A 71,508-nucleotide genomic window follows, 5' to 3' on the forward strand; every position below is an offset into this window, starting at 1 on the left:
CAGAATTTTTAAAAATGAAGACACAAGTCAGGTATAACCTATGTTTCTCAATGCTTATCTAAACTTTTATCAGACTACTGTGAATATTAAAACCCTATCTTTGACTCAGAATGTTAGTAATAATACTGATGCATTTGCAAAGGAGTTTTTTCCAACTGAATGCTTCTGGTCCAGAAAAATATTTTAGGTTTATTACTGATGGCAGACTGTGGTGTTAATATAATTAATGTCCTAAAAACTTCTGAAAAGTGACAGACCTCAAAGGCCTAGCTACTCATTTGTCCTGTTAAAATGAGCAATGTAAATAAGTAGCACTTTATGCAGTGGCAGCACAATTGAGTGGTATAATCACTGCATAAATACTATACCTTGAAGACCATCTACTCAAATCAAACAGATTCTTCTTGTGAGCACAACTCGGGGTGTGTGGTTGTATGAAAAGTTAATAGATAACAAAATAAAGATGATGAAATGCAACTCTAGGTTCTCTAGTTTTTAATTTACCCTTTCAGAATGTCTTAAATGGAGTAATCCTCATATAATGTTTTAAGGAAAGGACCTCATGTAAAAGACATATATTTGATTCTGATACATTTTGCAATCTTAATAAGATGATTTCCTATTAGTGCTAGAATTCAAAATGAAAAGAGTAACCATGCTGACAGTTGATATATCTTAAGTCTTAACAGTTGCTTTCTACTGATGGTAGAAATAACATTAAACAGTATAGGATAGTGAAAAGTCAATAAAGAAGTGGAAAAATACAACTCATCTGACATGGTGTATGTACTAAAAAATATATTTGAATTCTGTAACATTAGTTCTAGGTACTATTTAAACTGTAGTCCTGTATAAATTAGCATTAATATATCTCTGCCAAATTGTTCTGCTCCTTAATAATTCAGCATCTATACTTTCTGCTGTTTGTTTACTTACCAAGAATATTTTCTATTTCAGAATTCTAGTACAGTAGGAATCAGGCTCTTAAAATTCTCACAAGGATGCAGGAAAGTCCCCCAAAACAGTTAAAACCTGGATTACACAAAGCTTAATGTTTTTTTCAGAAACAGCTACAATTTTCAATTAAATTGTAGCTGTTTCTGAAAAACTTGAATTAAATATAACCATTAAATAGAAGAATACATTAAATAATCTGATATAAAGTAAGCAAAAATTAGTGTAGCCTGAAGCCCAAACAGAAATTTCTTCATAATTTCTCATAATTTCATCAGGAAGGTTTCCTTGATGCCTTTATGCTTCGTTCACATCAGCACCACTTAAAATTATAGATTCATTCTTTATTGAATTATATACATTTCAAAGTATACTACTTCCTGGTCATGACCATGCCAAACTGAACAAAAATCCTAGCTTCCTTACATCCTATGCAGATATGGTACCTCTCCCATCATACAAAGTTCATTTAACCAGTGCACTAAGAATGGATTTTAAGATATCAACCAATCTTGCTTGAAAAAGGTGGGACTATACTTCCTGGTTAAGTTCTTATGCACAGGATTTGCTCTTCTTTCTCCTTCTTTTGCAGGACTCAACCATTTTACACTTTTTATATGTATTCCCTTCAAGGCTCAGGTATTGCACTCCGTAGTCTATAGTAAAGTAAGTTTGTGCAGAAGCAGTTTGAGAAGTCACCCTGGGTGTTACATATGTTATTGAAGGAACTTTCCCTTCAATATGACTACTTCCCTCCTCTCGCTATGGATCAATATGAAAGTCACAATGAAAGAAATTATCCTTCAAAATAGTTGTTGAGCAGGAGTAGAATTCATTTCTTTGGAGTTTTAACTACCTCTCTAAGGCAGAAAAAAATGTTTTGATTCTCGACATCCAAATAAGTTCCCTTACTCAAAAAGACTCAATACACACCCTCTCCCCCATCCCCACCACACACAAATGCACATGCACAATTAGACTAAGCTACAACAATCAATCAAACAAACTTTTGGCTTTACAGAGTTCTTGGAAAGGAAGCATAAGCAACTACTTTATAGAGAAGGGTTTTCATCCATATGTAAACTTCAATCTTTGCTGTTAAAAATTAGACAATATGAAACAAGCATTTAGTCAAATAATGACGTTATTTATTTCTTGAAATAATTATTACACTCAAATCAGCCAAAAAATTGTAAACAAACCCCAAACAGTACATTACATTTGAGGCTAGTTAACTACTTAATGCATTCCAAGTTTGAATGTATTTATCATCCGATAATCTTCTTTAAGAACTTTCTAATATTTGCTTGGCTTAATAAAAAGATCATAGTAAAATAGCAATATCAATTTGCTCCCATTCTCCTCTACTAAGTGTCCAAGAATATAATTGGAAGTGCTTCCTAAGAATCTATTTCTCAACTCTTATTTCCCATGAAATCCTCATACAAAGACAAACAAGTCTCTCTAATGTAAATCAGTTCACTTCTTTGCCAGGATAGGGCCCTGACTCATCAGCTCATTTCCCCTGCACGCTGCTGAAAGAAATGTGTCTCCTACTGCTCATTTTCAAGAAGCATTTTGGAGGCATGTTATGAAGAATGAGTTTATTTTTCTATTTTGGCTTGTTTTACCACCATCATATATAAACGACAGAAACAATTACAATATAAGAACTTTTTTTTTTTTTGTGTGCTGGTACTAGGGCTTGAACTCAGGGCCTAGGCAATGTCCCTGAGGGTTTTTTTTTCTTTTCTTTTTTTCCTGCTTAAGGCTAGCACTGTACCACTTGAGCCACAGCTCTAGCTTTTTGGTGGTTAATTGGTGAACAGTCTCATGGACTGTCCTGCCTGAGAGCTGGCTTTGAACTGTGATCCTCAGATCTCAGCTAGGATTATAGGCGTGAGCCACTGGAGCCTGGCTGGGACAATTTTTAGTAGTCCTTATTACAGCCAATTGGAAGGCACTTTGCATTTGTGTATAAATAACCTAGAATCTACTTGGCTGATCAACCTAATAATCACTACCTTCAAAAATAAATCGCACCAGAGGTTGTGTTATATGGCATCATGGAACGACATGCAGTTTGATCTTGGCAATAGGGACAGCCATGAGTTCTCGTGTTTGTTTTTAGTCTCAATCAATCCCATATGATAGTCCTACGAGTAACAGTGAATTACTTTTATACAATCATCCCTGACATGCACAACCATTACTTTAAGGTCAATAGACCGATATGACTCTTAATTTCCTTCCATTACAGTATGACTTCCAAACTGATTTTCTGTGTCTAATTCTATTATTTCTGCCCATATCTCCCTTTCCTATTGGTAGGGAAAATAGTTACAATAACCCATAAAGGTTTTCTTTGTGGCATAAGAAAAAAAATCTAAAATTTTGCCAATCTAAGTGGTGGGGAAGCCTTTCTTCCTGTTTGCTTGTTTTTACCTATTCTATTATCCTTACTTTCTGACTTGAGGCCACACTCCCCATTCAAGTTCAGAAACAAGCATATTTATTATTCCAATGCACAGTATACTACTCTATTCCAATGGCATGGACTCTTTTTAATCTTAAGGGCTCTAGGCTGTCTGGAGAGGCCAGAAAGAACCAGGTTACTGCAGTGAAGGAGCTGGCTATACGTAATAGGTTGCACGTGAAGACTCGGTGGTTCTCTTTCCTCTATCCTTGAGAAAAGACCTAAGGTGTGAGATGGATCTTGGATTTTTGTAACAACTCTGGGAGGTAGTAGAATATGTCTTTTTAAGAGCAATTGCACCCATTTTTCTCAAACATGTGAGGTGCTTCAGATGCAAATGTAATGAGTGATATATAGATACGTGTGAGATACATCAGAGGAGTTTGTCACTAGTGTTTGATTTGAATGTGAAAATCATTTTACAATATTTTTTATATCCTTACCTTCCAGAGCTGTGTAACAAAGAATTTGCTTCATTAAGGCCATTTTGTGTTACTTATTCATAAAGTGAAAACAAGAACCAAGGCTCACAAGCTTCCTGATCATACCAATTAGCAAAAAGTCAGGTCTGGAACACTGGTCTCCTTTGAGCCTAAGGGACAGTGCTTTGTCCCACTTATACTCAGGGAGATGTAATGGGTGCTCTGTGCAAGTCATGTTTTCTTGCTGCCTGGCATTCCTCTAGTCAGGAGAAAGGACTGGGTCAACTGTATAGTTCGCTTGCACCAGCAAACCTGAATTAAAGCATCTGCCAACTAACTCTGGGGCTTTGCTTTCTTATGAGTAGTAGCTTAGTCACAGATTTTGGCCTTGTAACAAGAAACTGCGGGGTCAGGCAGAAAAAAAAAAAAATCCCTGGATTCTAAGCTTGGTTCATGGGTACATGTCAGTGGCCGGTCCTCCTGTTCTTATGTGCTAGACTAAATATCCAGCTCTGGTTGGGTTGGTGGCACTGCTAGTCCTCCCCATCCAATGAACAGATGGTGAGAGGAGCAGTGTTGTTAGCACCAATGCTGTAGCAAGGACTAAAGTAGGGCAGGAGGCGCCCAGAGAAGGGCTGGCGGGGGAAAGTGAAAATGTGAGAGCAATTGTCAGTCACATTGTAGAAGGAGATATCATGGGCCTCATAATCTAGGAAGATTCCTACCCGGCGTGGAGGCACTGGCAAGGACAGGAGTGGGTACTCATTGGTGCCTGCCCTGTACTCAGTTCCCTTTCTCAGCCGTATCACCCAGAATCCATAGTCAGGGGACAAATAGACCACCTCTTTCCGGTCTACATTTTCCTTACACACTCCCAGGCCCCATTCAGACCTGTTTCCCACCTCTACCTCCCAGTAGTGTCGGCCTGAGGAGATGCACTGACTTCCCAGGACAATATTGTAACGGTAAAATCTCTCAGGGTTATCCGGCAGTTTCTGCTGAATGTCTCCATAGTGCACACATTTTCTATCCTCTGACACGATGAGGCGGGAGTAAGCTGTATCTGGATCTAGGCGCACATCAGCTAGGGAAAAAGATCCTGGTTGGTAACACCAATAAAGAACAAGGGGATCTGGGGGAATTCTCTTTGGTGCCAGTGACGGATGGGAGTGGGGTGGGGCCAGATGAGGCATCCAGAGGGCGCTGAGCTGTTTTGTTTCAGTGGGAAGTCCCTCCCGCTGCCCATCACAGTCTCTCCCAGTATCAATTACCTGCATAGGTCTTCAGGATCTTTCTTAGCCCCAGCACACAGCAATTGGTCCTCAGCTCGAGAGAGACTGGTTCTGGCCGCTGAAGGCTCCAAGACTTGCTCCTGGCAGAGGAGAGAGGAGTGCTGACTTTGCCCATGGGCAGAGTATGGGGAAGAAGGGCTTGGCCAGAGCCTATTAGTGGGTGTCCTTGCCATTACTGACAGACATGTAATAAGGGGTTGGCGGTTTGGCTCAGCCTCAAACTGTTTTGTGCAGCTCCCCCCCCCCCCCCCCACCACCATGCTGTAGGAAGAGTTAAGTGTACATCTGGGAAAGGAAGCAATGTGCTACAAAGAAGAAAGGCTAAATACTCAGAGTGTGTAAGACCATCTTCTTTCCTCTTACAACTGTCTACTTGAAACAATATTATAATCTTTACTTGACATTCTTACTGGTAATACAAAAAAAAATATGAACATGATTAACAGAAGAAAAAGGAAAGATGAAAATGGATAAAGCTTCTTTGGCCACTATCATGTAAGAGGCAGGAGTCTGTAGAGAAACATTCTTCCTGTGGGTGGCAGTCTAGGCTCTTTCCCCATCTCTGGCTGGACACCTCTACCATCTATAGGGCTGCCTAGAAGCTCCAAGGACTGGCACATACCTGTTTAAGACTTCATGAATATCCTAGGAGAAAAAAAAATAACAGCACATGAGTATGTACTGTCTCAGGGGAACTAGACCGACAGTGACTTTGGGAGGGGATTTTCAAAGTGAGATAAATACCAAGGCAGGGGAAAAAGCTGTTCAGGGCCACAGGGAGAGAAGCTTATGAGAGGGCAGCTGAATGCAATCAGCTGCACTAGCTGCCGCCAAGCTCCATCTCCTGACTCCCAGGATGGAAGGAAGGGGCTGGAATGATGCCACACTGCCTGTGTCCCTGCTGTGCTATTCCTAGCTAAGTGAACGACCTGGCCTCCAGGCACACATGGGCCAGGGGAGGAGCACAGCAATTATTAGCTGGAGCATACAGCTGGCAGGCAGAGTGATGATAAGAAGACCGGGTGTTCTCGTCTGGAATCTCGCTCATTCTAACTTTAGCTTTCCCTCAGGCTTTCCAGGAAAGGCTGCCACTCACCTGAAGCATCCAGCGGGCAGGCCTCTGTGATCTCTCTTCTAGCTCCACAATCATCCTCCACAGGGTTTGGCTCTGCTGGATGAGCTTCAAGTGATTCAACTCCAGTTTGTGTTCTGTCTCCTCCTTCTCTAGCTCCAGGCTGGCCAGAGCTGCCACTGCCTCCACCTCTATGTACTGAACAGGTAGGTTGTTTTTTTCTAGCAGTTGCTGGCATTTCTCAAACTCCCATATGATACTCTGCTTTCGAGTTTCCACTTGAATCTGAAGAGTTAAGATCGGAGTCAGTACTGATATTGAGTATAAGGATCACTGGGGATTAAAGATAATGATGTGTGCATTATCCATATATTCTGTAAATGTTTGATACTGTTCAATGTTTTGATCTAACCAGTTACTAGGAGCTACAGAAGCAAAGACAAGGGATAGTTTTTTCTTACTTTTCTTTCCCATAGCTCCTAGGTATTATCCTGGGACTCTTTTTCAGGCTAAGTATAACCATGTCCAAAATACTTCGGAGGTGACTTTCTAATATTTTAATATCTGAGCTCAGCAACTATATTTGAACTTAGGAAAGCAACAGAAACTATGCCTCATTAGCATTCTACAAGCTGCACTAAGTGAATGTGTACACAAGGCATATATTTTTCTTGTTTACATATGAGGACATTAGGTCAGAGAATATGGCATATGGCTTTATCATGATCTTTTTTTTCTTTTTTTTGACAGTACTGGAATTTGAACCCAGGGCTTCACACTTGCTAGACAGGCGCTTTACTGCTTGAGCCATACCTCCAACCCTCCCTTACAATCAAGACATTGCAATGGCACTAGGCATAGTGGCTCAAGCCTGTAATCCAGCTATTTGGAGGGTGGAGATTGGGAGAATAGTGGTTTTAGGTCATTTTGGGCAAAAAGCTAATGAGTTTCAACCTCTAAACGGGGCCAATTATTCCAGTTATGTGAAAGGTTTAAATAGGAAGATTAGGGACCAAGTAGACCCTGATTAAAAAGATTATATTTGAAAAAAAAATAACTAAAGTGAAAAGGGGCTGGGGCCATGCCTCCAGTGGAAGAGCACATCCCCAGCAAATGTAAGGTCCTGAGTTCAAGCTCCAGTTCTTTGTGTGTGTCACCAAGAAAAAAAGGGCAAGTTGGCATGGAGAAGTTTTAGGCCCGAGATATGTAAAAACAAAGCTGGTATTAGGATCTGAGTCCCTGACCCCAATCCTGCTTGGCAGAGATAAGGAAACTACCAATATCAGTTCCAAAACAACACAGAGGCAACATAAACTCCTTTTGGAGGTGACAACTTGCCTTCCAGTTGGCAGTTCGTTTCCTCTCACTAACTTCTAGCTTCCAGGCTTCTTCTTGTTCTTTTCTTAGATGTTCCAGAGCCTCATGGAGTTTCCACTGCAAGAAACATATTAAAAATCTCATGAGGTCACCTCAGGCACCCTAGGTCGGTAAATATAGGTGTCCTAACATTAGCAGATGATAGGAAAACCAGTGTCCTTCAGGCAGTAGGCTAGTCGATGCTAGGAGGACTACTCCAGAGGAAACAGGGTCTACCCAGATGATACTCTAGGTAGCTCTATGGGCTGAAAATCCACGTTAACTCCTATAGTATTTTAACTGTTTGTAAAGTAGAAGAAAAGATCTACCTTCAAGCTTACTAATAAATTAAGGAAAAAACCAACAGACTTTCCTGTCTATGTCCATTTTTTTCTTTTCTATCTTGTTCTTTATGGTCTCCTAGAACTTCTATTAAAAGTGTGGCTCAGGATCGGCAGCATCAGTACTGTCTGAAAGCTTGTTAAAAAGGCAGAATGTTGGGCTTCCCTCCAAACCTATCAAATGAGAATTTCATTTTGACCAACATCCTTGGGTAGTTCATGTGTTCATTGAAAGAAGCACTTTCCTAGGTTAGCAATACAGTCAATTTCCACTGGGAAGCATAATGCAGTGTGTTCTAATACTACCTTTAATTCTGATTATCCTATTTGTTAAAGATTTATCAAGTGCACTAAACTTGCCTGGATACTTTGGGTCCCTTGATAGTGGTGTGGAGAACATTCAGTCATGTAGCCAGTAAGCGGGTGGAATTTAACCCAGTTCATAACTCCTATGTTATAATGTTACACTATTTCCCTATTCTAATAGTCTCAAAACAAAATGTGCAAGCAGGTATGTTTAATGTTTTAGGAATTAATCACAGCACTTGTTAATTCACAGGACTTGTCTTACATTTTTACCCTTTAATCTTGATACCAAGAAAGAAACTTAAGACCAGAAAAGGATTAATTGCCAAATGATTGGGATAATGGAGTTGATGGGATGGTTGGAAGCTGACAGGGTGTCTATGGGAAAGGATCTGAAGGTACAACAGAGATGGGACATCCTAGAGGGCAGGGAGGCCAAGAAGAGCTATAAAACACAAAATCCACAACACAAACCCTGCCATGATCAAGAACTAAGTCCAAACCTTTCATCTTCTTTTAACTCATTTACTCTAATCAGAACAAGAACACCAATACATATTAATGCATGTTTAGTGCTTAAGCACATCTTAGTACTTGGCAAATTATTCCTAAGTGACTGGTCCACAATCCTTTTCAATGATTATGATCTCCAAATTCTAAGCTTCAGTTTTATCTAGAAAATGTTACCTTCATTTTCCCTAAGGTTCACAGGTTCTGATAGATGCAGCCTGGACTGATACTCTTAGTTAAACTCATCCATTCACCTCTAACCAAAACAAAAAATGCCCTCCTTCCTATTCTCAATACTGAAGTCATCTCTTTATTAGGTAAATTGGGCTTGGAGAGAAAGGAATTCTAGGTCATGAATAAAAGCAAAAGTATTAAACAGTGCATTAGCTCTCAGGATCTGTGAGTGTCATGAACCAGAGGAGTCATCTCAAGTCTCTGGGATTGGTAGTCAGGACCTTAATCTACAGATGACCAAGTGAAGGGCAGAGGAAAGACTCGAATGGCTGGGTTCTATCTCCCACCTTATACTCCCAAGCAACATCTTCCATGGGCAGCACAGAGTGGGCCTCATGTTCTGGGGATTGGCTGCAACTCTTACACATCATGGCGCCATCCTCTTGGCAGAACATCTTTAGTTGTTCCCCATGGAGCTCACACACATCACTCTTTAGTCCCATTTCTGGACATGGCCCTAGTTGTCGGACTTTTTCTACAACATTGGCTAGCTGCCAATTAGGCCTCAGATTCTTTGGCTGCACAGGAGCTCTACAAAGAGGACAGGTATAACCCCAGTTCTGGGATTCTCCTGGGACCTTCCAGAGGCCAGAGAGACAGCTGTGGCAAAAAGTGTGGCCACAGTCGATGCTCATGGGATCCTTCAGGAAGGTCATGCAGATGGGGCAGGCCACTTCTTCTACAATGGCTTCCACCAAAGCTTTAGGATCCATGTTTTCTTCTCACGTAAGATAAAACCACAAAGAAGTATCGAAGGCTGCAAAGAGTAAAAGAAAACAAGAGAAAAATGTAACAGAAGAACAGAGAGATCAATAAATAGTGACTGCAAAACAAAAAACATTCCTATTGGATCTTTATTGAGCTTAAGCTTAATCAAGCATTATTATTAAGCCTTTTCAACTATTATTAAACATTCTGACTGGCCACATCACTCATGCCATAGAAAGGATATAGCAGATTGGGAGTGATCTGGCCTAAATGAATAGATTTGGGGTGTTCTCAGTTCTTATGTATTTAACCAACTGTGATTCTGCTCTGGTCTGCCCTATCAGACCATCCCCACTTTTTGATTATGATCTAGAATCAGCACAGTTTTTTTTTTTTTTTTTTTCTTGAACTAGAGGAAGTCACATGAAATGTGGTGTTTTCAATACCCAGAATAAGGCGATAAATACCTCTAGCCTCACTCTCTGGCATAATAATACACATATGCTTTGTGGTGCAAAAAGCCATATGCCAATGCCCACTGCCTAAATGCTCAATTTGTTTTCTTATGCTGTACACTGAGATGTAAAAATGTAAGAGAAACAGCAGTTCCCTTGGATTCTCTTGTGCCCTGCAAACATCTGCCTACTTCTCCAGCACTAATATGTTTATTTAACATGCCAAGACCTTCTCTCCAGATTGTAGTGATGTATTAGAAGCAGATACGAACTGATAAACCTTGGAAGATAATGTGCTGATGACCAAGCCCATACTGATGAATTCATTATTCCAGAAAGAAACAGTTGAGACTTTTGCCAGGGCCTTGATGCGTATGGAGCTTGAATAGTTAATACCAGGCTCTGGCTCACTTGGAAGTATTTATTCATTCACTTTGCAGGTCTGTGTTTCTAGATAAGAGTCTGTAAAGGGAAAAGCCATGTTGGTTTAGTACTGTTATCCATAGCAACTAAGTAGAAGCTGTCATGCAGATACTGGCTGAATAAATTTGACAAATAAACAAACCAGGAAGGCATAGGAAAGTTTCTAAACTCAACATGCGTTTAAATTTTGTTAGCTAATTGACAGCACAAATCCGTAATAATAATAGCAAATATTCCTTGAGTACTTACAATGTATACCAGTTCTGCATATTTTACATCAATGAACTTAGCTTATTTCATAATTCTCTCAATTCTCAGTCTACAGATGGGGTTCCACCATTCTATTTTAGGCAAAATATCTAAGCTGTTCAGCTTCAAAATATAACACAAATTCAAGAAAAGAGAAGAAATTACTATGATTTGGGTCATCCAGAGTGGCTTCCTAGAGGAAGCAGAGTAGTAAATATTACAAGTGCTTTGTTACAGGCCATCTGCAGGTCAAGCCTTTTGTTTTTCCTTCTTCTACCATCACTGCCAAACTGTGGGATCCAGTATCTTAAATCCCCATTTTGATAAAGCACTAAACTTAAGAGTCTATTTTCTGGCTCCCCAGCACCAAGTTTAAGCTCTATACAACCTATATAATAATGAAGTAGATGGGTGGGGTTGAGAGAAATTATGGGGAGGGGGGGAAGAGGATGATGCATGAGTTGACACTAATGAAAACACAATGTACTCATAAATGGACATGCTGAGTTGAAGTCCTTTTTGTACAACTACGTAAATACAAAAAAATTCTAAAAACAGGGTGGAAGCACATCTTTGTGATACAGGGCCATGAACTATTGAAACATAAGAGTTAAAGGTTAAAAAGAAGTAAAAAGAGATATTGCTCTTCAATGGAAGACCCGTTTAAATGTTCTCATTTATACATAAAATGACTTGGACAAACCTTGGATGATTAAACATTTTTAGAGGCCATGAAGGTACCTCTGGGCAGAAGTGGAGAAGCAATCTGGGAAAGACTTTTGAGGGGACAGGGTGGGTGCCTGTTAATAAGAGACTCAGGGTGCACCTGAGGGGGGAAAGAGGAGGAAGGGGGGGGAGGGGGCAGGGGAAAAAGGCAGAGGGGAGGGGCTGGGTGGCATTTGTGAATGACTCTGGGCTCACCAAAGGAAGAGGGGGAGGGGAAGGGGAGGAGGGGGACGGGAAGGGGAGGGGCCAGAGGACGATCTAGAGGTTGGGGGGGGGGGGGAAAGGGGCAAGGAGAGGGGCGGGGGCATGAAGAGGAGTTGGTTATCAGTTTGGAAAAGCCTTTTGGGGGAGATAGGCCAGGCCGGGCACCTGTCCTGGCGAGCCTGAGGGGGAGAAAGGAAGGCAGCGGGGAAGATTGGGGAGCCAGTCTGAAAAAGACTTGGGAGGGGCCGCGATGGTTCTTGCGAAGGCCTCGGGGCGCCCCGGAGGGGAAGGGGGGATCCGGAGGGGGGGAGGGAGCGGTGACCCCGGGGTTGCGGGCGGGGAGGGGGGGGGGGAGACTTGGGGCCTGGGGCACGGGGAGGCCCGAGGGGAGGAGGGCGGCGCGGCGGAAACCCGAAGCAGAGACGCCTGGCGGCTGAGGCTGCGGCGTCAGCAGCGACGCGGTGTCTCCACGGCACAAGGCACTTACCCGGCCGCCCGGCGCCCGAGGCCTGGGACCCAATCCCGGGAGGAAGGCCTACAAGTCGAGGGCTCCGCGGTGGCGGCGATCCCCCTCCGCGCGCCAGACTCTGCCGTAAGTCCCGCCTACAGCGCCGGAGTCAATGAGCGGAGGCGACTTCCAGCCGCCGGCTCCGCCTCGCTGGTGACGTACAGAAGGAGCAGCCAATCACCGACAGGGATTGGGACTGCCCTAGCCTATCGGAGATCGAGGCTGGAGCTCCGCTCGCCTGTAGGGCGTGTCAAAGTTATTTTGTCTGCTTGGCTTAGCGAAGGTTCCGGCTGGGAGTGGCTTAATGGAGGCTTGGGGGGGTTCTCCAGTCGCGCAGGCCTTGCAGTCGGAGGGCTCTGTTAGCCGTCGCCCGCGGCTCACCCCTGTAATTCTAGCTAACGCAGGAAGCTAGGATCGGAGGCTCGCAGCCCAAAATCAGCCCGCACAGGAAAGTCCCTGAGACTCTTTTATCTCCAGTTGAACTACCCAAAAACCTGGACGCGGAGCTGTGGCTCAAGGGGTAGAGCACTAGAAAACAACCCCTCAACCTCCCAAGATAAAAATGCAGTTATCGGTTCATTGGCATTTTCCAGCTTCAATTTAGTGACAAGACTTGGTTCTGTGACCTCAGGGACAGGCTGAGACCCCCACAGGCAGTAGATTATTATTATTTTATTTATTTAGTTTTTGGTACCAGGACTGGGGCATGAACTCAGGGCCTAGCTGCTGTTGCTTAGCTTCTATTGCTCAAGGCTAGAGTTCTGTCACTTAAATTATAGCTCTTCCACTTCTGGCTTTTGGGTGGATGATTGGAGATAAGAATCTCACAGACTTTCTTTCTTGCCTGGGCTGGCTTCCAGCTGCGATCCCCAGATCCCAGCCTTCTGAGATTACAAGTGAGCCACTGGTGCCCTGCAGCAGTAGACTGTTTCTCCACTATCTCCCCATCCAGGCATGAGGTCCTGGGTTCTCACGGAAAAACTTTCCTAGGCTTCTTAGCCGACTCTCGCAGGCATCTTTGTGTCACTCTTGTGATGAACCAGTTTTGGATATTGGGCTATGATGGAGAAGTAGAATCCTTGGTCATAAATCATCATTTTATTATTTGTTTGTTTATTTGCTGATCCTGGGGCCTGAACTCAGGATCTGGGTGCTGTCCTTGAGCTTTTATGCTCAAAGCTCGTGCTCAACCACTTGGGTCACACCTCCACTTCCATTAAAAAAAACCAAAAAACATTGTCTTTTTCACTCACATACACCCTTATCCAAATACAGACACACATATCACACACACGCATGCACACACCACACACAAACTCATACACCACACACAAACTCATACACCACACACATGCTGGGACGAGGATCTAGATTGCTCTTTATACAACCAGGGCTTTGTCTTTTTTTTTTTTTTCTTTTTCTGATATTTAGACTTTTGTCAAGTAAGTGAAGGCATAGACTGTTCTCATGAAAGCAGCCAAAAATCCTCTAATTGAAATCAAGTTTCAAGTAGTATCTTCATTGTTAGAACTGACACTCTAGATCCTCCTGTCAATATCAGAGTCTAGGTCAAGCTTAAAATTATGAAGAACCTGGCCTAAAAAATTCCTGAGATAAATGGAATCACAAACATAGAAAGAATAAATGTACCTGATGTCTAAGCTGGATCGTGTGCTTCATCTGGTTGGAAAGAAAGAACTGTCCTAATGGGATAGTTAATCATTTAATAGAACCAGACATAGTAAACATTTGTTGAGCATCAGTACAGAGAATACTGGAATTATAACTATGGTTCATGTAAACAGTGCTTTTAAAGAAGTCAAAGTTGATTATACTTCTGTAAAGTTTCTATAAAGTTAAAAGAATTAAGAAAAGTAGAGAGCTAAGGGAACCCCTGAACTTCATAATTATGGAAGGAGTCCAGAGATAAACACCATTATGTGCCATACAACTGTCCTGCTAAAGAGACTTCTGATTTTTCTTCTCTCACACCTTGTGAAGAAGTGTGAGCCACAGCCTAAGTTTCATGTAATCTTAGGCATGAAGTTTTAAAGTTGATCAACAGAAATTGCTAGTGGTAGAATGAGGAGGCTGAGAAGAATTGAAGCCAGTGGCAGCTAGCTCGCTTCACCTTAAAATTATCTTCGAAATCTCCATCTCTTATGATGATGTTAATATTTACTGTTCTTCACCTATTTCAAAAAGTCTTCAATGTTTAAAAGGCAAACCTGACACTCTCCAGGGTTCCAAGTAGGGGAAGTTAGAGTACCTCTCTTTTCTATTTACTCAGTGCTAGCCCCAGCCAAGAGAGAACAAATCTCATTCCAGAGCAGCAAAACTCCTAGACTTCGTTTGACTCTCATGTCTGATGAGAGGATCAGAGATTGAAGAGGATGTGAGTCTAGACCTAAGACCTATGATTCTGTCTAGAAGAGGTAAAGGGCCTTTCTGAAAGTGCTCCTGGCCTTGGAGGTAAGGTGTCACTAAGAATTTGTATTAGGAGCCAAGCACTGGTGGCTCATACATGTAATCCCAGTGACTCAGGAGGCTGAGATCTTAGATTTGTTTAAACTTTAAATCTCTTGGTAAATTATCTTAAACTTTAAATCTCTCAGTGAATTGCCTTTCTACAAGCAGCAATGTATTTATGATTATGAGTATATTGTTTAACTTTGAAAATAATTTTGACAAGTTCCATTATCTGTTTTCATATATGTATTTAAAGTGCTTGCACTTCATATTCACTTAATCTTCTTTCTCCCTCCCCATTCCATCCATTTTTCAGTTGATGAGAACTTAGGTTGACTGCATATTTTGACTATTGTGAACAGTGCTACAATAAACATGGATGTGTAAGTACCTTAATTGCTTGTTGACCTGCTTTCCTCCATCAGCATCTGTTTGGGGCTCCTGTGTCAAAAATCAGATGGGTATAACTGTTTGGGCTTATTTTTGGATTCTTAAAGTTCTGTTCTGTTGATCTGAAAGCCCATGGATTGGGAGAAGATCTTTACTAGTCATACAACAGACAAGGGTCTCATATCTAAAACATACTTAGAACTCAAAAAACTAAATCCTCCAACAACAAATCCTCAAAAAAAAAAAAAAACAACTGCCCCATTAATAAGTGGGCTACAAACTTAAAGAGAGACTTCTCTGAAGAGGAAATAAGAACGGCCAGTTAGACACATGAAGAAATGCTCAACTTCCCTAGACATAAAATAAATGCAAATCAAAACAGCATTGAGATTCCACCTCACCCCAGTTAGAATGGCTATAATCAAGAACTTTAATAACAACAGATGCTGGAGGGGCTGTGGCCAAAAGGGAACCCTACTGCATTGTTGGTGGGAATATAAACTTGTTTAACCACTCTGGAAAGCAGTATGGAGGTTCCTCAAAAGACTATAAAGAGAGCTCCCCTATGACCCAGCAATCCCACTTTTGGACATTTACCCAAATGATCACAAACAAGGCTATACTAAAGCTACCAGCACGACTATGTTTATCGCAGCATTATTCATCATAGCTGAGATATGGAACCAACCCAGATGTCCCTCAGTAGATGAATGGATCAAGAAAATGTGGTATATTTATACAATGGAAATCTATGCCTCCATCAGAAAGAATGACATCATCCCATTTGTTAGGAAATGGAAAAACTTGGAAAAAATTATACTAAGTGAAGTAAGCCAGGCTCAAAGAAACATAGGTCCCATGGTTTCCCTTATTTGCAATAACTAGTATATGTCAAGCAGAAAAGGTCAAAAGCTATGTACATATGACCATATAAAATGATGTTAAGTGAAATGAACCCCAAGATAGGGACACGAGTGGTTTTTTTCTTTCTTGCTATTGTTTTTAACCTATTTAAAATGTACTATGTGATTTTTTTTTGTTTGTCTTGTATGTTCTTCCTCCATGGTATAACCCCTGTTTTCACTGTATTTGATGTTGGTGTCCTGCATCTTGTATATACATTTTTCTAATTTGGGGAGGGGAAGGGAAACAACAAAATGCTGAAATAAGGATACAGGATGACCCATTGTAACAACGAGATGTACAAGACACTATGTTGAAAATGAACTTTACAACTTGGGGGGAGGGAAAGGAGGAGTTGGGGAGGTGAGGAGGGAAGGGATGGTAGGGGAAAAACAAAGGAGGTGGTAACAATGCTCAATAGGAAATGGACTCATTACCTTACTCATGCAACTGTAATTGCTCTGTACAGTATTTTTACAATAAAAACATATAAAAATAACAAAAGCGAAAAATTCTATTCTATTGATCTATGTGCCTAGATGGTATGGTGTGTATTGGTGAGTGTGTGTGTGTGTGTGTGTGTGTGTGTGTGTATACTGGTCTGGGGCTTAAACTCAATTTTTTTTTTCTCACGGGTGTTGTCACTCTACCACTTACATCCTACTTCTAATCTAGCATTTTGCTGCTTAATTGGAGATAAAGTCCTGAAGACTTTTCTCCCCAAACTGGCTTTGAATGTCAATTCTGTAGGTCTCAGCCTCCTGAGTAGACAGAATTATAGGTTTAAACTATTGGCAGTTGGCTTACATACTGTGTGTGTGTGTGTGTGTGTGTGTGTGTGTGTGTGTATTTCTGCCAATACTATTTTGTTTTTGTTACTATGACCCTGTAATATAATATTGTGATACCTCCAGCATTGCTCATTTTTTTTTCAAGATTGACTATTCAAGATCTGTTGTGCTTCAAATAAGTTTTAGATTTGATTGTTCTATTTCTGTGAAAATTGAAAATTTGATGGGAATTGTATTGCATCTATAGATTGCTTTCCGTAGTATAGCCAATTTCTCAATGTTAATTCTACTGACACATATATTGGTATTTCCTGACTGAAAAAAAAATGGTGGCATTAGGCAGTTGCAAATGAACTGTGGATGCTCATAGTAGCAGGAGAACATTCTCCAGTATACAATTTCTTGTACAAGTGACACCTAAAACACAATCTCAAAGGCTTGTTGGAATTTAGAAGAAGGACACAGAGGGTTGTCCATTCCAGACAAAGCAAGAGTTTGAGCAAATATTCAGAAGTAGGTAGTGAGGAGAGAGAATTGTCTTTTGAGGAACTGAAATAATGCTTCTGAGGCCTATGGTGAGGGAGAGTGAGGGATTGTAAGATGGGTGATGGCAGAATTAGACAAGTTCATGTCCTTCAGATCCCAGGCATTTCAATATGTCCCTGTAGCTTTCCATTTATATTGAATCAATTCATTACTGTGAAAAACTATAGGGTAACTGTTATTCTCTCTCTCTCTTTCTCTCTCTCTCTCTTCATTTTCGTGCTAGTCCTGGTGCTTGAACTCAGAGCCTGGGTGATGCCTCTGAGCTTTTTTTCCCCTCAAGGCTAGCACTCTACCACTTGAGCCACAGCTCCACTTCCAGCTTTTTTTGGTGCTTAATTGGAGCTGAGAGTCTCATCGACTTTCCTTTGAAGGCTGGCTTTGACTCTTGATCCTTTCAGATCTCATCTTTCTGAGTAGCCAGGATTACAGGCATGAGCCACCAGAGCCTGGCTATTGCTATTATTTTTAAAGTCATATTTCGGTCTGTGTTATGCAGTGAGATATCAGTTTGATGTTAGCTGTACCTTCCAAAACATTAACAGTATCAACCTATAGAACATGCCTCAAAAAAACACAATAGATTTGTGGGTTATGATTGAACATCAAGAAGAAGAATTTCTATCTTATGAGTGAGTGAAGGACTATGTATACTTTCCCTTTTAAACAAATGTAGGCAGTGTTCTTCTTTCTTACAAAGACAAGAAGAGAGTAAAATGACTTGGAAGGTTTTAAAAGAGGCAGCCACTCCCTGAAGCCAGGACTGCCTCTTGTTCTCTGAAGTCAAGCTAGCAAAGGGGGATGAGTCAGGCCTGTCTGTACCATGGCTCATACCCAGTTGACTGCTGGCAGATCCACTGCTAAAACACCCAGTTGTTACTGGCAACAAAAGCCTCTTGCAAGAGTGCTCCCTCTACTGGAGGGGTAGAGGAACCTCATTATTCCAGGTTTGGTACTGAGGCACTTCATAAAATTAGATGCTAACAGAATCCACTGAGCTTCTGCTGGGAGAAATTGCTCAGGACTGCAAAACTGCGCTTCCAGAGCGCAGCTATTGGTGCTTTGCAGGAGGCAGGTGAGTCCTATCTGGATAGCCTCTTTGAAGATACCAACCTGTGTGCTATCCATGCCAAACGTGTAACAATTGTGCTAAAAGATACCCAGCTAGCATGCTGTGTACATGGAGGATGTGCTTAAGAATCCATGAGCATGTTATCAGTAGTTCTGAATGTTAGAGAGTTAGAGAATGTTAGAGTCTCCCCCTCCCCCAGTGGGGTCAAAAGGTACATGATTGCCAGTGGAAAAATAGAAGACAGAAATCAGGGATTGGAAGTATTTTCAATTTCATTTGTGTGTGAATTTTTAATAGATGGCAGGATGTAAGGCACTAACGCAAGTCAAATGTCTCACTGAACAAGTGTCAGCAGTTGAACTTTACAACAGTAAGTATAAATAAGCCTGTTAATTTTTTTCTGGACAATGCCAGCATTTGGATTTTGTTTTTGTTTTTCTTATTGATGGCAACCAAATAGTGTTTGTAGCATTTTTTATCATAGAGTAGATTCCATCCATTCACTCTACTTTCTGGAGTTGTCCTACATGCAAGTATTTTATTTTTTGTTTGTTTTTGGTTGTGGAGCTTGAAGTCAGGGCCCGGGTGCTGTCCATGAGTTCTTTTTGCTCAAGGCTAGTGCTCTATCACTTGGAGCCACAGCTCTACTTTCTGTTTTTGAGAGTTAATTTGAGATAAGAGTCTCATGGGGATTTTTCTGCTCAAGCTGTCTTGGAACCATGGTCCTCAACCCTCCTGAGTAACTAGGATTACAGGCATAAGCCATCAGCTCCCAGCAAGTATGTGTTTTTAATGTTGTCTGTCTTCTGTGCTGTTCCTGTTAAGTTTGTTATTAAAATACACTAAAGTCCAAAAAATGTATTTAGAAGAGGGGTTGGTGGCATGGCTCAGCAGGTAGACTGCTAGTCAATGAACAAAGCATCAGGTATTGAGTCTGAGTCCTGCTTTTGCAGCTAGAAAAAAAAGAAAAGAAAAGAAGCGTTTAAAAGACCTAACCGCAGAATATTAAGTGTCAGTGAAAGTAAAGGGAGGAAGAAGAGTAAAGTGACTCCATGAAGGTGAGGAATGAGAAAGTCTGAGGAAGGATGTTTGTTTAACAGCTAGCTGAAGGCCAAGGCAGGGAAAGGAATAGGTGCTTTCACCATGAAGAAATGACATGTGAAGGCAGAAAGTGAGAGGGAGCATGCCACATGATGTGCTGGGACAATTTCTGTATATCTGGGACTTGGTACATTGAAAGAGAGGTAGAGTGGTTAGAGATGGGCATAGGCAAGCTACACCGAGGGGGCTCATGGGGTTGTTATGAATGTGAACTTCAACATTTCATTCTAAAGACCACTGGAGTTCCTGGTACTCTGGAGCTGTTTGGAAGCATATGCTGGCCACACAGCCAACAGTGAATTTTCAGGAAGGTTCTTCAGTGAAACTGATCAGTGAACAGTTTGAAGATCAGTGAATCTCTTACCCAGATCAGTGAACAGTGGAGACTTTTAACATTATTGGCAGAGTTCTTCAAGGCAATGGTCCAAGTAGACTTTCCATGATCTGGGTAAGAGATTACCCTGGCTTTGCCTGGAGAAAAGTTAGACGTGACAGAGGAAAAGAATCTAATTCACATGATTTGCAGGAGACAAAAATAAAGAAGATTTGGTAGTACTGACTGGGATGTGTGTGTGTGTGTGTGTGTGTGTGTGTGTGTGTGTGTGTGTGTGTGTGTGAAAGAGAGAGAGAGGAGGGGGAGGGAGAAAGAAAGAGAGGGAGGGAGGGAGGAGGTGGGGAGGGGAGGGGAGAAGAAGGAGGAGGAGGGGAGGGAAAGGAATCTCCCATGAGCAACAGTAATTTCTGTGACAAAATAGAAAACGGATCATGAATGAGGTTCAAATTGGGACGACCAGAGGCGATGAACTTTGTTGATAATGAAATTAACATACTAAATATTGAGTTTGAAGTGCCAGAAGAATCCTATGTTCAGTAGATAATATCATACCTTAAGTTTAGGAGAGTTTTCTGATGTGTTTGAGTAATGGAGGCATGGAAGCAAACACAATTGCTTGGGTTGTTGTAAAGAGGGAGAAGATAGAAAGTTAAGTCTTGGAAAGGCTCTTTCCATTGACTTCAGCCTGTTGACATTTATGTCCAAGCTCTTCCCATTCTGCAATACACATTTAAAATCCTGCCTTGGAATTCTCAGCTCTTTATTACCATTTCACTTCTGCTCTTTAAAATAAAGGTCATCTGCATCTATTTCTCAACCCACTTCACTCTACCCCCATTCAAGGCTTTGTCCCCATTAAACCACCACAGCAGTTCTCAAAATAATCCACACTCTTCATTCCTTTGACAGCTGTGAAACTATTTCAATGGGGTGTGCTACTATTTCATTGGCTTTTCCAGTTGTGTTTGACTAATAATAGCAAGCACAAACATCCACTGGAGAAGAGTCAGTGTCTTCTGTTTCACAGCAAAATGTTTAGGCAAACTGTTAGTGAGTGAGTGGGTCCAAGTCTGTTTCCAGACAGAGGACCACAGCAAACAACCAATCTACACGAGCTCATTTAGGGAGGGGTAGGAGAGCTGTGATTGTCCATGCATGGAAGAAAGAATTGTCTTGAGAGGGAAAGAGGGAAGGAGAACTGACAGGAAGTGTAGCCCAGGGGAAAGAGTTCAGATTTCAGACTCAGATTCTACTGCTTCACATTTCACCCTCTTAGCCTTTGCCTCCAGTGGGCACAAAGATCGAAATTTTCTTGAGTGACCACAAGAGGGCAGCATCAAGAAGTCAGAAGCAGCAAACAGCTGATTTCAGTACCAGTATCTATGTCTAGGAGCTTTCTGGTGTGTGCCTTTACCTCCATTCCGGGAACTCCTGTCTTCCACCCCACATCACATTCTGATTTCCTAAAGTGATCTCAGAAGAATTGAGTAGGAGTCAGGCCTCAGCTTTCTTTGGGCATTTGAGACCCTGAGTCCCAGTTCACTTATCTCTCCTCTTACTCCCTAGGGCCCTCAGAAAAGGTATATATGGGTGGTGGCCTTGGACAGAGGCATTGATGACGGATGGACCAGCTTCAGACCAGGGACAGGAGGCACAGGGAGGTTTTCTTGGATTTTTGCAAATCCTTAGGAACTGTGTACTGCAGGGAAGATGATGGTAGCTTAGTTCTGAGACATACCCAAGGAGGAATTTCTTCAAGCCTCTGAGAGGTTGTTCTAACCTTTGTCTACAATTCTAGCCTCCTACCTGCCATTTAGGAAGCAAGGCAAGGGGAATTAAGTTACCCAGGAAAATGTAAAATGTGTGTATGTGTGCATGCATGTGCGTGTGCGTGTGTGCGTGTGATTGGTAATAAGGAAGTTTCAAAGCTGAACTAGAATGTTAAGTTGTAGCCACGCTGTAAAAGTCTTTGTAGACTGCAGAGCTGTTTATCTTGAAGGCTGGGGAGAATCATCCTGTAACTTGCTAAGCAGAAAACAGACACTTCCAGTCCTGCTCTTTAGAGACAGGGGCATGGACAGTCCATCAGAGACAAAGCACACAGTTGGAATGGATCTTACTTGGGCAAGATGAACATGAGGCCCATAAACTACTCTGTAGAAATATCAAGCAGGTGGTAAGTTTTATGGCTGGCCCTCAAGCCAGAGGTTCAGAACAGAGTGTCCTGTGTAGGGAAAGAAGCTGAGCCTGGTGTGAAATACCCACCCGGGAGAACAGGTGGACAAGGGGCTGTGCGTGTGGTCAGCAGATTGCAGTGGCGGCAGGGGGACTCACTCATTTTCCATGGATCAGCTGCATCTGCTTTCCATGCCACACCCCAGCCGCTGACTCTCCATGTGGATCTTGGGAGATCCGGAGGGCAGATTCTGTTGTACTTTTTGTTGATGACTGGTAATCACAGTTCTTTTTTACTGCTCTCCTCCCCTCCCCCCAGATTTCTAGAACACCAAAACTGCTCTACACAGCTCTCTTCTTGTTGTTGTTGTTTTATCATGTAGGGGAAAGAAATTGTACTTTTAGAATAGATTCCTGGGCCATCTGCTAGAAACTGATCTCCTAAGCTTGATGTATTTCCTGGGCCATGGTGTTTTTAGTTACTTCAGATGGTTCTATTAGGGGAGTTTTAGCCACACTACAAAGATATAAACATAAACCTCTGTCTTGAAATCCTGTTCCAGAGTGAGAACTTGCTTCCTGTCCTAGATCAGATTTTAGTAGATCTTAGAGGCAAGTGGAGACTGAATCTCAAAGTCTGGACCTAAATAATCCAGAAGAGCTCAGGTCAGATGGAAAGTCTGTGCAAACTTGTCTTCTCTTTGGAAAAGTTGCTAAGACCAGTGGCCTCTTCAGCAGCATCAGAGTTGAAAATGAACTGTTTAGTCTGTTCTGTGAGTGGGCATTCCCTCCCTAAGATGAATAGGATGTATATTTTCTTATGTAATGCTGGGGCACTGAAGGACAAGATAAGATTTGGGGTGTTCAGGGAGGTTATATAAAGAGAATCAGAGTAGCGAGTTGGGAGTAGATCCAGAATTACCAGAAATACATAGTTGCTTTTCACAGTTGCTGCTTTGGTGCCCTTTTCTTAGAAGTTTTGACTGTTCTCCAAGACAAGACAAAATGATCTTTCTCTTCTTTTCTTTCTTAGACTCTGCATTTGGGATACAGAAGTGACAGCTCTTGGCTCTGGTCATGGGCACTCCAAATAGAACTCTGATTCATCCAGCCTATTTCCTACTGGTGGGCATTCCTGGGTTGGGTCCTAACACACACTTTTGGCTGGCTCTCCCACTGTGTTTTATGTATGCCCTGGCTACTCTGGGCAACCTGGCCATCGTCCTTATCATTCGTGTGGAGAGTCGCCTGCATGAGCCTATGTACCTCTTCCTAGCCATGCTTTCTACTACTGATCTCATCCTCTCCTCTGTTACCATGCCCAAGATGGCCAGTCTTTTCTTGACTGGTGTCCAGGAGATCGAGTTCAATATTTGCCTGACCCAGATGTTCCTTATCCATGCTCTGTCTGCCATGGAGTCAGCTGTTCTTTTGGCCATGGCTTTTGACCGCTTTGTGGCCATCTGTCATCCTTTACGCCATGCCTCGGTGCTCACAGGGCCAACTGTGGCCAAGATTGGGCTAGCTGCCTTGATCAGGGGATTTGTATTCTTCTTCCCACTGCCTTTCATCCTGAAGCGCTTGTCATACTGCCGAGCACATACCGTCACACATTCCTTCTGTCTGCACCAAGATATTATGAAGCTGTCCTGTACTGATACCACGGTCAATGTGGTTTATGGACTCTTCATCATCCTCTCAGTCATGGGTGTGGACTCCCTCTTCATTGGCTTCTCCTACGTCCTCATCCTGCGGGCTGTGTTGGCACTGTCATCCCGAGGGGCAGCGCTCAAGGCATTTAACACCTGCATCTCCCATCTCTGTGCTGTTCTGGTCTTCTACGTGCCCCTCATTGGGCTCTCAGTGGTGCACAGGCTGGGCGGCCCGACCTCCCTGGTCCATGTAGTGATGGCTAATATTTATCTTTTGTTGCCACCGGTAGTCAATCCCATTGTCTATGGAGCCAAGACCAAGGAAATCCGCTCAAGGATCACCCATATATTCTCCCAAGGTGAGAGGTGAGGAGTTCCAACCTAGTGTCCTCAATACTGCCAAAGATGAGAGGAGGAGGATTTGGGGATTGTCTTAGTGAGTAGAAAATCTGACTCACTGGACTTAGGACTCACAAAGATGCAAGGTCTATGTGCCTCTGGTCATATAAAATGATATTTATCGGAATGAACTCCAGGAAATGAAAACTTGAGGTTTTGTCCTTGTTGCTGTTTTTGTTTTCTTTTCTTTCTGTCTTGTTTGTTCACTTATCTGTCTTAGGTAGGTAAGGAAGACACAGAAAAGGTGGGACAAAGGGTGAACAAATACAGCAGTGGTACTCAGTAGACATTATGTTGAAAATGGATTCTGGAAGTGGCACTGTGCTCAAGTGGTAGAGCGCTAGCCTTGAGCTGAAGAGCCGAGGGACAGCACCCAGGCCCAGAGTTCAAGCCCCATGACCGACCAAAAAAAAAAAAAGTAAAAGAAAATGAATTCTACAACTTGTGGGTGGGGACAGGAGGAAAAACTGGAAGAGAGCAAGGGAAGAGTGACATTGTTAAAAAAGAAATGTACTCTTTACCTGACTTGTGTAACTGTAACCCCTCTGTACATCACCTTTACAATAACAATGAAAAAGAAAAACCCTTATTACTCACACTCCAGAGTAATGATACAGTCACAAGTAAGCATTAATGAAGGTATTTGGGGGATGGTAATGGAAAGAGACTGATAAAAGATGATGTATTCTGGTTGTTGGTGTGAGTGTGGATGTGTTTATGTGGATGTATGTACTTTGATGTGAGAGGAAAGGGGGAAGAGGTGGTGGAAGGAGGGAATGAAATAGACCTGTTTTGTCTGGTGCGGTGAGTATGTAGTTGTTCTTTGACAGGTAGGTGTGTATTTCCTGTACCTTCCCTGTGTTCCTGTGGTATTAGTCAGTTGATGTGTGATATGCGTCTGTGTGAGAATGCTGTATGGTAGACAGTATTCTATGTAGGCTTCATCAGAATGCTTCCCTCACATTGGTTACATATAGCATAGAGTACACCAATGTGTGGGATCTATATATAGTATTAGTGCAGCTGTAACTTTCAATATGTGTTGTGTGTACCTTGGTCAGTTGTGTATAATATTTCGCTATGAACATAATATGGTGATGATTGTACCTTATGGCAAATGTCTGTGGCATGGTAGGCACACACTTCCTTTGTGTATTTGGTCTGGGTGGTTTGGCACAAGGCTGAGCACAATCTTTGTGTTCCTTGGCCCTGACACATGTGTGGTTTCTATGTGGAGATGAGGGTAGAGGTCGGAAGTTGAAGAAGTCTGACTGTTGAGTAGAAGACACAACTTCCAGTGTTGATAGCTATGACTGTAAGACATGCGGATTCTCGGGCTGAGCTCAAACTGAGGTTGTGGCTCTAGGATTGAGAAGAAACACGTCTTATTTAGACCCACTCCAAGCCCAGACCCCACAGTATCCATCTAAACCACAAGGATTTCGGGTGCTTTCCTCTCTTCCCTGCCTCTTCTCCTTGGCATTGCCTTCCCTAAGGCTTCCATAGCTGGACACAGCTGGTCTGCCAAATATGTTTGAAAGGCCTTGATTATAGCGATTCCTGTTAATCTCTTTGGGGAAGCGAAGCCTAGAGGAAAATGACCGTGAGAATGCAAAGGACTTGGCCTCCCTAGGGGATGCTTCACTGTACCATCATGAGCCACGATGTGAATGGTGCAGGCATCACCACTGTGGCTATGTGAGGCTATCCTGATTTGTGGTTATGGCACTGATCAAAATGCACTGTATTCATAAACTGCTTTGTGGAATGGCAACTCCTTTGTACAACGGCTTAATGATAACCAACCTATTCAAAGAAAAGAAACCATTCGTTGTCTCCTAATAAATAGTTTTGACAACATTTCAGAGAAGTTGCAATTTATTTCCCTGGTGTTGGGTTCCAGTTTTGAAATCAAATTTACACAACTCTGAAAAGAGATTCCTTCCTATCTCTTCATCTAGGAAAGAGAGATCATGAGACAGGAATTAGATGGGACAGCGATGGGGATGAATGGCTTTGATTCCGGGGCCAATTACTTAACCTAATAAACTTCAGTGATTTGGGGAAGTACCAACACCATAAAATCGAAATGTAATGTAGACCCTGTTGGACAAGTGTGGTGACTAAATAAGACATTTGGTGTGAATAGACATAGAAAATAACGACCAATAAATGTTAGCAACAATAAATGGTGAAGTAGTTGGGTGCCCATAGCTCATGCCTGTAATTCTAGCTACTCGGGAGACTGAGATCTGAGCAATGCAGTTCAAAGTCAGTCCAGGCAGGAAAGTCCATGAGACTTTTATCTCTAACTAACCATCAAAAAGTTAAAACTGGACCTGTGGCTCACGTGGTAGAGTGCTAGCCATGAGTCAAAAAAGGTCAGGGACAGGGCCTAGGCTCTTAGTTTGAGCCCCAGGACTGGTATACTATAAATGAATCAATAAATAAACAGTAAAACTGACAACATGAGATGTGTTAGCTTCATCCAAGCCATAGAATTCTAAGAATAGTAGTCCTCAGTTTTCATAACCAGCTTCCACGCCAAGGCCAGAAGCTAATCTCTTGTGTAGATAGAGTAATTTTCATTTGTTTGCTCTTTTGTATGCCTAGTAATTTGATTACCTTCCAGCAGTTATCAATTTCCCTTGGTATCTGACATTTTTTGCATCACTGTTAATATCCTTGTGATTTTTTTTCTGGGACTATTTTTTTCTTGGAACTAATTTGATCATTTTGAATCTTTATACTGAACAATGATTCTTTTGTATTCTCAATACAGAAGGATAATCTCTGAATTCTGAAGTCTTTTAATCGGATTGTTAGGAAATAGGAACTTCCTATATTATTTGTGCTATTAAGGGAAGTACATTTAGTATTTCATCATTGTGCGCGCGCTATCAATTCTTGAAATCTTTGACTGCTAATTTGAATTTATTTATTTTTGCAATTATATCACTTTCTCTTGTATTTAGCCTTATGGTTCTTGGCCTTATGTGAGCATTAACCATTGTTACCTCAAATATTTTTAAGTGACTCTCTGTCTTTAGTTAGATTGCTTTTATGCATTTATTAATCAGGACTCAGCTGGATATTTGTGTGTGTGTGTGTGTGTGTGTGTGTGTGAACTCATGGCCTAGGTGTGTCTCTGAGTTTTTGTGCTTAAGTCTAGCACTCTACCACTTGAGCTACAGCTCCACTTCATACTTTTTTAGGGCTTAATTGGAGGTAAGAGTTGCCTGCCTGGGCTGAACCGTGTCCTCAGATCTTAGCCTCCTGAGTAGGTGGGATTACAGGTATGAACCACATCACATTTGGTTCAGCTACTCAATACTCTTGCCTTTTGCTAATATGTAGACTTCTCGACTATGATGTTCTACCTTCAAATTCTAACTGGCTTGGTGTTTCTGAACACTCAACCTATATCTGACTAAGAAAATGCTCTATATCTTAGCTATGGTAAATAATGCTGCAATAAACATAGTCGTGCTGGTAGCTTTAGTGTGGTCTTGTTTGTGAACATTTGGGTAAATGCTCAAAAGTGGGATTGCTGGGGAGCTCTATGTGGAGTCTTTTGAGGAACTTCTATGCTGCTTTCCAAAGTGGTTGAACAAGTTTACACTCCCACCAACAATGCAGTAAGGTTCCCTTCTGTCCGCATCCCCTCCAGCATCTGTTGTTATTAGAGCTCTTGATTATAGCCATTCTAACTGGGGTGAGGTGGTATCTCAATGTTGTTTTGATTTGCATTTCTTTTATGGCTAGAGAGATTGAGCATTTCTTCATGTGTCCATTGGCCATCCTTCTTTCCTCTTCAGAGAAGTTTCTCCTTAAGTCTTTAGCTCACTTATATATTGGACAGTTGTTTCTTTGAAGATTTGTTTTTGGAGGATTTAATTTTTGAAGCTCTAGGTATATTTTAGATATGAGACCCTTGTCTGTTGTATGGCTAGTGAACCAACCCAGATGCCCCTCAGTAGATGAATGGATCAAGAAAATGTGGTATATATACACAATGGAATCCTATGCTTCCATCAGAAAGAATGACATTGCCCCATTTGTTAGGGAATGGAAAGACTTGGAAAAAATCATATTATGTGAAGTAAGCCAGGGCCAAAGAAACCTAAATCCCATGGTTTCCCTTATTTGCAATAACTAGTATATGTCTGAGTCAAGCAGAAAAGGTCAGATAAGTTGATGTTAGTAGAATGAACCCCAAGGTAAGTATCTAAATGTTTTTTTTCCTTTCATGCAATTGTTTCTATCATATTTATAAGATGATTTCTTTGTTGCTTTGTATGTCCCTCCCCCACAGTATAACCCCTACTTTCACTGTATTTGATGTTGGTATAATTTGTGGAGGGGAAGAGAAAAAAACAAATCATTTAACTAGGGCTATAGGTGGACCCATTGCAACAATGAGATGTACAAGTTGTTATGTAGAAAAACGAACTTAACAAATTTGGTGGGTTGGGGGGAGGCTTGGGTGGGGGGAGGAGAGTAGTATGGGAAGGGATGGGAAGGGATGGGAAGGGGAAACCAAGAGGAGGCAACAATGCTTGATAAGAAATGTACTCATTATCTTGACCATGTAATTGTAACCCCTCTGTATGGTATTCTCAAAACAAAAAAAATATGTATATATACAACTTAAATAAAATATATAAATCCCTAATAGAAAAAAAAAAAAAAGAAAATGCTCTAAACTTTGCTTGAATTCCTCTCTCCTGTGCAACTGGAGAATGCACCTTCATTGTTGATGTTGTTGCTAGACTTTTTGTTTCCTATTACCTGATGTCCAGTATCTTGCAAATAAAATGATTGTTATGTATATTGTTCAAGTTTGCATTTCTTAATGTGGTTCATTCTGCCACTACATTTTGGATAGGAGCAGAAGTTCTCGAGGTATATTCTAAAGAAGTTTTTGCATTCTCAGAGCATGTGGGAGGGTTGTTAATGAGGGCAGTAGAGGCAGGTTTAAGGCGATGACAGGAAGGTTTATGCTGCAGGTCTTGTAGCACCAGATCTTGTCAGTAATTTTGATGTGGCCTTAAGTAACAATAGTCTATCTTGACATCATCTAATTTTGCATACTTTAAGCAAATGTGTGCTGTTTTGTGAATTAGAATTTAACACTGATCAATTAAAAAAGAGAAACAGGGCTGGGAAGGTGGCTCAGTGGTAGAGTGCTTACCTAGCATGCATGAGGCCCTAGGATCAATTCCTCAGTACCACATAAGCAGAAAAAGCTGGAAGTGGCGCTGTGGCTCAAGTGGTAGAGCACTAGCCTTGAGTGAAGAGCTGAGGGACAGCACCCGGGCCCAGAGTTCAAGCCCCATGACTGACAAGAAAAAAAAGAGAGAGAAACAAACTAATGTTACTTTATTTATAGTCATAGTTTGTACCTTATTTCAAAATTAAAGCATTTACTTGTACATTAAAATTATTCTGTCTAGAATGTTCACTATTTTTGTTCATAATGGAGACACCAGATGCCATTGGTCTTATATGGCTGGTGTTGGCATAGGGTAGGGTCAAAGAAATCACATTTTCCTTGTTCAGTCAGAATTTCAGCAAACCAAGTCCAAGCAGTGGAAAGCAGAAACACTGTCCCTGGGGATCCCTATTATAGGTTAACCCCACATAGGAGTAAAAGTCTGAGAGACAAAGAAGCCCTTAGGGCTTTGGGTAAGGGAACATGGACTCATTGGATTCCAGGCTTAACAAGGACAAAAATCAGTGTCCACTAGAGGAAAGACAACAAGAGAGAAGAAAGGATAAAAATAGGCTAACACTTGCTCATGGGGTCTCCCTGCAATTTTACTTAGCCTTTCTTCTTGCTGAGTTTGATAAGCTTGTCAAGAAACTTAGAGAAAGATGCTTATAAAGACCATGGACAGGAAAGTGAATTTCTTCTAGTCTTTTGTTACTCTAACTATTGGAAGCGGACATGAATATCCCTGCTGGCAAAGACCCATTTAGGATTAACTCTAGAGACCCCTGCTCCTCCTCCCACAGGAGACACATCCCCTGAAATAGAAGCTGAGAAGGAAAGTAGCCCTCCCCCCCCCCATTAGCTCATGAGGGGTATCTGCTGATGGAGTCACTGGACAAGCCTGTACCCCCCTAGCAGGGAGGAGCAGAAGGAAGGAGGCGGGAAGACAGAGAATAAATAACCCTGACCAAAGGAGGTCCAAAGGAGGAGGTGGAGACAGAAAGGGCTGGGCTTTAGTGCAGCTTGCCAGACCTCTTACAAGAGTGCTGGAGAGAAGGGCACACTGTCCTTGAGGACAGTCCAGGTGAGTGCAGACCAGGGCCAGTACTGGGTGTGGGAGTTTCTTGCAGCTAAGTATCTTCTGTTGCACCTGCTGAATGAGCAGCCAGGCTGTGAAGTTCCAGCTGTATAGGGGTAGGGCTAGACAATGTGAAGGACTGACATTCGAAGGGCTGACAGTCTTAGTGATGCTGTGTTCCTGGGATGAAGGAAGGTTGTGCAGGTAGGTGTTAAACATTGCTGAAGTATAGTTTTCAAGCTATTTTTCAGTGATCACTTTTCTAGGACAACTCACTTCAAGGCATGAATAAATGTATTTGGAGACAGAACAGAGGAAGTTGGGGTTACAGTGGGCCTGGATGAGAGGTTAATGGGGCTTCAGTGTGTGGACACACCTGACCTAAGTTGGCTGAGTGATGGTAGCTCAGTTTACTCCCGGATGCCAGGCTACAGGTTATGTTGTGTTTGGGGATGTGAGTCTGGCCAGAGCTCTGTCTCTATTCTGCAGCAGGAGTCAGACTGTGGCGGAGTCAGCATTTTATAATCCTGGCTCAGTCTGTGCCTAGGAGCAGAATTCAGACTCCAGTCCATTTAAAATGTGGCTTTGGGTCTACACTGCCACCTCCCTGCCTGGTACACTTTACCCCAGACACACGGAAGTGCATGTACGTTCCCAAACATGGTCTGTTCTTGCTCGCTTTCAGTCTTTGTCCTTGCCAAAGGACAATTTCAATAACAGATCTGTTGCTTAAATTTGTCTTCATAGCTCAGAGTTAAGCTCAAGCTCCCGGCCGGCAATGTTTGGCATACCACTGTGACATGACTGTACCTCTGTATATCTCTGGCCTCAGCCTAAGCTCTCCAGTGCTGTCAGTGGTCTAACCACCTGGACCTTGTTTCTGTTCCATGCATTCCCAAACTCATTCTTTCCTTCCCTTCTTCCCTTGGGTCTGCCATGCCTGATAAATGCTGCTTCCCTTCTTACTTCCTCAGAGAAGCTTGCTCTGAACCCTGTTTGGATTCCATCTTTCTCTGTCCTATCACTCATTCTTGTCCTTAGTGCTCTTATCTTGATCTGAAAATAGGTTGCTTATTTCTTTGTTATTCCGATGTGTAAGCTGCAGGAGAGCAATGCTTCTGTCTGTATCCATAGCTCTTCACCTCCAGTTTTGACCCTTTGTCCCCACATCCCCTGATCTACTGCGGTCATACAAGCCGTAGCCAGCATCAGCTCTTCAGAGAAGCCCTTTGAGCCTAAAATACCGAGCGAGCTCTTGTTCTGAGTTGCTGGTGTTTCCCCTTGTTCTTACCACAGTGTACCACCATAACAGTGAATTTGTCTCAATCTCTCCTTACCTGTGTCTTGTTTCTTTGCCTCCTATGCTGAGTGTAGAACTGGGAGAACATGGGAGTCAGCTACTCAGTAATTGTTGAAACAAAATCAATGTGCTGGATAAAAAATAAAAAGAATATGTTGACCAAAGTCCTACTTTTGGCTTTCCTCTTGCCTACATTAGCAGGCATTTACCAGACCAGCTCCAAAGGGCACTAGTGACCAGTCCAAGCTTTGCAAGCCTGTAGAATCCCCAACCCTAGAAACTGGGGGTGACTTTGGGGAAAATTATGATGCAAATGAATAAGGTGTGCGTGAAAGCTCTATTCTGTGTTTTGGAGGTCAGAAATTTCTATTATCGTCTCAACCATTTGTGTGTGTCTCTGTGTGTGCTCACACGTATGAACATGGATGTTGGTGCTAGGACTTGGACTCAGGCTTAGGTGCTGTTCTAGAGCTTTTTTGTTCAAGTCTGACGATCTACCACTTGAGCCTCAGTTCTACTTACTGCTTTTTGGTGGTTAATTGGAATAAGAGTCTTACAGTCTTTCCTGCCCAGACTGGTTTTGCCCTGAGGTCCTCAGATCTCAGCTTCCTGAGTAGAAGGACTACAGGTGTGAACCGACAGTGCTTGGCTCATCTTGATCATTTAAAAAAGAGTGACGATATCCTTCAAGGTTCACCCAAGCAAGATCTGAGGTACAAGTGGGTTCAGATAATTTGTGTGGATGTGTTCCCGGTGGATCCTATCTTCTGAAAGTGTTAACAAAATACCTTCGACAATCAAGTGACAATCTACAAACTGCCAACCACTGAATCTCCCCTGAGGTGTGCCTTCCCTCCTTGGGCCTGACAGTAGGACCCAGAAGCTCCCAGATATGTCTGGACTTCCCTCTCATTATATTCTCTTCCAAATAGTCTGGCAAAGAGGCTGGCAGTAGTACCAGAGGCTCCCGAACTACTGCGCTGAAACTGTCTGTATTTTTGGCCTAGATAGTGATAGCAACTGCTCATACCATCTTCCATTCCTTCTTGTTTCCCTTCACTGAAGTAGGAGAGCCGCTCAAGGGTCCTGAGCTGGTGAGAGATCCCTGGACCTATAGTTTCTCAATTTTGCATTTCTAAAAGATTAAGGGAGTACTTGCTACAAAATATCCATCTATTCTTGGTGTCTGTGTGTGTGTGTGTGTGTGTGTGTGTGTGTGTGTGTGTGTGTGTGTGTGTGTCTGTGTGTGTGTGTGACTCCTGGACTTGAACTCAGGGCCTGGGAACTGTCCCTGAGATTTTTCTGTTTTTGCTCATGGCTAGCACTCTACCCCTTGAGCCACAGCTCCACTTCCAGGTTGTTGAGGATTAATTGCAGATAAGAGTCTCACAGATGTTCCTGCTGGGCTGGCTTCAAACTGCAATTCTCAGATCTCAGCCTTCTGAATATCTAGGATTATAGGCATGAACCACTGGTGCCTGGCTCATCCATCTAATCTTAAAGAGATTGGGAGAGAGACAGGCCTGGCATAATGGAAAGCATATGCATGTGGCAGTCAGGGGTCTGCCTAATATTCTGCCATATGGAATTAATAATATTTACATGGAAGTTGTTGAGAGACTCTAATTAGATAAGGAGATGGATAGTTGGTAGATGACTTAAGTTTTTAAATCTCCACTTTGGGGTCTGCCCAGGTCACAGCCCAGGGAGTTGGGGCTGGAAGAGGAGCCTACTCTTAAGTCCCCATGTGGGAATGCTGTCGGTACTGTCCTATTACTTTCTATTCTGAAATTATACCTGGGCCCTGTGTCTCCCTTACTAAGCCCTCTTCTTCTTTCATACTGGGCAGAATGTCTCAGTTTCCAGAATGTGCAAGATAATTAAAGCTAGCCTATAGACTTGGAGCAAGTCTGGGTTGTTTCTACTTTATTAACAATTGCTAAGCCCTGGGATATGGTTTAACATTTTTGAGTTTTCTAAGTTTTCTCATCTATGGTGTAGAGAGGATGCAGAGAGTTCTATCATGCAGAGATAATAGCTATATATTTGGTACCTTATGTCTGGCATTTTGTAAGAATTCTATGATTTCTGTCCATGTAATAAACCACAAAATCAGATTGGGTATGTCTTCATTGTTCTCTTGAGTCAGAAGAGAAGGTGAATAACCTCCAGTCTTCTTCCCTGTCTGCTATTCTGTAGGCATATGAGAGGGAATGGATTCAGTTCAGGAGAGGAGGGGTACTGAACTCACACCAGAGGGTAGAGTCCTGAACCCTGGACCAAAGGAAGGAAGAGGACTATGGGTCTCAAAATGGATTTTCTTTCTGTATAACTGTGAGCTTCTGTTTCTTCATGCGAAGATGTACTTCATAGTTCTCCAAGAAACATTTCTGGGACTTCCAAAGATAGTTTTACTTTTAAAGATAGTATCAGCTGGGCGCTAATGGCTCACACCTATAAGCCTAGCTACTCAGAAGGTTGGAATCTGAGGATCATAGTTTGAAACCAGTAAAGATGGAGAGTCCAATTAACCAGCAAGAAGCTGGAAGTGGAACTGTGGCTCAAGTGGTAGAGCACTAACCTTGAACAAAAAAGTTAAGTGGCTGGTAGTCAGGCCCTGAGCTCAAGCCTTAGTACCATCACAATAAATCAAAATAAAATAAAGACAATATCAAGCACAGGGCTACTCCTTGGGGATTAGGATACTGTGTGGACTTTCTAAAAAAAAAGAAGAAAAAAATGTACTTTCTTATTTTATTATTCTTGATTGTGCTTTGTTTTCAAAACAGAATGACTTAATTCCAACTTCCTCCTAAACTCTAAACCATCTCTTGAGGTCATGTAAATAGGTCTAATTACTAACAGATGCTTGAGATTTATTTTTCCTCCTCTGCTGTCTTTGGCTGGAAGTCTGGGTTCTCTGATGGGCGATTCTGGACCTCGGGCTGGCCCTCTCTCCAGTCTTCAATTTTTCTCCTATTGCAGTCTTCAGAGGTCCAGACTGATGTGTTAGCTCCAGTAATAGCTGCTCACTTTGTGTTGCCCAGGCACCCCCCTTCCAGGCCAGCTCACTCTGCCCTTTCGACTTCTGGCATATCAGTGCCCATTCTTAACTATTTAAGTGTATATATGAGTGTGTTCCTAGAATGTGTATGTGTGCAAGATGACAAATACAAATACTAAGATGGAAAATGAAAAAAAAATTGGGAAAATTCTGTAGATTTTTTTCTCCATTTTTTATGGAAGAGGAATGCAATGTGCACTGTGATTTGTGTATATGCGTGTGTGTGTGTGTGTGTGTGTGTGTGTGTGTGTGTGTGTGTGCCAGTGCTGGGGCTTGAACTCAGGGCCTGGGTATTGGCTCTGAGCTTTCGTTTTTTGTTTTTTTTTTTCTTTTGGGTCCGGTGATGGGGCCTGAATTCCGGGCCTGGGCGCTGTCCCTCAGCTCTTCAGCTCAAGGCTAGTGCTCTACCACTTGAGCCACAGTGGCACCTCTGGCTTTTTCTTTTTGCTTATGTGGTGCTGAGGAATCGAACCCAGAGCCTCATGCATGCAAGGCAAGTGCTCATTGTTACTTCTGGCTTTTTGGTGGTTCATTGGAGATGAGAGTCTCACAGACTTTCCTGCTTGGGCTGGTTTTGGATCCTCAGATCTCGCCTCCTGAGCAGCTAGGATTACAGTTGTGAGCCACTAGTGCCTGGCAGTGCTCATTTCTTTTATCATAAAGTTTATTGCTCTGAACTTATGACCACCATGCACCGACTTCAAACATTTTTTACTTCCTCACAAGACTCTGTGAAGTTCAGACATGTGACAGTCCTCTATAACACTAGGCTTTGTTATCACCACTAGATACTAACTGATCAACTCTTCTATTGATGGAACTCATTTCATGTTCAACAAGCATTAACTTAATACTAATTATAGCAGGGGCTCTATAAGTCAGGTAAAAATAAATATTTCTTACCAGGAGGGCAAATACATGAAATAAGCCCTAAGTTGAGTTATTTAGGAGCATAGAACAGGAAACATTTAATTACACCCAGGGGAAAGAAGCTTAGGAAAAGTAGCGTGGATAGAGAAAGTAAGCCAGGATGAGAAAAATGATTGTTGGAAGTCAAGAGAGAGTTCTGGGAAGAGCATATTTTCTTGACAGAAGGATGAAAACTAAAACAAAAGACATGAAGAACAGAGTCCCAGGAATTAGTTTTGAATTTGTAAAACTGTGTGCCCTCCTAGCCACACAGGGAGCAGAGAGGAAAAAGACCTGACCTTAAGAAGTTTGAGGGGTTGTTTTTTTCTTTTCTTTTTTTGTTAGTTGTGGGCCTTGAATTCTGAGCATGGGCATTGTCCCTGAGCCTCTTTGTGTTTAAGGCTAGTGCTCTGCCACTTGAGCCATAGTTCAACTTCCAGTTTTCTGGTGGCTAATTGGAGATAAGAGTCTCACGAGGACTTTTCTGCCCAGGCTGCTTTGAACCACAGTCCTAGGATCTTAGCCTCCCGAGTAGCTAGGATTGCAGGTGTGAGCTACTGGTGACTGGCTAAGAAGTTTTATTTTTAATTTTTAAATTCTTTTAATAATCCTTCTCTTTTCCTCCTTCGTTCCTTCCTTCCTTCTTTCCTTCCTTCCTTTTTCCTTCTCTCCTTTCCTCCCTTATCCCTTTCCTCTCTCCTTTCTCCTTTCTTTCCTTCCTTAAATACAGGACCTCCTACTTATAAGACAAATGTCTTATGTTTGAGCCATAATCTCAGCCATATTTTTAAAAAATAGGCTCTTCTGAACTTTTATCTGGCTCAACCTTGAGCTTCAATCCTGAGTGCCTGGGATTATGGCTTCTTTTTGAAATATTTTTTATTGTAAAGATACTGTACAGAGGGGCTACAGTTACATAAATAAGGTAATGAGTACATTTCCTATTGAGCATTGTTACCTCCTCCTTTGTTTTTATGGCCTTATTTTTTTTGTCAGTTGTGGGGCCTGAACTCTGGGCCTGGGCTCTGTCCCTCAGCTATTCAGCTCTAAGCTAGTGCTCTACCACTTGAGCCACAGCGCCACTCCCAGCTTTTTCTGCTTATGTGGTGCTGAGGAATCGAATCCAAGGTCTCATGCATGTAAGATAAGCGCTCTACCACTGAACCACCTTCCCAGCCCCTTTATGGCTTGTTTCTGAAACAGAGTCTTGCTGACTTAAAATTTCTCTGTCCTTAGGCTGGCCTTGAACGATGATCCTCCTATCTTTGCCTCCTGCACAGTTGGGATTATAGGAATGAGCTTTCATGCCCATGGAGTTTTCAAGGGCATTTGAAAAGCAAGAAGTAATGATCTGATTTCATCTAGTAGGATTGTATTGACCTGCTTTTCTAGTACTTCCCCAGAGGCATGGAACTTAGGATTGGAGATCTGGCTTGTGTGACTAGTGACTAACAGCCTGGAAGAAGAGGAATATTAGAAGAAAATGGTTAACAACAGCACTTTTACTTACTCTGTTTGAGATATTGTATTAAATGTTTTGTAGTCAACACCTCATTTAACACTCAAATTGACCTTTTAGGCAGGAGCTGTTATCATCCTAGAAACAGGTTAAGAAACATTCATTGATTCAACACACATCACACAGCCCATGAATGGGATTTGAATGCAGGATGGATCCCAAAGCCTATGATTCTAACAGCTATATCAGACTGACTCTGCGGGGGGGGGGAATGTTTTAGAATAGGGTAAGTTTGGTATGGCTAGGGACAGCCAGCCTTTTAATAAGGTTCAAGAGTTATGAGTATAGATCAGAAAAGCTAATTCAGGCATCATTTAATAGAGTTGTAAACCAAAGATAAAATTTGGAGAACTTTTTGCTCTTTGGTGAGTTGTAGGGTTTAAACTCAGGGCCTGGGCAATGTCCCTGAGATATTTTGTTCAAGGCTAGTGCTTTACCACTTTGAGCTACAGCACAGTTTTCTGGTGGTTAATTGGAGATAAGAGTCTCATGGACTTTCCTGTCCTGGCTGGCTTTGAGCAGCAATTCTTAGATCTCAGACTTCTGACTAGTTAGGATTAGAGGTGTGAGCCACCAGCACCTCACTGGAGAACTTTTTTATGATTCAGAGTTAGCCTACCTGGTGGCTGAAGCCTATAATCCTAGATAATAGAGATATTGTGGCTCCAGACCAACTTGGGGCTAAAAGTTTGCATGCACTTGTCATCTTAGGCTATGGGGAGAAGCGTAATGGCTGGCTACAGTGACATGTGTCATTCTGTTGACATTTGCAACAAAGGAAAGCACAGTTAAGAGAATCACAGTCCAGTTATCTTGGGCTTAAAGTAAGATCCCATAATGAAAATAGCTCCTGTAAAAGGACTGACAGTGTGGTTCAAGTGGTAGAGTATCTGGATAACAAATGTGAGGCCCCGAATTCAAACTCTGGGAAAAGTACTTTACAATTTGATAATTGGCAGTTCTCTGAAAAAATGAGATGCAAAGAGCTCTTAGTACTCATTACCTAATGCAGAAGGGAGACAGGTACCTTGGTTTTATAAGTAGGGTCTAGATGACATAAAAATGGCATCCATTGTAGTAAACAAAGATGAAACTTTGATTGGACATTTGAGTGAGGTTGAGTTCAGAATGAAGTTAAAGTCAGGTTTAATTATATATATATATATGTATATATATATATATATATACATATTTATTGTAAACATACAGAGGGGTTGCAGTTATATGGATAAGTTAATGAGTATATTTCCTATATAGCATTGTTACCTCTTCCTTTGTTTTTCCCCTACCATCCCTTCCCTCCTCACCTCCCCAACCTCTCCCCGCCCCACCTGAAGCTGTAAAGTTTATTTTCAACATAGTGTCTTGTACATCTCATTGTTACAATGGGTCAGCCTGTATTCCTATTTAAGCATTTTGTTTTTTTCCCCTTCCCCTCTCCAAATTAGAAAAATGTGTATACAAGATACAGGACACTGACATCAAATACAGTGAAAACAGGGGATACAAAGCAACAAAAAAATATGGTACATTATAAATACATTAGAAACAATAGCAAGAAAGAATAAACCACTTGTATCCTTATCTTGGGGTTCATTTCACTTAACATCATCTTATGAGGTCATATGCACATAGCTTTTGACCTTTTCTGCTTGTCCTAGTCATGCACTAGTTTTTGCAGATAAGGGAAACCATGGGACCTATGTTTCTCTGGGCCTGGCTTACTTCACTTAATATAATTTTTTCCAAATCTTTCCATTTCCTAACAAATGGGGTGATGTCATTCTTTCTGACAGAGGCATAGAATTCCTATATCTATATCTGTATCTGTATCACATTTTCTTGATCCATTCATCTACTGAGGGGCATCTGGGTTGGCTCCATATCTTAGCTATGTAAGGTCAGGTTTTTATGGGAGAAGATTGATCACAATTAAAGATGTTACTTATTTTAGATTAAGATTGAAATATCTATTAAGTATCATGTGAACATTAAAATTATGGTTAAGTCTAGAATTGCAAAGAACATTACATTAGTAATGAAGTTAGGTTTCTGTGTTAATCTATGATACTGCTGGTATTGCTAGTATTTTTTATTTGGACTGTCATTCAGCTTGAAATGGTGTAATGAGTTGATTCTATTTATAATCCATATTAAGAAGCATAGAGATGTGTAAGTGTTGGATAAGATAGAGGCAGTGATGGGAGCTTTTTTTTTAATTATATAAGACCACGCATGTGCGGTGGGTGGCTTTTCTTGGAAAAATGGATGATTTCACTTGTTATCAGGATTGCCTGTGCTGGTGGGGTCAGGGCTAGGTCTGAGCCAGTCTGTATCCGGTGCTTGTCTTATGGTTAGATTGAGTTTAGGACAGGATAGGAGTTTGTATAGATAACAGAATTAAAGTATGAGTTTGACAATAGGACACTGGGAAAGAGGGAGGTGTGGCATTGGGATTTTGGACAATCTGACAATGGCTCACTTTTGTATTACAGCCTCTGCCTGTCTGACCCTGCCCACAGTTAAGCGCCTTCAGGATGAGGGGCCCCAATGGCACTGAATCGAGTGCAACGCATTTCATCCTCATAGGCCTGCCAGGCTTGGAGGAAGCTCAGTTCTGGCTGGCCTTTCCATTGTGCTCCCTCTATGTCATTGCTGTGCTGGGTAATCTGACCATCATCTACGTTGTCCGGACAGAGCACAGCCTACACGAGCCCATGTATATCTTTCTTTGCATGCTTTCTGGCCTCGACATTCTCATCTCCACCTCATCCATGCCCAAAATGATGGCCATCTTCTGGTTCAATTCTACCGTCATCCAGTTTGATGCTTGTCTGGTACAGATGTTTGCCATCCATTCCTTATCTGGCATGGAGTCCACTGTGCTGCTGGCCATGGCCTTTGATCGCTATGTGGCCATCTGCCATCCTCTACGCCATGCCACTGTGCTCACGTTGCCTCGGGTTGCCAAGATTGGCATGGCCGCTGTGGTCCGGGGCGCTGCCTTAATGGCACCCCTGCCTGTCTTCATCAAACAGCTGCCCTTCTGCCACTCCAATACCCTGTCCCATTCCTACTGCCTACACCAAGATGTCATGAAACTTGCCTGTGCTGATATCCGTGTCAACGTCATCTATGGCCTCATTGTCATTATCTCTGCTATTGGCCTGGACTCACTTCTTATCTCTTTCTCCTATCTGCTTATCCTTAAGACTGTGCTGGGCTTGACACGTGAAGCCCAGGCAAAGGCATTTGGCACATGTGTGTCTCATGTATGTGCTGTGTTCATATTCTATGTGCCTTTCATCGGATTGTCGATGGTGCACCGTTTTAGCAAGCGACGCGACTCTCTCCTGCCTGTCATTATGGCCAATATCTATCTGTTGGTGCCTCCAGTGCTCAACCCCATCGTCTATGGAGTGAAGACCAAGGAGATCCGGCAGCGCATCCTTCGTCTTTTCCATGTACCCACACGCACTTCAGATACTTAGAAATTGGCCATCAAACTTCTTTTCCCCTCAAAATCCTCCAGTTCGGATTTCACTATGGACATTTTGGAAGGCAGTGTTAAGAAAACAAATCTTCCTTAACTAAAACACATCTAGGATTCTTCAAAGATGAAACTGGTTGGGAAATCTCATGAAAAGTCACTGCAGGACCATATACCTCAAACCCCATTTTGCAATATTATTTTCCCACTTTGTTTTTTTCTTTCATTTTTTTTTCCTTTCTATGATTATAAAAAACCTAAGTTACTTGTTCACAGAGGGTTATAATTTCCCATTTGATCATTGACTCCAAATATAAGTTATTTTCCTTGGTAGTATATAACATTGTGAGGTGAAGATACACATCTAAAGAATAGTCACCAAACGTTTAATGTGATCAAAGGAAAATAAGCGCAAAGATGTAATAAAATTAGATAATCTGGTTTAAAACTCTGACTTCTGCTTCAAAATTTCTGATCACTTTTGTAACTCAGGAAAGAAGTTATACCTGAATTTAAAACAACCTTCATAGAGAAGAAATAATTGTTTTGCTTCTGCATACCAGGCCTTAAGGGAAAAGCTAGAAAGTAAAGATTTGAAAAGGCTAAATTTGCTTACAATAAGAAAAGATGATATGCTTTGTTATGAGAATTTTCACAGTTCACAGACACTCTTTTCCTCATTTAATTTTCTTATCAACTCGACTTAGGCAGGATACTTTTAAGTATTCTCATTGTGCCAATGGGGAAACTGATGTTTCCTAGGGAGAGAATCGTATAAATCCAGAAATAAAAAAGTAAGACATTTCATATCCAATTCTTTATTGAGTGGAAGGACACTTAGAGATACAAATAGCATAGTAATTTCCAGAATCTTGATTTTTCTAAATGAGGTATTTAATCCAGTTGCTCTAATCACCTTGGGTTGTACTGAAGAATTTCCCATTAATAGTACTCGTGGCTTTCATGCCAATAGCTGTGTTTATTATCCTGGTCCAGAAATGAATCTGAAGAGCTACCGAACAGGCTTGTTTGTGGGGGGTTGGTGATGGGTTCCTTGGGATACAGGAGACACTAAATGAAGAAAAGCAGGGGAGAACATGTAGCCAAGTAAGCCCAGATAGCTGGCCAGGAAGCAAGGCTAAAAGAAAGATGGGTCCACAGAAGTAATCCACAGCCTATTCCACAGCCTATAACAGACACCACACATCTTGCATTTGACCATAGAATCCAAATCTAAGTTATTTTCATTGATAGTACATAGATAGAATTATAAGATGAAGATGTACATCTAAAGACCAGTCACTAAAGGTTTAATGTGATCAAAGGAAAATAAGCACAAGGATGCAATAAAATTAGATAATCTGAGCTTAGAAGCTTATAACACTGATGACTGTGTCACAACACCATAGGACAGAGTCATAACATCTGTACACATCCTGTACAGCTAGCCTAGAGGTGTCTCTGAGGCCTATGAGGGAGACTTGCAAGCCAGATACCACACTTGTAAGTGTGGGTTGGGCACTGTAAGAGTACAGGAGAAAAAGACTAGAAAGGTCCTAATCAGACCCAAAGTGAGGCAGGTGAGTATAAGAGGCGGCAGTGCAGCAAGCAGCACATGGCATGTAGCCCACCAGAGTTTTCTGGCCAGAGCTAATGACATAGAGATATACCTGGAAGACATGGTACAGAGGCTGCACATTCAAATTTGAGCTGTACTCCAGGAAAATGAAGATGATCTATGTGCATTGTGGAACTGGCTAGGCCCAGGAGAATAAGTAGCCGAAAGAAGTAGGAGCATACACTGGGGTTAGTGCAGGCTCTGGTCACTTTGAATACAGAGACAGTCATCTCATTGGCTTGAAGTGCCTCAACATTGGGATTGAAAGAGAATGAGAGAGAAATAAAGTTATGATGATCATCTCTAGTAAAAAGGTCACCTGTAAAGAGTCAAGGAAATGTGGTTAGGATTTTGGAGTTTATTCTCGAGTTTAATATGCCTTTTTATGCATAAAAAATGCTTGTGTCTACTCTATATTTGGAATATTCTTGGGGGCATACGTAGATGGATAATAAATAGATGAATCAAACTGACCTATTTCACAGTGTTTCCCTCCTTGGGGATTCAGCCATTATCCTAGGGTTTATTTGTTATTTTTTCCTAGCCTTTAAATTGTTTCTCTCCCTATATTTTTTATTAGCATAAACTAGTTGTACAAGAGAGTGTCATTTTGACACGTCCACATAAGCATGAGCTTTGAGCAGACTTGACCCGCCACCACACTCCCCTATCCCCACTCTGATCCCAAACTCATCTCCACAAGCTTCATTGTTCTATGTTTGCACTTGTACCTGAAACATTTTGATCATGTTCACTCTTTTTTTTAAATATTTTTTTAAATGTAAACACAGTGTACAGAGGGCTTACAGTTACATGAGTAAGGTAATGAGTCCATTTCCTATTTTCACCCTCTCTATTCACCCGCTCCTACTTATACTTTCCCTCCTGAAAGATCTGTTTTATGTTCCCAGTGTCCATTCGTTTTTAGTATATGTTGATGGTTCAAAGGGTTTTCACTGTGGTCTTTCATACATGAGCATATTGCTCATGAAGGGATTCCAAGTCTATGATGACAATGGCTTGGATCCCAAATCACTGAAACATTTTGTGGAAGTAAACATATAGACTATCATCACCACCTCCTACTCTTCCTTTATGCTTTTTTTTTTCTTTTTGGGTCCGGTCATGGGGCCTGAACTCTGGGCCTGGGTGCTGTCCCTCTCTTCAGCTCAAGGCTAGCGCTCTACCACTTGAGCCACAGCGCCACTTCTGGCTTTTTTCTTTTTGCTTATGTGGTGCTGAGGAATCGAACCCAGGGCCTCATGCATGCAAGGCAAGCGCTCTACCACTGAGCCACCTTCCCAGCCCCCTTATGTTTCTTAACAGGTACTAAATATCAGAAATGAAATAGTGACAAAACTAGAGCTAGTAACTCCAAACCTCTAGACCAGATTTCTGGTATGATTTACTTCATGAAGACTCACTGGGATTCCCTGAAGGGGTCAGGAGTAAGGACTGGAGTGAAAGATGCAAGTATTTCTTTTCTTTTCTTTCTTTCTTTTATTGTTTTTTTTTTTTTTTGGGTCCAGTCGTGGAGCCTGAACTCTGGGCCTGGGCGCTGTCCCTCAGCTCTTCAGCTCAAGGCTAGTGCTCTACCACTTGAGCCACAGCACCACTTCCGGCTTTTTTCTTTTTGCTTATGTGGTGCTGAGGAATCGAACCTAGGGCCTCATGCATGCAAGGCAAGCGCTCTACCACTGAGCCACCTTCCCAGCCTGCAACTATTTCTTGTAGGAGAATTGTTTGCAAAGTCAGGCTATGTTCTGGACCCATCATTATAAGGGAGAGAAGGAAAGCAAGCCTTTCATCAACACATTTACTTATTCACAATGTGGAGCCTTCTTTTCAGATTGTTTCATGTTTCTCTATTTTTCTTGTCCAATTTCTACCTGACCTAGGAAACTACATAACTTTTTCAAGATGAACTAAAAATTACTCTTTCCTTTGTGGAGGCTTTCCAATATTCCCATCCAAGTTCTGTCAACTACCAAGTTTTTACTTTCTACTAATCTCTGCACAGAGATTTATTATGGTTTTTATTGTTATATTCTGATTGTATCTTTACATGTTTTATTCCTGGCATAGGAGTGTGAGCTTCTGGAGCAGAAGAAATATTTCCCCCCCCAATAAGACTGCAGAAAAAAATATATATTTATGCATCAATTTTGGACACATAGGTAATGTGTTAGTAGTTTTTATATACTTGTGAATCCTTAATCCTTTACAAATATATGCTGAGCATAAATTTTTAATGGAAATAAGCCTAATGATATTGCTACCGAATTAGCATAAGACAAGGAATTTCAATGCAACTAACAGAATTTTACCAGGCTACAGAAATGTTCTTTTATTTTACTCAGAACCTATTGTATTTCAAATTTCATCTAGCCAATGTCCACTTTTTGCTCAAATTGAGGAGAGGGTATTTCCATGTGTCCAGAGGGAAATCGGTGAGGACAATTGAATCAGATAGGCAGACAGAACCAAGGAATGATGAACAGTTCACCCAGCCCTCTGAAGAGTCAGACTGAGAAGTTGCTGTGTCCCTCAGTCATGGCTTTGCACTTCCTGAAGTCAATTAATCCTTAGGTCGTCTGGTTATCTTTGATCCTTTTCTATGGCACACGCTTGTTGAATAACAAGTTCTATGATGTATGCTTAAGCATTTTGGGTTGAGTTTCTTCATATTTACAATCGTGGATTAGGCAATGTTATCCATGTCATAGGAAGCTAAATGTTAAGAGTTAAGAAAAAGTGGCCAATATCTACTGAGTGGCTCATATATTGTAGTCATGGAGTTTGAATCTCCGGTGTCGGATTATAACTCCAGTCCTCAATTCTGATGAGCTCTTGTATGGAAAAATAACTGAACTGCAAAATATCACAAATATGAGTTTTGCTATTTTGTATTATCTAACATGTTGTATTCCTCAAAATTTTTCTCCACATATGATACAATAATTCTCATAGGTATTCTGAAATGTAGACCTGGAAAATTGCTATGCCTGTCTTGGACATCTTGCTTTAGGGATGATGAAACCAAAGTTCAGGGGAAATGATTTATTTGTGTTTTGTCTCTTCTAAGATTCTTCAGCAGTATATTTGTGTCATCTTAAAATCCCTGTGATAAGGCTTATGTACTCCAGTATGAAGCACATACCTAGTTCTCTATCCTTATCACACCCCAGGCTTCCTCTTGTTCTATATTCTTTTTTTAATTTTTTTTTTTTGGTTGGTTGTGAGGCTTGAACTCTGCTCCTGGGCACTGTCCCTCAGCCTGGGTGCTGTCTCTGAGCTTTTCTGCTCAAGGCTAGCACTCTACCAGTTTAATCCACAGCTCCACTTCTGGTTTTCTGGTGGCTAATTGGAGATGAATCCCATGGCCTTTCCTGCTTGGGCTGGCTTTGAACAGCATTCCTCAGATCTCAGCCTCCTGAGAAGCTAGGAGTACAGGTGTGAACCATCAGTGCCTGGCTTTAATGATGTTTTAAATGGGAAGACGTTTAATGGTTATTTAGGTGATCATTACCAAATAGATATCCAAGCCACATACCCTATATGTTATACTCCATCACACATTTGTAGTTTCTATATCACTCAATTGATTTTTAAAATTTTATGGTTATTTCCTTCCCTGATGACTTTCTCTTTCTCTCATTAGACAGCAAGCCTCAAGAATCTGGCAGCCCATATGGTTTTGTTTGTTAGCACAGAACTCTCACATAGTGCAAATGTCTGGCATAGAGCAAATTTCCAGTCAATATTTGCTTGTTTTAATGAATAAATAAGAGAATGAATAGCCAAGTCTATAAACACATGAAGGAAAAGGAAGGAAAGGAGTTGTGTTCTCCAGCCTTTGAATACTATAATAGGGAGCTGGTTTGGAAAAGGCAGGGAAGGGGGCTGGGAAGGTGGCTCAGTGGTAGTAGAGTGCTTGCCTTGCATGCATGAGGCCCTGGGTTCGATTCCTCAGCACCACATAAGCAAAAAGAAAAAAGCTGGAAGTGGCGCTGTAGCTCAAGTGGTAGAGCGCTAGCCTTGAGCTGAAGAGCTGAGGGACAGCGCTCAGGCCCAGAGTTCAAGCCCCACGTCCAGACCCTCCTCCCCCCCCAAAAAAAAAAAAGAAAGAAAAGGCAGGGAAGGAGGCCTTACCCCAGATAGCAATGAATTACACACATGGGGTAAATCTGATGCAGATTTGGTTTATGAGTGATTGGTCTATCACAGAAGACATTTCCCAGAAAGGTTTGATTAGATTTCTAAAGAATGATTTTTTTAAGCCAGGTTAAGGAAATTCAAGTATTTAATTTAACCTTATCCTACTTAAAGAAGTCTGGCAAGGACACCCAGAAACAAATGTGCCCTTGTAGCTTCGTATGATGGTATACATAGGGTTAAGGCTGATGGACCTCTTTTCATTCATTCACTTTCTCTGACCAATGTACCTTACCTGTATACTCTTCTTCCCACCTTCAATCCCAAGTTAAATGGCCCACAATCTCATCATTTTATTTCTTTATTTTGAGGGGAGAAGTACAGGGCTTCAGACTTGCTAGGCAGGAACTCTACTGGTCAAGTCATACCTCCAGCCCTTTTTGCTTTGGTCATTTTTTTTGTGGGTTGTGGGGCTTGAACTCTGGGCCTGGGGGCTGTCCGTCAGCTCTTCAGCTCAAGGTGAGTGCTCTACCACTTGAGCCACAGCACCACTTTTGGTTTTCTGGTGGCTAATTAGAGATAAGAGTCTCACTGACTTTCCTTCCCAGGCTGGCTTTGAACCTTGATCTTCAGATCTCAGCCTCTGGAGTAGCTAGGATTACAGGCATGAGCCACCAGTGCCTGGCTTGCTCTGGTCATTTTTGAGATAGGTTCTTATTTCTTTATCGAGGCCAGCTGGGATTGATCCTACTATTTATGCTTCTCACCAGAGCCAAGATGACAGTTGTGCACTACTACGTCTAGCCTTTTCTCTTGAGATACAAGTTTGCAAACTTTTTGGCTTGGGTTAACTTGGAACTGGGATCCTGCTGATGTCAGTATTTCCTGTAGCTGGGATGACAGGCTTGTGCCACTGGAGTCTGGCTAATCAGTTCTTTCAGTTTCTTGAGGAAGCTGGTTGTCTGTTGTTCTTGCTGTCAGCTTATACTACCACCTCTCTTCTGTCTTTATCCTCTACAGATTTCTCAAGACATCTCACTAATCTTAATCTTCCTACATCACCATTTTAAATTGGTTCGTCCCTGTTATAGTCCATCAATGCCTGGTGCTGGAAGGAAGGAATGGATAGAGGAGGGATGGGGGAGAATGTTGAAAGGGGTGACATGATCCAGATACCTTGTATTCATGAACCGCTTTCTGCAATGGCAGTTCCTCTGTACAGCTATGTAAAAATAAAAAATACTTTCTGTATTAATTAATTAATTCATTAAATTTTTTACTTTTTGTATTTACAAGCTATCCCAAACTGCTTTTATATGCAACAATGACCAAACATACATTGTAGACAACCAACCAAATTTCAGGACCTTGTTTGTCACTTGTGTTCAAAATCAATGCTCTTTTTTTCTTGCCCTGAGTCAATTACTTTTTGAATGCTTGTAATTTGGCTTCACCTGCTAAATGAATTTTGATTTAGGGAAAATTTAGGTCTTCCCCCCCTCTCCCCACTCCCGTCAGTTGTAGAGTTTGAACTCAGGGCCTGGATGCTGTCCCTGAGCTTTTGTGATCAAGGCTAGGACTCTACCACTTTAAGCCACAGCTCTACTTTCAGATTTTTTGGTGGTTAACTGGGGATAAGAATCTCAAGGACTTTCCTGCCCTGGCTGGCTTTGAATTGCAATCCTCGGATTTCAGTTTCCTGAGTAGCTAGGATTACAGGTATGAGCCACCAGTGCCCAGCTAAGATGTAGTTTGTTGAGTGGTCAAAAGATTGCATGAACAGTATACAACCAATTACTTTAATCTTGATTTTAGAAAAAAACCTTTAAATAAGCTTTCAAATTACAGCCAACTTTCTCACATACAAATGTGTCTTCCATACTCATACCCAGTGAGTTCTACATCCTCTTGCCCATTTCTGCTTATTTGAACTTTCTGGGGGTTTATCTCAATTCTTCATTTTTACAACAAGTTAGGACAAACCTTACTCTTTAAAAGTCCTTTTTTATCCAAAGGCATTTTTCTTTCCTTTAACTCTCTCAATTCCTTTATATCCTTTCAATCACACACACACACACACACACACACACACACACACACACACGTACTTTCTTTCAAGAGCCCGGTGAGAACCAACAGAAAATTCCTAAAGTCCACACTTCTACTACTTCCTCTGACTCCCAATCTCTTCTCCTTACCCAATATTAGAAACTTATTATTACTTCTCTCTTCTTCAATGGACTATGAGGTCTCAAAGGCAGAAAAATGAATCTTGCTCATTTCTAAAGCCTCTCAGCCTTAAATATGTATAAAAATAAGTGAATGACTGCTTAATACAATAAGAACAGAAAAATCTTTATTGGTAGTTACTTCCTATATAAATCTCTTAATGTATAATGACACTCATACTACTATAAGTGAGGTGCTATAATTATTCTAGCTTAATCATTGAAGGAATCAAATAGTAAACAAGTAAATAACTTATTCTTCTGCTTATCTAGCACTCTACAGACTTCTAATAATGAACTAATTACACATATTCCCATATATATAATATATTACATATTATATACATATATGTATGTATATGTATATATGTGTATATATACATACATATGTGTATATACATATATACACAAATTTGAAGTTTTGAAGGACAAAGCAATGTAGGAATCATTTTTGTGTTTCTGGTAGCTAACATAGGGCTAACAAAGTCAACATTTAGAAAAGTCAGCATTTAGAAAACATGTGAAATTAATGAGACAGTAAATACTCAAAAACAATTTTTCAGAGCTACTAATGTTCCCCAGTGGTAGAGTGCTGGCCTAGCATGTGAAAAACCCTGGATTTGATCTGATAGTAACCATGTTTCACTACAATGTGTCATCACTCTTCCTGAACGCTCTTAACGAAGCTATGAGTAAGGCTTCATCCATTTAGAAGTTTTGTTTGTCTGTATAACAAGCTCTGCACAGTGCTCTCAGCCTTGAAAACATTCAGTATCCTCAGTTCTGGCCTTTTCCTCTAAGCACCTTCAGCATGGCTTTCCTGATGTGCTTGAACTTGACACTGTAGATAATGGGATTGAGTACAGGAGGAACCACCAGATACACGTAGGCAACAAGAGAATGTACAATGTGGGGCAGGTGTCTTCCAAAACGATGGATCATGGATACACCTATGACTGGGATGTAGAAGACCAGAACAGCTAAGATATGAGAAACACAGGTGTTGAGAGCTCGAACACGCTCCCTAGGAGAAGCCAGCCCCATCACCGTGTGGAGAATAAGGGTGTAGGACAGGACAATGAGCAAGGAGTCTACACCCACTGTGGACAGAACCACATACAACCCATACAGGATGTTGACGGTAATGTCCGCACAAGCCCTTTTCATGACATCAGCATGGAAGCAGAATGAGTGCGACAAGAGAATCTTACCAGGGCAAAAGTTGAGTCGTTTCAGCAAGAAGGGTACTGGGAAGAGGGACAGAGTGGCTCGAGCCACAATGGCCATCCCAATCCTGATGATGATGTTATTTGTGAGGATGGTGGCATAGTGCAAAGGGTTGGAGATGGCCACAAAGTGGTCAAATGACATGGCCAGGAGGACCGAGGACTCGACCACAGAGAAAGAGTGCAAGAAAAACATCTGAATCAAGCAAGCGTTGAAGCCAATGAGCCGCTGGTCAAACCAGAGCACAGCCAAGGTGGTGGGGAGGGTGGACATGGTGAGGCCCATATCTGTGAGGGCCAGCATCGACAGGAAGTAGTACATGGGCTGGTGCAGGCTGGAGGTCCTCATGATAGCCAAGAGAATGAGGCAGTTTCCAGTGAGTGCCACCGTGTACATGGAAGAAAAGGGGATGGAGATCCAGCCATGAATGGCCTCTAGTCCTGGAATGCCAATCATGAGGAAAGCAGGTGGCTGGTAGAAAGAGATACTGACATTGTCCTGGGAAGAAAGCGTCTCTGAAGGCACCTGAGGGCTGTGAAGAGACATGACCACTTTAATGTGGTAGAAATCTAAAGGAAGAAGGCAAAGTTATTGGTTAAAAACAGCAGTTCTGTTATCTGCTGATATGGCTTCAAGCATACTACCAAATATGAGAAATTCGAAACAGATTTGAAAATATACTTCTACATAATCAAAAATAGTATTTCTAAAAGAACAAATAACTGTACTTAAACGCAGCGATTTCAAAATGATCATTTGATTGTGTGAAACACTGTTCTCTTCACAACTGAACAAAACACTCCTTTAAATCATTAAGCAATCCTGAAAAGCCCAGTGTAGAATCCTCTTTTTAATTAAGAAAGAGAGACATTATAGTAGTAAATAAGAAAACATACTGCAATAGCCCGAAAGGTAGTCCACATGGGCTTGAGATTGTTATTTTTCTTCTCTTGAATTCAGCTTTTAGCTCCCAATGCAAAAAGTAAACATAAAAATGAAAAACAAGGAAAAAGATGGCCTAAAGACAAAGTCAATCAACAAACTCCCAAAAGAACAACAACAATAGCAGTAAAATCAAAACACCATAAGGGAAATGGCTACTCTAATCTCTTTTAATAGAGATTGGAAAACCCACCCAAAATAGGCCGATTTTACTCTGGTGGCTAGAATTCACATTATGCCAAATCTAGACAATTTAGTCAGCTTACTCTGAAGGTAAGAATGACCAATTTTGTTGGAGTGGTGGTCGGGACAAGAGGCTAGTGATGTTGACAAGCATTTTGCCTACAGGGCAAAGATTGTGTAGATCTTATTTTGGTAGATTTTAAAAGGTACATAGCGAACTATAGGTACTAGGGGCATTGGATTAGCCATTTTCTTTGTTGTCTCTCATCAACTAATATTTATTAAACACACTCCACAAATGATTAACTACACTATAAAGAAATTTTAGCATGAACTTACATACATACATACATATATACATATATATATATATCTTAAACATTGAAAGGGATTAAACAAGTTAAAGATAAATTCTCTGAGATACGGAATCATTATGGGAAAGGGAATAACATTCTATATGAATTTTTCTAAATACTTTCAAAAATTGAAGGAATCATCAATCACGTTAAAGTATGTGATATTAGAGACTAAGAATGAGTTGATAATTAGAGAGAAAATGAAAATCAAAGTGGTAGACCACTTTTGCTAGACCATCTACCATCAGTGAGAACAATTATAGCAATGGATTCAAACACACTAAGTGTGTGCCCATTAGTAACCTCTAATGAGTCAGTGGTGCTAGCTAGTTGGTACTATGAGAACTGTTAAACAACCTGATTTTATTCTGTAACCAGTCACATGCTATGAACAAAAAAATAGATGAGGAAAACTTTTCTGTTTACAGAAGTTTTATGGCTAAACAATATGATTGTAGTAAAGTATTAATGTTTAAAAACCCAGTGAGAAACTCATCTTGGGCTAATAGCATGATAAAATAAGCAAGCACTGCATATTTTACAAAAATAATAAGCCTACCTCATAATTAGCTACAGGCCTACAGAAATTAAAAGAGACCTAGGCAGGGAAGGAAGTTAAAAAGATGCATAAATACATTGTGTCTTTGAATGAAGATAGCAAAATGACAACTCACTAAAAGCTGCTGGGGGGGGGGGATGGGAAAAGAGAGAGTAAACAAGGGGGTAACTCTGATGGAAACCCTAGTGAACAATTAACATACACTATAAAATGAATGACAGTAATATAAACTCCTGTGCAGGGGTTGGGTACAACTGAGAAGGTGAACAGAGAGCGTGAATATAGCCAAAATACTTTATGTGTGTGTATGAAAATGAAACAATAATGCTTACTGAGATTTGCTTCAGAAGGGGAAATAAAGAATAAAGGGATTAAGGGAGGAGATGAGTCACATTTAGTACATATATAGACATGTACAACACTTGTACAACTCACTGATGCTAATAAAAATGTGGTAAAAAATGCCAGCAGATATAGTCTCAAAAATCCAAATTAAAAACTATCTTGGGGTAGGAGAAAAATACCAATTTCTTTCTCAAGTAAAACATAAATACATAAATAACAAATAAATATGAAAAACCTCTGGAACTAAAGAGGTCTGACAACTCAAAGGCCACGTGTGAATGTTGTTAGGATTTTGTCTTGTGAAACCAAATGTAAAAAGTAAACAAATGAACAAAAATACAATTTACAGAATGTTTGTGGAAATGTGTAAAAATACTGGTTGTATTGGTGTGTATGTACCAGTCCTAGAATTGAACGCAGGTCTAGGATCTGTCCCTGAGCTTCTTTTGCTCAAGGTGAGTGCTCTACCACTTGAGCCAAAGCTCTACTTTTGGCTTGTTTGGTATTTAGTGACGATAGGACTAGTTAAGTTTTTATGATGACAGTTTTGAATGATTATAATACTGTACCTTATCAGCAGCTGAAGAGATAGAAGAGGTAGAGAGAAGCTAAAAGTAGGAAAAATGCTAAGAAACTATAGAAATAGTCTACTTTCTTATAGAGAGGGCACAGATCCATTTGAAAATGACTAACAAGTGAGAGCAGATAATAGTGAACATGAGGAGTGTGATTAAAACCATGATGATTATGAAAGGAAAAGGTATAGTCTCCTGTCCTGGCTGTGCCTTCCACTCTTGCAGAAGATAAATTACTTTCTGAAAAATTTCTACCAATAAGACTGTAAAGCCGGAGATGCCAGAGAGAAATGGAAAGAACAATAAAGAAAACAAGCACTTTGAGGAGAAGGAGACTGCCTAGCTCTCTTTACTCCACTCAGGGCCAGGAAATCAGATTTCTTTTATATCACCCAATGGACATCTCGAGGAGCCCTGGCAGCCTGAAGAGTGTGACTAGGAATCACTCCACATAGGTCATCTCAGATGATGACCCTAGGGCTCAGATGACCTCAGAATAGGGAGCTGGGCACATTTGCTCATCTATCTCTGAGATTCTACTCTATCTCTCTCTCCCAGGAAATGGTGTCAGATTCCAGTTTGTATCTGAGCTGTCAACTCCAGTAGCTTGAGAAGGGTGCATCTTTCAGTACCTCTTCTTGATGAGAACAGACTCGTCTCATTGCCCTAGAGTGAGTATTTTGCCTTGTTCTGCTTTATACTCAGCCTCTACTTAATGATATCTCCATCTGGGGCTGAGATGTTGGCAGTCATCTGACTTGAAAGTGGAGAAGGAGAGTATTGGGGTACCAGGTACTCACGCTGCCTGTTGTCCCCAACTGTAGGAGCCCAGGATGTCTGCAGCAAGACACTGCAGCAAGAGATTTAGAGTACTGTACTTTAGAAAGAGTGCCTGTCTCCAAGGAAGGCCAGATTTAAGCCAGAAGGGATTATCTCATTCAGATCCTTGGGGAAAGTTGTGGCTGCCTTGAAATCCTTGCAGAAACTATACCAAAAGAGGGAAAGAGAAGTACAGAATCATAGACTATGCAGTATCCCATTGAAGTTAAGTATTGGCTTCAGAGATTACCAGCATCAATGAATTTGAAACTGGAATCATCTGAACTTGATCATCTGAACCATCTGAATCTGAAATCTTTCGATGATTCCAAAATTCCTAAGCCTCCTCTGAGCAGACTCAGGATGAATCCTGTAGGAGTTAGCAATGTTTGAAGAGTGTTAGTTGTGTTGTAGAGGGATGTGGTTGGTAGCCCTGTGGTTGCCTAATCCAGCCCAAGAAAACTAAGGACACTTGAGAGAAAATGGAGAGCTAATAGAATTCTGAGAGCCCCCAGTCCTGTGCTGAATGCTCAGTTCTCATTCTGGGATAGATACAGACTGGAAAGCTTGAATACCCAGACCATGGCTACCACTGATATTTTCCATTTCAGTTTGATGTGTAGAGTCATTTCTAATTTTATGGTAATTGACAGTCCTAATAGATCAGCTAATTTGAAACTAACAATCTTGCTATGTAAAAGGAAAAATGGGGTTTGTGTTCAGTAAGTGTTTAAAAAATGGAAATTTTGACTTACAATGCTTGTTTTATATAAGGCAGTCACTCTGGATTCACATTATTCTCTGTTTCTCTCCCTGTATCAGTGCTCTCTCCATTCTATTGTATGTCTTTGAGAACCTCAGTAATAGGTCTTTCTTAAATGAAATGGCATCTATGGTTATTCATTCAAGATTACTTCCTGACAAATGAGACAAATTTACACTTTGCTTTGTGCTGTCTTTTTGAGAAGATAAGTAAACTTAGAGAAAAATCAAAGAAACTTTAAAATTTATATTGAGGAGTTGAGACCTTAGCATGACTTCATAAATTTCTTCCCCAGTTTTTTTTAAGATAATCACTTCATTTTGAACAACTCGCTCCCTTTATGTTCAGTAACAGATTTGGTGTGTTTTTTTCCACATCACACAGACAATGGAGTCTTCAAGTGGGCCTTCTTTATCTCAAATACCTGCTATCTTTTTTTATTAATTTTTATTGTAAAAATATTGTACAGAGGGGTTACAGTTACATGTGTAGGGTAATGAGCACATTTCATAGTGAGCATTGTTACCTCCTCCTTTATTTTCCCCTACCATCACTTCCCTCGCCACCTCCCCAATTCTTCCACGCCCCACCCCCGACACTGTAAAGCTAATTTTCAATATAGTGTTCTGTATAGCTTGTTGTCACAATGGGTCAGCCTGCATCCTCATTTAAGCTTTCTGTAATATCCCTTCCCCTCCCAAATTACAAAAATATATATACAAGGTGCAGAGCATCAGCATCAAATTCAGTGAAAAGAGGGGTTATACCATAGGGTGAGAACATACAACAGAAACAAAAGAATCACATAGTGTATTGTAAGTACATTAAAAACACTAGCAAGAAAGAAAAAAAAAACCTCCTGTGTCCCTGTCTTGGGGTACATTTTGCTTAACATTATCTCATATGGTCATATATGTACATAACCTTTGACCTACTCTGCTTGTCCTAGACATGTACTAGTCACTGCAAACAAAGGAAACCATGGGACCTATATTTCTTTGGGCCTGGTTTACTTCACTTAATATATTTTTTTTCCATGTCTTTCCATTTCCTAATAAATGAGGCAATGCCATTCTTTCTGATGGAGGCATAGAATTCCATTGTATATACATATACCACATTTTCTTGATCCATTCATCTACTGAGGGGCATCTGGGTTGGTTCCATATCTTAGCTATGGTAAACAATGCTGTGATAAACATGGTTGTGCTGGTAGCTTTGGTATGACCTTGTTTGTGATCGTTTGGGTAAATGCCCCAAAGTGGGATTGCTGGGTCATAGGGGAGCTCTATGTGGAGTCTTTTGAGGAAACTCCATACTGCTTTCCAGAGTGGTTGAACAAGTTTACATTCCCACCAACAATGCAATAGGGTTCCCTTTTGGCCACATCCCCTCCAGCATCTGTTGTTATTAGAGTTCTTGATTATAGCATTTCTAGTGGTGAGGTGGAATCTCAGTGTTGTCTTGATTTAATTTCTTTTATGGCTAGAGAGGTTGAGCATTTCTTCATGTGTCTATTGGCCATCCTTCTTTCCTCTTCAGAGAAGTCTCTCTTTAAGTCTTTAGCCCACTTATTTATTGGGCAGTTGTTTCTTTGAAGATTTGTTGTTGTTCGGGGATTTAATTTTTTGAGTTCCAGGTATATTTTAGATATGAGACCCTTGTCTGTTGTATGACTAGTGAAGATCTTCTCCCAATCCAATAGCAAGAAAGAGAAAACCACTTGTGTCCCTATCTTGGGGTTCATTTCACTTAACATCATCTTATATGGTCATATATACACAGCTTTTGACCTTTGCTTGTCCTAGACATATACTAGTTATTGCAAATAAGGAAAACCATGGGACCTATGTGAAAACAAACTTTATAACTTCCGGGGGGTGGGGGGAGGAAGAGTTGAGGAAGTGGGGAAGGAAGGAATGGTAGGGGAAAAACGAAAGAGGAGGTAACAAGGCTCAATAGGAAATGTACTCATTACCTTACTCAGGTAACTGTAACCCCTCTGTACAGTATTTTTACAATAAAAAGCATAAAAAAGAACCTTGTTATCTCACCAGGATTTTGGTAGATCCAAAAGTATAGAGACAACAGAGCCTAGTAGACCTGTATTAGAGGGATGCTGAAGCCCAGCACTGGTGGCTCACATCTATTAATCCTAACTACTCAGTAGGCTGAGATCTGAGGATCATGAGTTAAAGCCAGCCTGGGCATGAAAGTCTGTGAGACTTTTTTATGTATATTGTTTTTATTGTAAAAATACTGTACGAGGGGTTACAGTTACATGAATAAGGTCATGAGTACATTTCCTATTGAGCATTGTTACCTCCTTCCCCCTACCATCCCTTCTCTCCCCAGCTCCCCAACTCCCTGCAAAGTTGTAAAGTTCATTTTTAACATAGTGTCTTGCACATCTCATTGTTACAATGGTCATCCTGTATCCTTATTTCAGAATTTTGTTATTTCCCTTCCCCTCCCCAAATTAGAAAAATGTATATACAAGGTGCAGGACACCAGAGTCAAATACAGTGACAATAGGGGTTGTACCATGGGAGAAGAACATACAAAGAAACAAAAAAAATCACATAGTAGATTATAAATACGTTAGAAACAATAGCAAGAAAGAAAAAACCATTTATGTCCCTATCTTGGAGTTCATTTTGTTTAACTTCATCTTATATGGTCATATGTACATAGCTTTTGACCTTTTCTGCTTGTCCTAGACATATACTAGTTATTGCAAATAAGGGAAACCATGGAGGCTATGTTTCTTTGGGTCTGGCTTACTTCACTTAATATAATTTTTTCCACGTCTTTCCATTTCCTAACAAATGTGGTGATGTCATCTTTTCTGACGGAGGCATAGAATTCTTCATTTTCTTGATCCATTCATCTACTGAGGGGCATTTGGGTTGGTTCCATTTCTTAGCTATGGTGAATAATGCTGTGATAAACATAGTTGTGCTGATAGCTTTAGTATGGTCTTGTTTGGGTAAATGCCCCAAAGTGGGATTGCTGGGTCATAGGGGAGCTCTATGTGGAGTCTTTTGAGGAATCTCCATACTACTTTCCAAAGTGGTTGAACAAGTTTACACTCTCACCAACAATGCAGTAAGGTTCCCTTCTGTCCACATCCCCTCCAGCATCTGTTGTTATTAGAGTTCTTGATTACAGCCATTCTAACTGGGGTGAGGTGGAATCTCAGTGTTGTCTTGATTTGCATTTCTCACTAAGCCACATTCCAAGCCAAAAGAGAGTAGATCTTGAATGTTTTCACTTCCCAGATTAGCCTTAGCTCTTACTATGATTGTAAACCACTTAAGATCCCCACAGTATTTCTTATTCCAGTCGCTACTAGTAGTTCTGTGTAGGCGCTGGTCGACTTAACAAGGCACAAGTAGGGACAGCCTCAGCGTGGCCCTGTTACGTGTGTCTTACACCTTCTCACCGTGATTTCTCCTTTGATATATGACATGAGAGCTCATGGGAACCCACTGAATAAGCAACCTGAAAATGTTGGGAGTTAAGTCTCTATGAGACAAGTCTTAACTAATACAGTACAGGAGGAAATATTATTTCTCTCTTCCATCTCTCAGGCAGGCCTGCAAGGTTACTGGATCGGATCCTCCAAACAAAGCACTAACACCGCTGCCTCAAGGGGAGCTGGGTGAAGAGAAGGCCTATGCTCCAGCCATAGAGAGTCAGAACTCATCTCATTTAGCTGAGCAGCAGCGGCTCATGCCTGTAAACTCAGCTGCTTAGGAGGTTAAGATCTGAGGACTTGGGGCTGGGAAGGTAGCTCAGTGGTAGAGCGCTTGCCTTACATACCTGAGGCCCTGGGTTCGATTCCTCAGCACCACATAAGCAAAAAAAAGAAAAGAAAAAAAAAGATCTGAAGACTGGTGTTTGAAAGTCCCTGAGATTCTTTTTTTTTTTTTTTTTTTAATTGTGAAAATACTGTACAGAGGGGTTACAGTTACATGGACAAGATAATGACTATATTTCTTATCAAGCATTGTAGTCTCCTCCTTTGTTTCCCCTTCCCATCCCTTCCCATTACCCCCCCCCTACCCCCCCACCCCACACCAAAGTTGTAAAGTTCGTTTTGGACATAACGACTTGTACATCTCATTGTTGCAATGGGTCCGCTTGTATCCCTATTTAAACGATTTGTTTTTTCCCCTTCCCCTCCACAAATTATACAGACATCAAATACAGTGAAAGCAGGCGTTATACTGTGGGGGAGGGACATACAAAGCAACAAAGAAATCATCTTATAAATGTGTTAGAAGCAATCGCATGAAAGAAAAAAAACATTTGAATACATATCTAGGGTTCATTTCCCTAACATCACATTATCTGACCTTTTCTGCTTGACTCAGACATATACTAGATATTGCAAATAAGGGAAACCATGGAGTCCCTGAGATTCTTATCTCCAATTAATCAGCCAAAAGCTGGAAATGAAGCTGTGGTTCAAGTGGTAGAGTTGAAAAAGCTAAGGGACAGAGTCCAGACTCTGAGTTCAAGCACAACATCAACAACAAAAAAAGAAAGAGAAAAGAAAAATCATCATATTATTTCTTGCCTCAATACATCTCTCTGCTGTGACTGGTGACTTCCCCTTTACTCTGGGTTCAGTATAATCTCTCTGAATTGTCTGTCAGCATCTAGCATTATTTGTCATGACTCATTCCTTCTCTTCAACATAAAACTGCTTTCTTTCTCCTGTGTGACAAGATACCCTGTAAATCTATGGGCTATGGAGGGCTGAATATCATTAAATTTTATTTTTCTATCAGCTATCATGTCCATCATTGGTTACTTCATATTTCTCAATTCAGAGCAGGAAGTATTGATTCTTGACTACTTATCATTGCCTAGCAATAAGCAGTTGATCCTGGGTATGGAGTCTGGCATCAGCTTGGAGAATTGGTGATTATTGTTAGAAAGAATCCCAAGGATGTGACACTGGTAAAATTCAACTATATTGGGTGTAACTCTGTTCTTCAAATAATAAAGCAAGCCCAGGGATAAAAGGGGAAAGGAGTTACTGTTGCATAAGTTAGGTAATGAGTACCTTTCTTTGTGAACACTGTTACCCCCTCTCTCCTTTTCTCCCTCTTTCCCCTCCCTTCTCTCCTCCTCCCAGGTTGTAAAGTTCATTTCCGACATAGTATCTACTGAGTATGATTGTTGTATTAGTTCATCCTTTGTATTGCTGTTCATATGACCCTGTATAATGAAGCAAATCAAATGAACTCCAAGAATTGGAAAAAAAAAAAGGTTTTTAAAAAAATTACGTACTGTTTGCAGTTCTTTCTTTTCTTTTAGTTTTCTGTGCCCTTTGTCTTGTATAAGTTTATTTGATCTGTGGAAGGGAAAGGGAATCACAGAAACAGCAGAACAAAGGATAACAGAAGCCCAGGGAAATCTCTATAAACAGAAACAAGCAGATTTATGCTTCTGTCTTATTACTTACCAATCCAGACTTGGATTGGTAAATGACATATAGCTCAGGGATGAAGGCGTGGTAGATGAGGTAATGGGGGTGGGAGGGGAGCTGTCCTATTCACTGGGCAACCTTGGACTGTGACTTTCAAGGGGAACTGGCTACCTAAACGAGTGCCCTCCACTGTCCAGGCCAATATAAACATGGCTGGGAACAGGGCAGTGTTTTTATGGTCCTCAGTCCCTGGAGACCTGTTTCACTGGGAAAGATACTGGTTGTACAGTGCCACTTGCCTGAGAATCTCCATTGCAGGGTCCTCTCACAGCTGCCTGGGACCACCTCTGTGAGGTGACTCAGCTCCCCAAGCACCCAGAAAGACTCTTCCAGAAAGCTCTTCCAGATAATTGGACAGAAAGGCAAAGACTCTCCCAGGACTCTGGTCTGCATGCATGAGGAATAAGCAGTAAACATAGCTCCTGTGTTTACCATCTTCTGAAATGAACATTTTATTGAGACAACTTTAGATACTGGTCTTCTTTTACCCTTCTTACTTCAGTGCACAGAAGAGTTAGTGATTTTCTGTACCATTTCAGTCTCACTGGACTCTTCTTTTCATTATCCACTGGATTTCCTTGTTTTCCTTGTCCTCTAAATTTAGTCCTTGTAATGATCTTTCTCTCTCTTTCTCTCCTTATCCATTCCCTTCCTCTGTGCGTGTGTGTGAGTGTGTGAGTGTGTGTGTGTGTGTGTGTGTGAGAGAGAGAGAGAGAGAGAGAGAGAGTGCATGTGTGAGAGAGTGAGCACATACTACCCTCAAGGCTGAGTCAGAAAGACTGAGAATTCCAGACTAGCCTTGTGCCTCCAGTGATAGGTGGACTCTGTCTCAAGAAAAAGAAAAAAAGAAAACAAAAGAAAAAAATTTGTATGGCTTGCTTCATGTACACTCCTGGCTCCTTGGTAGATCTTGTGAGGCAAAGATGATTACTTACTCTGCTATATGACATGTATTTGCTGAATTCATTCATACTAGGTACTAAATGCTGCGATAATTTATCCAGGGCTAGTTGAATGTGATTCTCACAAAAGCACTGAAAAGTAGATGTGATGATCATCCCTAGAAAACAGATGAGAAAAACCAGCCCCACCGAGAGTGAATGGACCAAATGAGTCATAGGACAGCTGCTCTTTCTATTGGGCCTGTGAATATCTCCTATGGTGGAAAATTCCCAGTGTCTGGGAGCCAAGATTTTTGGAAAGAGACATACTTGGCAGGAGCAGGGGATGGGAGATCAGGTTGAGAAATACTATGAGCAAACAGCAGGTGTGGCTTCCGGGCAAAGGGCTGGCTCTCCTATAGGCCAGAGGGTAGTAGTTAACAGAGAGATCCCAGCCCTGTCAACCTTGGAGTGTACACACAGTATCCAGAGAACATTTGGAATGATGCAAGAATTGAGGAATTATCTAATGCAATTGCTATGTTAGTCCCAAGAGCTGATGTGAATTGAGAAAGTCACCCCCTGTTTGCAGCAAAAGAAATTCACAGATCCCCAATCCCATCCAGGGGCTCTATCCTTTCCTTAAATAGGGGGTTCTAGGACAAACTAAGCTCTGTATCTCTGCAGATTCTTCCTAAGCCTTCTCTAAGTTTACCTAATATTAGCTAGTAGGAGAATGGACAATCCTTTAAAAGCCTGGTCATATGATCAACACTGGTCATATGATTAACAATAATTTGTCACAACGGAATGGTGAGACAAAGGGCAAGGAGGGGAACATGGCAATTGTGATATTCACAAGACAATATGTGATCTGTACAACTTAGGGGTAGATTGGGAGGGGAGGAAAAGCAGGATAAAAATGAGGGAAGGGGTAACAAGTTTGACAAGAAATGTACTTATTACCTTGCTTATGTAATTGTAACCCCTCTGTACATCATCTTGACAATGAAAAAACCCCAAAACAATCATTTGTCAGAGGTGAAAAAGGAAAACAACATAAGGATCAGGAGGAAATGGATATGTGTATTGTATTAATTGTGATGAAAACTTTAAGAGTGTGGGTTTGTACCAAACACATCAAGTGTGTATACATTATACTGGGGGACCTAGTGGGGCATGCCTGTAATTCCAGTCACTCAGGAGATGGTGACAGAGAAATCACTGGAGGCCAGCCCACACAAAGTTAGCTCCCAACCTAACCCTAAACTAAAACAGCCAAAGGTCTACGATTGGCTCTTATTCATTCTAATACGTATCCACCTGAAATGGCCACCCCTTTGTGGTTTTCTACCTTAAGACCCAGGAGTTAAAGCCCTAGATATCACCTTCAACAAGGAAAGAGTGATAGGCTGGTGCTGGTGGCTCAGGCCGGTAATCCTAGATACTCAGAAGGCTGAGATCTGAGACCAGAGGATTGTGGTTCAAAGCCAGCTCAGGCAGGGAAGTCTGAGAGACTCTTATCTCCAATTAGCCACTAAAAGCCCGGAAGTGAAGCTGTGGCTCAAGAGTGCTAGCCTTGAGCACATAGCTCATGCTCAGGCCCAGGCCCTGAGTTCAAGTCCAAGGACTAGCAAACACACACACACACACACACACACACACACACACACACACACACACACACACACACACACACAGAGGATAGTGCTGCATAAATGATTTAGCCTGCTCAGTGGATAGACAGTTCTTCAAGGCATTCTGTACAGAGGTACTATGAGAGTCAGTACCCATTAATTGGCCATTGATGTGACTCTATTGAATTTTCTTTTTCCTTGTGTTAATCTTTCTGCCCCCACCCTCCCATCCCCTGTTTTCATACTCTTATTTGCCTTGTCTCAGACTGTACTTTTGGCCTACTCAAACCAAGACAGCAAGCATCTCATATACGAGCCCCAGCCTCACACCTGTGAACTTCTCGTGTTTACAGAATTTGCTGAAGGCCATCAACCACGAACCTCTAGGGATATTCCTTTAGTCAAACAAAGCTGTGTTTATTAATTTGTTGCAGCTAAGGGGACTCTATGAAGGATATCTTTAAGTGTTTCAAGAGAAGGGGAGGAAGTGTGTTTATAGAGGGGTGCTGGGATTATTGATAAGATGGTTTTAGAAAGGATAGTTCAGGGTTCTCTTAAGAACAAAGGAGTCCACACAGTTAGGGGTCACTCTTTTCTTTCTTTTCTTTTTTTTTGGGTGGGGAATCACTCTTTTCTTAGTCTGGAAACACATGGCCCAAGCAAACTGATGTTAAAGAAATTTTGAACTTGGATCGTTTGTGATGCTCATCAGAGACTGAACTGCGCTAGTTAATTTTCTTTAGGAATTAAGTATAATTTGCATATTGTGATTTCCCTCTCAATTTCCTGTTCTCCCTTCACAGTCTGGTTGCCTACAGAGTTGATTCCTACCCCTCCCCTTTCAACTTTTAGCTTGAGTTCTTCAGAAAGAAACAGCCCAGGAAACTCTCAACTAATTGGGCAAAGCCCACCCATATTATGAAGGGAAGTCTACTATGCTCAAATCTATTGATTTAAATGTTAATGCATTCATCCTTATGGAAAAAGCTCTCACCAAATACCAATCATATTGATGCACAATATTAGTACAAGGTCAGATGATTTTGTCTAATACACAGGATCACATGATTACTCCAATCAGTGATAAGTTGTTACATTGGTAACTAGTTGACATAGAAGGATCTACAAAATAATCTTGGGTTTAAAAAATCCTTTTTATATTTTTTTTTTGCCTCTGAAATGAAATATATCATAAAGTACAAAAAAAAGGACTGAGAAAATGTGAGTCTTATTTAGCTATGTATAGTGAGAGAAAGCTTCTTCCCATTTGCTCATACTTAGGTGGATGGCCAGATGTAATGCAGTTGGTGCCCTACATAATGGGATCTGTACTATAATACTGAATACTAAAAACTGTGGTCCTGAGCTGAGTATCGTGGTGCCTACCTATATCCCTTCTGTTTGGGAGGTAGGAGGATTATGGTCTGAAGCTAGTCTGGGCAACCGTGCAAGATCCAAAAAAACCTAAAAGTAACAATGTGTTGGGGGTCATGGTTCAGGTGGTAGAGTGCTAACCTAGCAAGAATGAAGTCTTCAGCTCAACATTTAGTATTACAAAAACAAACTCCCCAAATCAGTATAAATAATGGATTCATTATCAAATAAGTTGTCCTATTTTTAAAACTTTTACTTTGGTCAAAACAATTGGTACTTGGAACTAAATATTATATTTTCTGAGCTACTTAAGAAAAAAATCCCTTGGGATGGAAAAGTGGCTCAGTGGTAAAGCATTTGCCTTGCATGCATGAGGCCCTGGGTTCAATTCCTCAGCACCACATAAGCAAAAAGAAAAAAGTCAGAAGTGGCGCTGTGGCTCAAGTGGTAGAGTGCTAGCCTTGAGCTGAAGAGCTGAGAGACAGCACCCAGGCCCAGAGTTCAGGCCCCACGACCGGACTCCCCCTAAAAAACAAAGAAAGAAAAGAAAAGAAAAAAATCCCTATTATATTTACCAAAATGAAATCACTTAAAAATGATCCTGATATAAAATTTACAATGAAATATTTTACATTGATTTTGGATGATTTTTATTGTGGTAAAACATACACAACACATAATTTATCACTTCAAACATTAAGTGTAAATTCAGTGGCATTGAATACATTTACACTGTTACACAATCATCTCAACTTCTTCATCATTCAAAACTGAAAACTGGTCCCCAGCCCAGCCCACCAAGCCTGATAATTGGAGCTTCTCATCATACAAAGGGAATGCTTTAACCTTAGGATTCATTCAGCATCTTTACAACTAATGCAAACAGTGTACCTGACAGGACTCAACACTGACGTGGAAGAAGCCTGGAGAATCTTTCACATCTCCATCCTAGTCCATATGAGTCTATAAACGTAAGTAGTAGGTGTAACAGTTCATAACATTTCATATATTTTTAAAAAGATTTTATCTGTTATCTATGTTAAAGCTCAGGCAATTCGTTAAAGTGAATTCACACTACAGAGAGGAAGACATGACTAAGGAAAGGTAACATAACACAAAAGTAACATAACATAGACAAAAACATTCTCCCATAATGTAGAATGAAACTGCCTCTGCCATCATGAAAATCAACGATAAAACACAAAGAGCCAAGACATCTGGTTTTGTTCCCCTCAACGAGGACAGGGTCATCTCTTAGCACAGACACAGACATGGCTCTTTGCACAAATCAGAGAGAAATTAAGCTCTGTGCAGGCAGAGGAAATAAAAATGACAGACATCAAACAGGAAGCAATATAGCATGGTAGTAAATTAACTGCATTCAATGAGCAAATGTAATTTCAAATCTTGGCAGAACACACACAGGTTCTGTGGCTTAGTTAAATCACCTTGCTAATGAAATTTTTATTTATATCACAAAACACAATACCGACCTCAAAGTTGTAATGCTCACAGAAAGGCTGAAAAGCACTATCATAGTGTGTGGAATGTTGTAAATCATGAGATATATTATTAAGAGCTTGGATAAATTCATAATAAACCAACAATGAGGACTGTGACAAGTCCTGTATTCCATACATTTTCAGTTCCATTTTTGTTTCCTTTTGTTTTTGTTTTCAGTCTTGGGGCTTGAACTCAGGGCTTGTCCTTGACCTTTTGGGCTCAAGGCTAGTGCTCTATCACTTGAGTTACAGTTCTACTTCTGTTTTTGTTTTTTATTTTAGTTGGACATCAGAGTCTCACACACTTCCTGCTCAGGCTGGCTTCCATCTGCAATTCTCAGATCTCAGCCTTTTGAGTACCTAGGATTATACCCATGAGCCATTGGTGCCCAGATCCATTTAAAAGCTATACATACCAGGTAAACAAAACCTCCATGACAGTGATTTCAGAATGTAGGAATAAAACCAAACCACTAGAGGTTTGAACACATTTTTTTCCAAGGTATACACTGTTTTTTTTTTCCAAGCAAATTTCAGTCCTATATTCTTACTGTCTTATTTAATATTAGAAGTATATTTTATATCACAGTCTTTAAATCACACAGTATGGATTATTTCTCATAATAATTCCATGGGGGTGGATGGACTACCCTTTAGTTCATGTCTCCACCCAAGGAAAAGCACTGATATTATGCCTATGGACAAGTGGATTTAAGACAGTGTTAGGAAATAGTTGTATCAAGCTGGCATGGAATGGGAAGGGTCACCTGTGTCCCACAGCCTCAAGGTCCTTGTCACAGCTGATCTTGAACATAGCCAGGACTCGTGTTCTGATCTGCTTGGTCTTGGCACCATAGATGATGGGATTGATCACCGGAGGCAGCAGCAGATACACATCCCCCATGAGCACATGCACAATGGGATCCAGGCTGTTTCCAAAGCGGTGTACCACCGAGAGGCCAATGAGTGGCACATAGAAGGCCAAGACCACACCGATGTGTGACACGCAGGTCCCAAAGGCCTTGGCCCGCTCTGACTTGGAAGGCAGTTGAAGAACTGTTCGTATAATCAGAAAATAGGACAAGGAAATGAACATGACATCTACACCCATGACCAGCAGAATGGCGGTAAGGCCGTAGACTACATTGGGCAACGTGTCTGTATAGGCCAACTTCATCACATCCTGGTGTACACAGTAAGAGTGGGAGAGCACATTGGAGTGGCAGAAGGCCAGTCGCTTGATGAGCAGAGGCAGGGGGAAAAAAAAGAGGGATCCTCGAACCACAGCTACCATGCCAATCTGGGCGGTTACTGTATTGTTGAGCACTGCAGCGTGGCGCAGTGGGTGGCAGATGGCCACATAACGGTCAAAGGCCATGGCCAGCAGTATGGTCGATTCAATGGCCGAGAGAGTGTGAATAAAGAACATCTGGACAAGGCAGGCCTCAAAAGTGATCTCCCGGGAGTCAAACCAGAAGAGGGCGAGGATCTTGGGCATGGTTGATGTGGATAAGGCCAGATCAATGGCAGCCAGCATACAGAGAAAGAGGTACATGGGTGCGTGCAGGCTGCGCTCTGTTCTCACAATGAAGACCACAATGCAATTTCCGAACAATGCCACAACATACATGGAAAGCAGCGGGAAACCAAACCAGAAGTGAGCTTCCTCTAGTCCTGGGATACCAATGAGTACGAAGCTAGCATGGGTGAAGTTGCAGGAACTCATAGCTTGCACGGAGCAGTGACTGCGAAGCGTGAGATCACTCTGGCAACCTGTTAGGACATAGAATGCAATCAGAGAATGTTCCCTGGAAAATGGTGGGAGGTAAGGGGGGAGGGCGTTGAAAGTGTCTTACTTCCCTCTCTGCTTCTGTCTTCTCTTACTCCAACTTACGTTGTTCATAAGCTCCAAGGCCCTCTCTTCCAAAGGAGGGAATGTGACAGCTGAAATCCATTAGTGAACCATTATTCTCAAGGTCCATGTAATTATCCAAAGATGACCAAACTTAGAAGATAAATGCTTATCCAAAAATATGGTTGTTTCAAATGCCCTCCGATGTATCCTATTGTCCCATATCTTCATTATCTGGTTAATAGGTGGACTTTAAATTTTTTTTCCTCTTATTTCGGGAGGATGGTTTTAAGGTAAAGCTGGCTTCCTTCCCTCTTTATATCCCTCCCTTCAGTTTTTCCCTTTCTCCAACCTTCTATTTTTCTTGTTCTCTTTTCCCTTTCTCCTCCTTTCTTCCCCCCTCATTTTTCCATCTTCATTTCTTCCTTTCTCCTTTCATTTCCCTCTTTCTCCTTTGATATACCTATTCAATCATGTTTCATAACATTTATTTGTATGGCTAATAAGGACAAGGCTTTTTAGTAGTTAGCACTGATACAGAAGTGAGAACAATTTCTCTTGACCCTTACATGAGTTGTCTAGGGTAGAAAATAGACAAGCAACCAGGATACTGGAGTGTTCTGACACGTGCCAGCATAGGTAGACATTTAATGCATGGGGCAGAGGGAGACATGATCACAAGAGCCCTCCTGGACAAGATGGCTTTTTTCCCCTCACTCTTGAAACATAGGGAGAGAATATGGGGTGTTCCAAGATGGTGATCTAGGAAATAATTGGCAAATTTTCAGGATTCTAAGCCCTCAGTTCTATGGTCAGCAAGGAGAAAAAGATACACAATAGCAATTAAGAAAAAAGAAAGAAAACCAGCCCCGAAAAGCAAGCAAGCAAAAAATAAACAGAAAAAGACCCAGTCCATCTCTTACGGCAAACAAAAGATACATCTGGGATCATAAAATAAAAAGGTACCCGCTCCACTTGATAAGGTCTTCTGTGATGAAGGTAGGGCGGGACTCGTGACCTCCAGCAGATGCTGGGTATGTTCCCATTGCAGGCTGCTTTCTCTCTGTGCCTAGATTGTTGGTGAGCTCACCTGAAAGCCACCCCCAAAGCCACTCCCATTTTCCCCAAAGAGCTTGGCTTGACTCCTGCCTTTGTGAGACATAGTATTTTTACAATATTATGAGAGCTTATCTGTGTTGGACACTGTGTCAACAATTTGTTTCTATGAAGGGAAATATTTAGTTCCCCCTTCCTTCCTTCCTTCCTTCCTTCCTTCCTTCCTTCCTTCCTTCCTTCCTTCCTTCCTTCCTTTCTTCCTTCCTTCCTTCCTTCCTTCCTTCCTTCCTTCCTTCCTTTCTTCCTTCCTTCCTTCCTTTCTTTCTTTTCTTATCTTTCTGTAGAACACTGTTTTGTTGCAACCTCCCATCCATCTAAACACTTGGTCTCTGATATCAAACTCTTTCTTTGCTAGCCTGCTAAATGCCCTGCCATTTAGAACTATCTTTAAAGTGCCAGCAGCTTGCAGTGAGAAGCAGAGGGTATGTCTTGAAAATAAACTGCACATGTCTTCATTGATGATGGAAGAGGCTTTTCAGTTTGGCCTTGAAGGAGAAAAGCCTAGAGAAGAATCCTCAAAATACCTTAACAATGTACCTTAGCCCTTAAATATCTTAAAGTGAGTACTGTGAGGTTCAAGGGCTACAATCATACTTCTGACCTTTATCTTCTCTTCTCTATCCTTAAAAGTGGTCCAGGTACACAAAACTCTCTTTCTTGACAAGCATCAAATTCCAAATTTGGCCTCCAGCTTGGCTATTAAAACATGAAAGTCACGATTCACAGGCAGATAATTACACTCTCCAGCAAGGTAATCTATCTACCTGTGTATCTTGTGGGAAGAGGTACAGAAGGCCCCCCCCCCACCACATGCAGAATTGTAAAAGAGAGAGACAAAGAATCTTCACTAGAGAGAGACAAAGAAACTAGACCACAGTGTCCAAGAGAAGTGGAATCCAAGGTGAAGGCAAGGCTGCCATGGAGGAATCTGCAGATGAGCACAATGACATTTTCAGTTTCCCCAGGCTTTGGCCATGCTGACAGACACAAAAACCTATCCTGGCCATGGAGTTGGGTACTTTCCTAACCCTTGTCTCTGTAGAACACCTTTTCTGCGTTTCTAGCACCTGTCTTTGCTGCGGAGCCTAAGACTTTCCGACCATCATCTCATCTCTTAATGTCTCTCTCCCAGAAGATCTCATGCCTACTTCCTGCTCCATCTTTCTGGCAAAAGCGATTATTTTTGCAAGACCCCACTTAGCTTATTTTTGGATTGGGACATGGTGGCTGCGTGCATTTTTAACCTGCCTTTCTGGATTGTCCTCTAAGGCTGTGGGAAATTCTTTTTCCCAGCGCATGAAGGCTTGAATGGAACCTAAGGGTGTCCTTCTGTTCTATCATGAAGCAGGTTGTGTGTGTGTGTGTGTGTGTGTGTGTGTGTGTGTGTGTGTGTATGTGTGTGTGAGGGGGGTCTTCAAGATTCCTTGAGCTGCTGGAGGCCAAGTGAAGATACACTCACCTGAAAAGGGTTCAGTTCTTCTTAAGAAGAGCAGCTGCAGCTGGCTTTTTCTTTCTGAAGTGAATGTTATGATAACATTACTCACAAGGCCCATGGGAACAGGCTACGGGGATATGAGCTGAGGCTCTACAGATTCAGTGGACAGCAGAAGAACATCTCCATGCCCATGTGTATGTCACTCCCATAGGTTTCCAACTATCCTGTCTAGGGGAGTGGCCTCAAAGAGCTATTGCCTTTGCCAGGACAGTCCACAGTGACAGATCCAAGCCACTTGATGGTGTGTCTCTACTCTTCCCAGGTATCCTAAGATCCACAGTCAGCTACAGGGTTAGGGTTTTTCCTCACTAGCTATACTAGGCCAAGTTTCAGCCCTTAGTCTCTAGGCATTCATTCACATTTTCTTTAAAAATCAAGTGAGTACATTATACATGTAGTAGCATGGTACAAAATAGGCTCATAGGCTTCTCCAGATCTCTGTTTTAGCTTCTCTTTCAGTTGGAAAAGTAGCCCTTGAGGGAATAAACTCAATCTGACTACACCTGTGTTACAGATAAATGATTAGATGAGGACTCTTATTTGGGTCACCTAGTTAGTGACAATGTTGACCAGAGACCCACATATGTGAAACCACAGGTTCATTACATTCAACAAATATTTGTCAAGGGCTAGCAATGTCCTAAGCAAAACAGATAAAAAAAATTCCCAGCCCCATGGAATATACATTATATTGAGGGGGGAGAAGACAATAAATGAAATTAATATAAAATATAAATATAAGCAGAATGTTGGAACTTATTTAAAAAAGTAGAATGTTGGGTAGTCATAAGTGGAAAACATAAAGAATAATAGATTAATATTTTGGGGTGGGAGTTGAAACTTTAGATGAAGTTACTTAATGGAGAGATTTGAGAAGAGGCCTGAAGAAGGGAGGGATAAAACCATGGGGATAGCAGGAAAGGGAGTTCCAGAAAGAGGGAACAATATGTACAAATACAGTTCTTGCAGAGACTGTTTTTGGTGGCTTAGAACGACAGGGAAGCCTGTGTACTGCCTGAGCAGACAGAATAGAGGGAGGGTGTTAGGGAAATGAAACCAGGAGATTTTGAGACCTGGGTTACATAGGGCCTTATGGATTATTTAAGGATTTTCACATATCTGAAGGCCCATACATAGATGAGCCAAGGGACTGTGGGCAAGTTTCAAGCAGAGGAGGGATATGTTCTGATGTGGTTGTAGATGCAAAATTCTACCAGACTGTTTCTAGCTCTCCATGATCTTCTTTAGACAGATGTTTCATTGGTCTTTATTTTGTCGCTCCCCTACCCTAACTTCTTCATAATCCAACCCTTTAAGTTTAAGCACTGTGTTTGTCAGGAAGTGGCATCTCTAGACATTCTGATTTTTCTCCTCCAAGGACATTTCCCTTGCCTCATACATCTCAGGACTTCTTTTATGCTTTACTCAGCACTTTATTTGGCCCAGTCTCTCATCTTGTCTAAATGTTCTTGACATGTCTTACCTTGACATTGTCATTTTGCAGTCTCTGAAAACAAGCCCAGAATTATTTTCTTACCAATCAGCCATCACAACTTTCTTGTTATTCATCTGTTTCTGGCAATGAAGCTCATTCATTCATGCATGCATGCACGCATGCATTCATATGTTTTATTCAAGAAATATCCTCAAGAGTAGCTCTGTGTAGGCATTGGGTTGAGCTTAGGAGCTAAGAAGTGAATATGATAAAGTCCTTCCTAACAAAGTGCTTGCGGATACA

The 71,508-nt window shown here is 41.4% G+C and overlaps 5 protein-coding genes across 6 annotated transcripts; 2 read left to right on the forward strand and 3 right to left on the reverse strand.

Moving 5' to 3' along the window:
• Positions 1-3,392: 3,392 nt before the first annotated feature.
• Trim68 (tripartite motif containing 68) lies at positions 3,393-12,325 on the reverse strand. Of its 2 annotated transcripts, none has more exons than XM_042688148.1 (7): positions 12,216-12,325; positions 9,251-9,720; positions 7,555-7,650; positions 6,241-6,501; positions 5,767-5,789; positions 5,124-5,224; positions 3,393-4,936 (listed from the first exon to the last, which is right to left on the reverse strand). In XM_042688148.1, the coding sequence occupies exons 2-7, from the start codon at positions 9,674-9,676 to the stop codon at positions 4,386-4,388; spliced, it is 1,458 nt and encodes a 485-aa protein (XP_042544082.1). In that variant the 5' UTR covers positions 9,677-9,720; positions 12,216-12,325; the 3' UTR covers positions 3,393-4,385. The 2 variants fall into 2 exon arrangements, with proteins under 2 accessions (XP_042544082.1, XP_042544090.1); XM_042688156.1 differs by lacking the exon at positions 12,216-12,325 and adding an exon at positions 10,399-10,417.
• Positions 11,979-24,036, forward strand: LOC122113791 (olfactory receptor 51D1). The gene is given in 3 exon segments (XM_042686883.1): positions 11,979-12,476; positions 21,116-21,215; positions 23,048-24,036. Coding segments are annotated over 3 exon segments (1,587 nt in total).
• A 15,651-nt stretch (positions 24,037-39,687) lies between these two features.
• Positions 39,688-40,641, forward strand: LOC122113795 (olfactory receptor 51E1). Its single transcript, XM_042686897.1, has one exon. It carries the CDS (start codon positions 39,688-39,690, stop codon positions 40,639-40,641), a length of 954 nt encoding a protein of 317 aa, XP_042542831.1.
• Positions 40,642-49,418: 8,777 nt separating this feature from the next.
• On the reverse strand, positions 49,419-50,414 carry LOC122113801 (olfactory receptor 51G2-like). Its single transcript, XM_042686910.1, has one exon. The coding sequence runs from the start codon at positions 50,412-50,414 to the stop codon at positions 49,419-49,421; it is 996 nt and encodes a 331-aa protein (XP_042542844.1).
• A 15,656-nt stretch (positions 50,415-66,070) lies between these two features.
• On the reverse strand, positions 66,071-67,072 carry LOC122116484 (olfactory receptor 51E2). The gene has a single exon (XM_042690138.1). It carries the CDS (start codon positions 67,031-67,033, stop codon positions 66,071-66,073), a length of 963 nt encoding a protein of 320 aa, XP_042546072.1. The 5' UTR covers positions 67,034-67,072.
• Positions 67,073-71,508: the final 4,436 nt, after the last annotated feature.

This window comes from Dipodomys spectabilis, unplaced genomic scaffold (genome assembly GCF_019054845.1).
Source record: "Dipodomys spectabilis isolate Male_0828 unplaced genomic scaffold, ASM1905484v1 ptg000003l, whole genome shotgun sequence".
Taxonomy (NCBI): domain Eukaryota; kingdom Metazoa; phylum Chordata; class Mammalia; order Rodentia; family Heteromyidae; genus Dipodomys; species Dipodomys spectabilis.

Bases quoted from the DNA above. Each gene is read 5' to 3' on its own strand.
- Trim68 (XM_042688148.1), bottom strand. From the start codon at position 9,676: ATGGATCCTAAAGCTTTGGTGGAAGCCATTGTAGAAGAAGTGGCCTGC. The intron at 6,502-7,554 runs GCAAGTTGTCAC...TTAACTCTTCAG, and splicing joins AACGAACTGCCAACTGGAAG to ATTCAAGTGGAAACTCGAAA. The intron at 4,937-5,123 runs GTAATTGATACT...CTTTTTCCCTAG, and splicing joins GATCCTGAAGACCTATGCAG to CTGATGTGCGCCTAGATCCA.
- LOC122113795 (XM_042686897.1), top strand. From the start codon at position 39,688: ATGAGGGGCCCCAATGGCACTGAATCGAGTGCAACGCATTTCATCCTC.
- LOC122116484 (XM_042690138.1), bottom strand. From the start codon at position 67,033: ATGAGTTCCTGCAACTTCACCCATGCTAGCTTCGTACTCATTGGTATC.
- LOC122113801 (XM_042686910.1), bottom strand. From the start codon at position 50,414: ATGTCTCTTCACAGCCCTCAGGTGCCTTCAGAGACGCTTTCTTCCCAG.